The following is a 72089-nucleotide window of genomic DNA, read 5'->3' on the forward strand; positions in this document are numbered from 1 at the left end:
GGCCGTCCGCATTAGAGACGGTCCTTGATCGTCTTATACGCGGTCATCTGAGACGGCCATTGGCCGTCTGTATTAGAGACGGTCATTGACCATCTTTTACCTGTAATCTGAGACTGTCAAAGACCATCTCTATTAGAGACGATCCGAAACCGTCTTTATTAGAGACTGTCAAAGACCGTCTCTATTAGAGACAGTCCTAAACCGTCTCTCTTAGAGACTATCAAAGACCGTCTCTATTAGAGACAGTCCTTGGCCGTCTTTTAATTGTAGTCTGAAACTGTCAAAGACCGTCTCTATTAGAGACGGTCGTTAGCCGTCTTATTTCCCTGTGAAAGTCCGTCTTTAATAGAGACTGTCAGTAACCGTCTCTATTAGAGATTGTCAATGACCATCTCTATTAGAGATGGTCCTTATCCGTCTGTCGAAGACCGTCTAATGTTACCAACCAAAAATTATGAATTTCGAAAAAAAAAAAAAAATAGTTGAGAAGCTTAGAAAAATAATTAACAATGTTTAAGAAAATTTTAGATTTTGAAAAAAAAAATAAAATTAAGAACTTTGAATAATGTTGATAATTTTGAAAAAAAAAAGATTTCGATAAAAAATGATATTTTGAAAAAGAAATTTTAAAAAATTAAACAAAATTGAGAAAAAATTGACAAATTTTATCTATATATATATATATATATATATATATATATATATATATATATAATAAAAGAAAACTAGATTTTGTATTTTGACCAAAAAATTAAAAAGTTATATAACAAGATTTCGATAAAAAAAATGATATTTTGAAAAAGAAAATTTAAAAAATTAAACAAAATTGTGAAAATTTTGACAAATTGAAAAAAAAATATTTTTTTTTTTAAAAAAGAAAACTAGATTTTGCATTTTGACAAGAAAAATTGAAAAGTTATATAGCAAAAGTGTGCCCACTAAAAAATGATATTTTGAAAAAGAAAATTTAAGAAATTAAACAAAATTGTGAAAAATTTGACAAATTGTAAAAAAATATATATTTTAAAAAAGAAAACTAATTTTGTATTTTGACAAGAAAAATTGAAAAGTTAGATAACAAAAGTGAGATTTTGATGATGTGTTGTATATCCTTGTCGCCCCTATGTTTCTCAAACCCATTTTTGGGCCGGGTATAAAAAATTGTATAGATTTAAATCTTAAGTGGACCACACCACTGGAAAGAATGATAATATAATACCTCACCATTAAAAATTTAAAAGAGCCCATCGTAAGGTTTTAGTAATGTTTATTTGCAATCCAACATGTTGATAATGTAAAGATCTAAATGAAGGTAAACTACAAAGATCAAATTGATTCAAAACTTTTGTGGCCTTCAAAAGGTTTTTAATAGTTATTCATCATTGTTTTGATTGGTATGACCCACCTGAGATTATTGAGTTCTTATGATTTGAAATCACATCTTAAAATATAATGGAAAAATATATGGATGGTGTTGATATACATAAAATATATCAAGGTGGGCCCTACATGGTTAAAGTAACACCCATGAAGGAGTTACCTAAATAGTGAAATGGTACTATAAGGTCACCTCATGGGAACTTCCCATGAAGTTAATCTGTGTGCACCCCACCATGATGTATGTAGAACATTAACACCATGCATTTGATGTGTCCCCTTTAAGTCCAAAAATTAGTCGTATATGAAACTTAGCTGGGCCATAGCATTTAAAACTATGTGAAGACATCCCTAAAACATATAAAAGCATTTAATTGGTGGGGCCCACATGAGTTTTGGATTTTCTGTTCTGAATTTTGAAGTTGACATAGTTGTTTTTAGGTTTTTGAAAAGTTTCGTATTTTTAGAAAAACCTTGACTAGTATTTTTCCCTTTCAAGTTAGAGGACTTTCCTTTCACAAACTTAGGAGGAGTATACTTTTGTTTAAGAGGAACATTTTTATCATAGCCCAACCCAGATCTGTCGCCACATTTTCTAGATCTGGATAAAAGTTTTTCTAACTTTGGATATCCTTGGGCATACCTCCATGTATCCTTTAAACTTAGAAGAGAAGATACTTCATTTTTAAGTTTCTAATTTTCAGATTTCAGATTTTTAATCTGGGAGGTTTTGAATTCTAAATCGCATTTTGATTTTTCAAAACAATCTGAAATTTGAAAATTTTCTAAAATAAGAGATTCAAAACATTCTTTGAGTTTAAAAAACTTTTCTTTTTGAAGTTTAAGTTTGACAGCAATTTTAGAACTTTCCTTGTATAGGGCATTGTAAGTGTCTTGAAGATTATCTTCATTTTCATAATCATTATTCAGATTTTCTTCGCTAGTTGAATCATCATGATCTGAAAAAGTGAATTTGGCTAGAGTCATAAGGGCTTTAACTTCACTGCCCGACTCGATTTCAGAATCTTCTGATTCAGAAGAAGCTTCAGAATCAGACGATTTATCCTAAGTAGCCAACATACCCTTCCTTTTTGGTTTATCCTTTTTAGGACATTTATTTGCTAAATGCCCATATTCTTGGCAGTTGTAACATTGACTATCTTTCAAAGACTTTCAAGTTTTAGATTTAAGTTTTGATCTTTTCTTATCATTTGATTTTTCAAAATCAACCCTCTTTTTACTCTTAAAAATCTTGTAAAACTTTTTTGCTAAAAGAGCCATATCATCTTCAGAATCAGAGTTTTTTTGAGAAATACATTTAGAAGATTTAAGAGCGATAAATTTACTTTTAGGAGCTTTAAAGTTTAACTCATAAGTTTGCAAAGAACCAACTAGTTCTTCTACCCTCATATTGTCCGTATCACGAAGTTCCTGGATCGTGGTTACCTTAGAGTTGAACTGTTCAGGAAGTGAGCGTAGTATCTTTGCACACACTTTACTTTCTGAGATTTTATCACCAAGACCCCACATTAAGTTTACAATGTCATTTAATCTTGTGTAAAAGTCCATAAACATTTCATTTTCCTCCATATGAATTTCTTCAAATTTAGTTGTGAGGAGTTGGACTTTAGATTTTTTGACAATTGTAGTAACCTCGTGTGTCATTTTTAATATATCCCAAGCTTGCTTTGCAGTATCACAGGATATCATTCTTTTGAACTCATCCGGTGATAGTGCGCAAGTGATTGCATTTAGTGCTTTTGCATTGGCACTACTCTCATTTTTCTGAAGGGTGGTCCAAGAGAAATAAGAAGTTACTTTCATTGATTTTGAACCATCGATACCAGTCACTTCAATGGTAGGTGGGTTTCATTCAATCACTGTTGCTTGCCACACACTCTCATCCATTGATTTGAGGAAGATCCTCATCTTGACTTTCCAATAGGCATAGTTGGAGCCATCAAAGGGTAGAGGCCTAGTGACTGAAAGGCTATCAAAATTTGACATCTTATATAAAGCTTAGATCGTTAGTTCAAGAATTAAATCCAAATAAGAAAGAGAGCTATTAGGCTTTAATACCACTTGAAATGGCCAAGTTATATGTCCTAGAGGGGGGGAATAGGACTATGCTAAATTTAAAATAAATATAGCGGAAATAAAGAAAGAGAGATAGCCAAATAAATCAATCAATACACAAATGCGGAATGCAATATCAAAATATTGATTATTCTAAGGACAACCACGCACCATAAAAATGGCAGGGCAACCTTACTAGAACAAATAGAGAAAGTAAAGCTCAAACTGATAAAGAGATAGTAAGGAATAAATTGCAGAAATATAAATCTAAACTTATTACAACATTCCCCACTAAGCTTGAAATAAAATGATTACAACAATCACATCCACATATACATCTCACAAATGAATAATTAAAGATATGAAATATAAATCACACAACCACAAAACACAAGGGATTATAGTGGTTCGCCTGTGTGTACACCAACTGTTAATAAACAACCACACAGCTACTCCACTCCTAATATCCTCACACAGGGGATATCATTGTTCACTATCAAAGATAGGTTTTCCAGGTTCACCCAAAACCTTCACAATTGTGTCTTTCTCTGTGGGCTTACACAATTAAAAAAAAAAAACCCTCTTCTGAGTTTTCTTGGCTCTCCTCAGATAACCAATATAATGAGATTTTTTCTAGTAAATCCCAAAAGAAAACCAAATGAAAGTAAATTACATAAACGTAAAATACCTGAATTTCTCCTTCGTTGTAGCAGCCCAGAAGAACCAAGTCGGAGTAGATATTTGAATGTCAAAGTTTAATGTCCAATACTCACTTTATAATGGTTCTAGGTTCTAATAGATTTTAAATTAAACCAAATGGAGCTAGCTCTAATTGATTTTGATTCTGGAAAAAGGAAAAAAAATGAAACTTCCTCTTTTTCAGATCAGATTGGAATACAAGAAAAAAAATCAATTTGAAAAGCTAAAGAAAGAGAATATTAAATACACATACTTAGCTTAAATGGAGCACAAATTTATCTCTCAGAAGGCCGAATTAAATTAGCTTGAATTTTCTATTTCATTCTGAGATTCGTGCTTATTTATAGGTAAGCAAATCACATCATCGACTGGTCTAAAGATCTCTACGACTGGTCGTAGAACTAATAGATATTTAAAAATTCAGGTGCGATAAAATCTGAGGGTTTCACGACTGGTCATAGGTCTCCTTCGACTAGTCATAGGTTTCTCACGACTAGTCAAAGCTAGCCGAATTTCAATATTGTACTTTGAGTCGTAGGACTACGAATGGTCGAAGAACTAGTTGACACTGCTCATACGACTAGTCGAACAGTCCCTAAGAGTAGTCGAAGCCTAACAGAAAATTTTTAAATTTTGCAACTGACTTACAACTGATTCAAGAATTTCTTAGATAGGTCGAAGTAGTGGTAGGACTAGTCGAACAAAGTCCAGGACTAGTCTTAGAACCGACTCAACTCACTTATATAAAACATATGAATTATGTATTCAAAATGGCCTACTCTAAAGGTCATCCTAAGGTCAGTCATACCTCAATAGTGAAGTAAGGACATTGAAACTTAGAGACGAGTGACCTTTGAAAGTAATGAAGCTTGAAGTCTTGATGTTGCTCAAACTTGAAAGCTTCTTGAGATTATGAGGTTGAACTTGAAAGCTTCTTGAGATTTTAACTTGTGAACAGTGCTTGTTAATCAAAGCTGATCTTGAGTAGAGCTTTGTTCTTCACATATGCAAGCTTCATAACAGTGTCATTGGCACCACAAATTTGACAACAAAAAGGGGCTATAAACTATAACACTTACAGTTACCACTTTTATCTTTGTTGAGTTGGCCATTGCCACTATTCTCTCTATTATATTGGCCTTGTGCTACTAATCTTTAAGGCTTGGGCATGTGTCCTGATATTCCAGAATCCCATGATTCAGTTTATATTCTCTATAAGTTCAAATGATGTGTTAAGATGTATCACAACTAGTGATTCAAATATTCTATCATGGACGTAATGCGCTTTGGGTAGAGACCCTCTTGGTCGTCACGTAATTCTATGGGTTTTAGGTAGTGGTGCACAAATCGATATGTGTAATTCATAATGCAATGTCACATCACTTTGGAGATTAGATGTCTCAAATAGTCGCTCCATGAACAAATTGTGTCACGTGATTCATCTAATTCATGTGTTGTGTGCCTTGAGGTGTTCACGTAAATCCAACGGTAGCATCGAACATGCTAGTGAATCTCCATAGTATGAGAATGTGGGGCGATCCAGTTTTTCTATGAATCGCATTCCACATTTTAATGATCACTATGTATGATGAACCGCACATACTTTACTAGGCATACATCTCACGTAGGTTAGTTGTGCATACTGATACCTTCGTATTAGTGGAGTATGGGACGTATTAGAACCCTTACAATACTTTTCTGAATCTCTTAAATTCTTGTTAATCTTAAATGATAACAATCACTATAAATAGGGCGTTGACCCTCTCCAACAGTATAGATGATGCATGTGACGTATAAATTGAAGACTTAGAGGGCCATCTCCATATGAAATATTATACTGAAAGAATATGAAGATAGTTTTATGATTTAATTTTGTACTTCTGTTGCGAACTCGATAAATGTAATAAGCATCCATTAAGAAGCCATGTGATTATTAATTGAATTCTGATACTCTGATGAAATAATCAATATAATTGATTTTATTCTTGTAAATGTTACCTTCATAAATGTATTTGTATGTGATTTAAATGAAAAAAAATAGAGTGCGATTTTTAAGGCATCCATTTTATACATTATTAATACCCGATTTTCTCAGGCACAAGTATAAACTCTGCCCGTAAAAATTTAGAATGTTACACAAATAGACATACATTCACTATGAAAGTAGAAATTACAAGAGATAGAGATTATCCGGATTCAAAAAAGCCTCGAAACACCCAAGCTACACCCTTGAAACCCTAGGAATGAATTAGAAAGCTCTGAAATACCCCTTAATCCCGATTACATCCATATTTATAGACTCTAGGAGAATCATAATCAAAATATGAAACAAATCCTGCACTTACACAATTTTGCATAACTCTTCACGATTGTTCGATGGGACTTTGATGGCATCGACAGCATCGAATCCTTTTAATGTTATTGAACTAAACACCAAAATGTTCCAGCGACTAAACATAGATTTTCCGATGGTACTTTGATGGGACTTCAATGTCATCAAACAACATTCAATGGCATTGAATAGGATGCCCAAAGTGTCTCATAACTAACCAGGGAAATTTTAGATTTTTCCAATGACATCGAGCATGACTTCGATTACATCAAACTGTCATCGACAGACCTATTGATTTACATATTTAAGACACCAATCAACATATTCATCTCTTGGTGTTTCACAGGTTCCCCAACAAATAAGACCTTAGCGGAGTAGAATATTAATAAGTAAAATTCCATTAAGGAAATTACTATTATCTAGAAACCTACTGAAAAAAGATATGGGACATAGGATAATCGGCATGATTTTCTCATGGGTCTTAACATTTTTAGTGTCTGGGTTGTACATAAAATTATGAATTGTGAAAAATACAGTGTAAATATTACATATTAAATATGTGATTTTTACTTACCATCAAAATTGTGTGTGTGTGTGTGTGTGTGTGTGTGTGTGTGTGTGTGTGTGTGTATTGTTCACACCCCAAGTATAGGGTTGTGATGTTGTAATAATCTTGGTAAGATTGAAGTTGAATTCACAGGGATTGAGCCATGTACGTCATCTGAAGGTAACTAGAACTTAGAATTAGGAAAAGATAAAATCTAAATATGGAATAATTCAGGAGGATAATGGTGAACTATTTAAACTAAAACTTGTAAAATTAAAAGGTGGGAAACTAGGGTGTTAAGGATCCACTTGTAGAGATCAGAGAGATCTATGCGTGATTCATAAACACAATTAGAATCAGAGCCCTATCACTACAAAAAAAATGGGCAAAGGCTATGGATAAAAGCCATAGCCATAGACCTATGGCTACGGTTTTAGTCCGTAGCATGACCGTAGTCGTAGGTTCGGTAACAATAGGTCTTGAACCTATGGCTACGGATTTAATCCGTAGCTATTGATCCCAATAGCTACAGATATAATTCGTAGCAATTATATCTGTAGCGAAAACCACAAACAGCTACGGATATTATTTGTAGCTAAAAATCCGTAGCAATATGCCAAATTTAATAATGGTTATAGCTGTCAGATAACCAGTTACGATCAATATCCGTAGCTATTTCGTACATTAAAAAAAAAAAAAAATATATATATATATATATATATATATATATATAAACATTTGTTTATTCAATTACATCCTTCATTCAATCAATTACAATTACAATCAATTACAATCCTTCATTTAATCAATTATAATTACAATCAATTACAATTACAATTACAATAATGCTAAAAATACAAATCTTTGGCTTCATTAGAGAAAATGGTGTAAATGCACATGCTAGTCTAGCACTTCAATCATATTTTCAATATATATGAATGCCTGTGCCAATAACATAAAAGATATTAAAAAAAAAAAAACATAGAAATTCAAATTGATGTCACAATCTGACAAACCTAAAAATAAAAAATAAAAAAAATCTGGAATTCCTTTCAGGATCTTAAGACAATCCACTGACATCACCATCATTACCTTTAAATCCCATCCAATCCACCCTAATCCCTTCAAAATTTCTTGGGACATGTTTGGTTCAAGGGATTAAAAGGGATTGGAAGGTTTAATCCCGGGATTGGCCGAGTATCTCAAAAAGACCGAAAATAGCAATCCCAGGATATAGCAATCCCATAGATCTTGCACCAATCCACTAATATAACTATCATTACCTTGAAATCTGTGCAATCCACTCTAATACCATCCAATTCCATCCAATTTGCCTGACCAAACAGGCCCTAATGGTGGGCGTTCAATCACCACAGTTTCCTATGTGTGGTCCACCTGAGATTTCGCCATAAAATGAGCTTGAAAAAATGAATGGCATGCATACACATATTATGGTGGAGCCCAAAAAGCATTTTAGGGCCCATTTGGCCAGGTGGATTGAAAGGGATTGAATGGTATTAGGGTGGATGGCACTGGATTTCTAGGTATTGATGGTGTTGTCGATGGATTGTCCTAATCCATGGGATTTCTATATCCTGGGATTGCTATATCGGCTGTTTGGCATGCCCGGCCAATACTGGGATTAAACCTTCCCATCCCTTCCAATCCCTCGAGCCAAACACGTCTCAGAGATTCGGATTAGATCACCGACTCTGTTTGGCACGCCCGGCCAATCCCAGGATTTAACTTCCAATTCCTTCCAATAACATCCAATCCCTTCCAATCCGACTAGCCAAACGACCCTTAGATTTCAGAAACAGAGAGAGGGGAATGCGGATTGAAGGATTGAAAGATTTGAGAAAGAGATAAAGAGGGAGAAAGAAAAAAACTAATCGTACATGCTTCTTCTTCTTCTCCTTATTGCAGCGAAATGGGTTTTAGGAGATGCGGAATGCGGCCTTGAGATTGAGAGAGTGAGAGAGTTTGTGTGAGATCGAGAGATCGAGAGAGGGCAAGGGAAAGAGAGAGATTGAGTACAAGAGAGAGAGAGAGAGAGAGAGAGAGAGAGAGAGAGAGAGAGAGAGATGGAGAGATGGGTTCGTCAGCGAGCAGGAGAATGGCGGATGGGGGTTTTTGTTTTTAGAGGGGTTTGGGGTTTTGGAGGGCCGCGTGACGGACGGCTCCGTGGACATTTTATGGTTTTAGGACCGTGGGGCCCACTGTGATGTATTTCAAATATCCACTCCGTCCATTAATTTTAAATTATTATTTTAAGTGCTGATAAAAAAAAGAGTTAGATCAAAGATGTAAGGAGACCACACAACATATTAACAGTAGAAATTTAATTTATATTATTTCTTATGGTGTGGTCCACTTAGACATTTAATCCGCATAATTTTGGGCTCATGCACTAAAATTATATATCAGAATTTTTAGATGGCTTAGATCAAACACACATATTCCAATGGACCTCATGGATCCCCTTAAGCACCATCTATATTTAATATGTTTTAGGTGGGGAGGTACGCTTTAGCACAGATCACTTAAGCTATAGCTATGGATTAAATTTGTAGCTAAAAGCTTTCAACCTCCATAGCCATTGCTCGATTTTTTGGTGGTGTATCTTCATCCAGTTGGAAGATATTTCATTTAAAACTAATTTGAACTTCCTTTGATCTAGTTTTCAAGAAAAGATAGGTATAAGAATTAGAATTGATTTCATCATAAAACCATGCTCATGAGACAAAGCAAACAACAGAATTTAGTCATTCTACATCCAATCTAAGGGATGTATGAATGTTAGGAAGGATTCCGTCATCCAACCATGCCCAGGAGACGATGGTGAACAACAGGGTTCTCAAATTCGCAAACCCTATAATGCTAAGAACATGCTCAAAGCTATCACATATCCATTGTAATTAAGTCATAACAAACCATAAAAAACTGAAAGCATTCCTATTAATCAAACTATAATCAAAGAAAGTTCAAGTAACATAAATCAAAGCCGTAGAACCAATCCCATCACACTACAAGCTTCACCTCTTAGCCCTAGCTAAGAGGTTTAGCCTAACATAGACATGATGACACTAAAAACCTCTTAGGAAAATAAAAATAGGAAAAGGAAGGAAAAACTCTTGATAGGCAGCCTCTCCGCTCCCTCTTATACTCCACGGTCTCACCACGCCTCCATGGCTACCCCACATGTCCAAAGATGGCCTCCAAGGATGCCCTTTACATCCCATTCTCTCTCCTTAATATAGAAGCAAGGAAAGGTCGGTGGTTGGGAGCTTGTACACAACTCCTTGTGCAGCCGCGGAAGAGAAAGCCCAACTCTTTATGTTTGAATTGAATTTCCGGAATGGTGGTCATCCCATCTTCCATTTTGACGCCATGGTTTTAGTATTTTTTGACCTGTGATTCCTCTGAACGGTTCGAATCATCCAACCGATTAACGATGGTGGGCCACAACTCCCAGATGCGTCCGGACGACCGTTTTGGAAAGTTTTTGCGCTTACGTGTTCGGTGGGCCCTACAGTGATGTTTTTGGTCAAATCTACCGCGTTGATTGGATTCCTGGAGAAATTTCAGTCAAAAATGAGTGGTTTTGGTAGGTTATAGCATGGCCCACTGAATCAACTCAATCTGTCGTTCATCCTGCGTTTGACGGTGGAAATCGCGTGATCGCATGCATGGGCCAAAAATGAAAGCTAAGTGAGGGTCTTGCCCCCTATAGACGCAATGGACGGTCCCGATCATTGATCTAGGCAATAAGTGGGGCCCATTAGCCAAAACTGGATGTACGTTGTCTGTCTGCTGGTTCCAACGTAAGAAGGCTCGTGTCAAGGCAGTCAAAGCTGCCTTAACATTGTGGTGTGGCGCGGGCGCGTGTACTCCATGTACACGCTCTGTATATGTGGGGTCCATTATGATGTACATGTAAGATCCGCTCTATCCATTTGTTGTACCATCCCATTTAATGGGTTGAGACCAAAATTGAAGCATATTAAGATATCAGGTGGGCCCCAAATCAATGATTTGTGAGCTGATCTGTCCGTTGGAATACTTACACAAGGATTCAATAGCTTAAATTTGACGTGTATGGTTAATTTATGATCCTCAGGATATATATAAAGTTTCGAGCGAAACAGATGGTGGAAACCCTGTGATCTAAAATTTTGGACGATTTTCAGGCTCGTTTAACGTGAGTGGCATGATTTTCTTGGATCTTTAGGGTATAAATTCTTCGATCTCGGTCCCCTGGGGTCCGTCCCTTACCTTAGTGACTTCGGAGCATTAGATCCATACTTTTAGCACCCTTTTCAGCCCAAGCTCCTAAATTCACCTTACAACACAAATACAATTAAAATAGGGCATTAAACAATATCATGTTCGTAAAATCAGATAAGAACTAGGGTCTAATATGCAATATTCGACCTTTAACATAACCCCCAACCAGCATTTTGCTAGTCCCGATCAAAGTATGCTAAAAATAAGTTGAGAATTACAACACAATTTCTATAAACTCGAGTGATTTATGAAAAATAATCCAGATACTAGAATTCAAAGATTCATGAATATTGGGCATTACTTTGTCCTAAACTCAAGTGCATGGTAAACTTCAAAATCAAGTTCAAAGTATTAATCCATCAATTAGAAAAAAAAATCTAAATATTGAGTTCCATGGGTGTATAGTGTGATCTCGGCTATACTAAGCATGTTACATGATGACGATGTACCCCCCTCTTATATCAAGGTTGGGCCTAAGTGGCCTACCCAAAGCCTAAGGATCCAGAAAGGGTTCCTTCACCACACTATTGCATGGCCCGTTAGATGCCCTAGGGGGCCCAAATGAGTCCTAGATGGACTCCAAAAATAAAAGAAGTAATCCCACTAACAACCAATGGGGGCCCAACATCGTAGGATAGCCCAATGATAATAGATGGAGCATATAAATGGGTCCCAATGACTAGGGTCTACCCACTTAGAGAATGATGCGAAAGGGCTTTATAAGGCCTAAGGGAAGGTCACAATGAGGACTTTCAACCATCATTGCCCATCGATGTAGTCATTTAACCAACATTGCTCCTATGGAGTGTCCCACATAGAGCTTAGCATATAGTGGGGCCATGGCCTCATACAAAGGAATCATACACAACGTAATGGGCCTCACGTATATCGTATTGGGCCTCACTCATGGGCCTCATATATAACATAAGGGCCACGACTATGGGCCTCAAATACGCCACAATGGGCCTTGCCCATGGGCCTCAATACATCACAATGGGTCTCGAATACATCACAATGGGCCTTAGATTCAAGTAGGGGGCCCCATCATATGGGCCTTAAATACAAGGCAAGTAGGCCCCATCATATGGGTCAAAAGTACATCATGATGGGCCTCATGGGTGGGCCGCACCAATGGGCCTCAATGGGCTTGGACCACACCAAAAATCATTTCAATAGTTGTAGGTGTAACATGTGTATCACTGTACACTATCATTCTGTAACACCTGGTCCATTCGGTACTATTTTCCATGCTTATGATGATTGAAGCCCTTAGCTAGACATGGATTGATTATTCATAGTACACACCCAACTGACCGGAACCCCAAGACCTCGAAACTTATCTCATATCGACCGCCCCATCGCCGCGATCGTGGAGGTACCACCCGTGTGTCGGTATGATACTCCGTTAGTGAGATACGCCGTGAAGAATAATAAGTGTATCATGTGCGCATGGCACCATGTATTTCATTCCACACATGTGCACAACACATGTCAAGCACACATGTACATGCCACACATGGGTGAGAGAATCTCTACCCATGTGTGTGATGTCACATACCCATACATCTTCTCTCTCATGTGCATAAAAGTCAACCTTTCTCCATGCCATACACTATGCATGACATCACCACACCATGCCATCCCATGCTCCTTTAATCCACCATTAATTACAAAGCATGAATTAAGTACCATAATCCTAGCCTAAACTAATATTAATCACATTAGCTTAACTTAACCAAAATTTTATCCATTTCTTTATAAATACCCCTCCATCCCTTAGCATTTCACCATTTTTCCATAAGAGAGAGAGAGAGGAGTGATCTTGGTGGGCCATCAACTCCATCAATCCCATACCTTCCATCCATCTCAACCATCAATTTCATCCCTTCCATCCATCTCAACCATCCATCTAATTCATCAAGGTGAGTACACCCACTCCACTCTTGGTTTGTTTGTTTTTTTTTAATTATTTGTATGATTATTAGTGGAAATGATTTGAGAATAATGATGTGATCAATGGTGTGGATACATAAGAGAGTACATATAAATAATAATAATTAATACTTGTGATGATATGATGATAAGGATGTGATTAATGGTATGGATGCATGAAAAAAATAATAATAATAATAAAATAATTTATTATAGGCTTTATGTGGGACCCATTGATAGTGGGCCCCACCAGAATGTTGTAGCCATCCAAACTGTTCAAGTATGACAATTTGGTTAGCCACACGCTCACACATGGACACGTCCATACACACCAAAGGAAAAAAAAAGAAGGCAAGCGTCCTGCCGTTTGAAAGAAAAAGAAGGGAAGAGGTGTGGGTCCACAATGGGCCCTACCCATGATGTATGTATTAAATCCACGCCGTCCATTCAATTTTTCAGATCATTTTAGGCGTTGAGCCAAAAAATGAAGCCAATACATTTCTCTGGTAGGCCACACCATCAAAACTCATGTAAAAACATGCTAAAACATATAAAAGTACCTTCTGGGGGGCCCACCTGAAATTTTGATGTATTTGAAACTTGGAGTGACCCCTTAACTTAGTGGGACACACGCAATAGACGGACTAGATCGTCCTGTTGTGGGCCCCATATATGAGAAACAATTAAAAAAAAACACAAAAAAAAAAACAAAACAACACAGCGTCTCTGTTGACGCTGCATGCTTTTGACGCTGGAAAGAGGTGGCCCCACCACAGGCCCTACCTTGATGTATGTTGAACATCAGTACCGTGCATTTGATGGGTCCCCTCTTAAAAATGGGTCACGCCAAAAATCAACCGTACAAAGAACTTAGGAGGCCCACACCGTCTAAAATAATGTGCAGACATGGATAAAACATATAAAAGCACTTGCTGGGCCCCACCTGAAATTTGGATGCATCTGAAACTTGGACTGTCCCCTCCATCAAGTGGAACACACACAACAGATGGACTGGATCGTCCTGTTGTGGGCCCCATATATGAAAAATAAAAAAATAAAAAATAAAAATAAAAATAAATAAAAACACAACAGCGGTGACGCTGTTGCTGCCAGCGTCTCCACTGACGCTGGAAGGAGGTGGGCCCCACCATAGGCCCCACCTTGATGTATGTTGAACATCAGCACCCTGCATTTGATGGGTCCCATTTAAAAATGGGTCACCCCCAAATTTCAGCCGTACACAGAACTCAGGCGGCCCACACCATAAAATATATATATATATATATATATTAATAATAAATAATAATTACAAAAAAAAAGATTTGGATCAACCTGATCATTAGGTATGTGTTATATCCAAATCGTCCATCCATTTGCAAGTTTGTCTTAAGGCTGGAAAAAAAAAAGAAGAAGAAGAAGAAAAAAAGATAGATCTAACTATCAAGTGGGCCACACTACAAAAGTGGCGGGGATTGAACGTAAACCATTGGAACCCTTTTTGGGTCAGAAATTTTGGAGCAGTATGAAATTTGTTTTTCCCCTTAATTCAGGTCTTTATGACCTTATGAACAGATTGGATGGAAAATAAACGGTATGGTGGGCCCTGTAAATTGTTTAACGATGAAATCATCATCTCCACTACTGTTTGTGGTGAGGTCCAGATAATCTTCGGAAAAGATTCATTTTTGGATGGTGCTATAAAATGATCTCAAAAAAAAAAAAGAAATAAAAATAATAAAAAAATAAAAATAGATGAACTGTGTATATGTAATAAATACATCCCTGTAGCACACATGTAACTTTGATCTCCTTGAACCATTCGTACAACTCGAAGCTCGAGCATGTAAAATCATGTGTTAGGTCCACCTAAAATTTGGATGTATCTGAAACTTGGTCTGACCCCTCAACCAAGTGGGACACACACATAATGAATGGGCTGGATTTATGAACCACACCTCTACGGGCCCAACAAATAATTATGAATATTTAAGGGAGGGTAACCCTCTCAACTTGTATGTGGTATGGCCCACTTTGATGTAGGTGTTATGCCACTTAATCCACCATGGTTATGACATGATTTATATTCAAGATCCTCATCGTTTATTTATTTTATCAGCCCCTTTGACGGTATATTACCAAGACTCAGGCCCATCCAATGCTTAGATAGCAGTTCATTATGAAATAATGTAAATTGAACTCTCATCACAAAAAAGTTATTATGGGCCATCCTAATGATGCATTAAATATTCAACCCATCTAGCCTATGTACCGGGTCCCCTCTAGGGCATTGTCCCAAAGATCAGTCAATCCAACCTGAATTGGACCACACAATACAAGGCTGCGAGAATAAGGACTTAACTATTGAATCCAACCTAAGGCCACCATGGTGTATCTATTTAATCCATGCAGACCATCCACTTCCTCATATCATTTTAGGACTTGGACTAAAATAATCAAAGCAGACCTAAGTCGTAGGTGGGTTACACACAACTCAACCTCATGGGAAATCCCCATGGACTCTACTGCATAGGACCCATTATGAATTCCATTGATATGTGAGCCCAAGAATGTTAAGGCCCATTTTGAGTGAACGCCATATGGGTCCATCAGTGATAGCCTTGTTTGGGCCAACCATTGGGCCTCTTCGATAAGAGTTTGTAAATTCCATGTGTGGAATGTATGATGAACTGGTATTGTAATTTTTGAAGTAATGATGATTAATCCTTTAAATGGGCTGATTATGGACATCCCTTGATCACTTGGCACTTTGGTTAGAGTGCGGCCCCAAGTAATAGGATCATGATACTTGTGTTTAAACTCTTAAAAACATGTTTAATTATAACAAATATATAAACTCTAGTGGTGTGAGGGTGTGATATTACCTGTTTGGCCCATTGATCATGTGGGTATTTGATGTATGTATAGCCACCTAATCATAGGCAATGGTGGAGTACATGTAGTATACGTAGTCATCTAATTGTATGAATGTCAAATACGTATAAGGCCACCTAATCGTATGAAATCAAGTGGCATTGATGGCCATTCAATGACGTAGGTTTGTGCTTATCGATATAGATACTGCCACTTGAATCACATATAACTAAGTTGTACACTAACCGAATGTGATGTAGAGTTATATTACCCAAGCTAATGTTATTAAGGTCTTGGATTCTATACGCTATAATCGCTAAACCGTAAATGGTACGATGAAACGTGGCTCTTGGCCCTTAACTATGCAGCACCAAATATGAGCCATTAACTATGTGACGTGTGAAGTGGTTGTAATATGAGACTTATCATAATTGGTGTAGCCATGTATTTGTGGCCTATGGGCAAGGCCCATTGAGATATATTTTTGGCCCATATGATGAGGCTCATTGTGATGTATTTGAGGCCCATGTGTAGGGCCCACCTATTGTGTATTTGAAGCTCATGGGTCGTGAAGCCTGATGTGGTGTATTCATGGCCCATGAGCCAAGGCCTATTGCGATGTGTAGTGCACATATGATACGACCCAATGTGGTGTATATGCGGCCCATGAGTGAGGCCCAATGCGATGAATGTGCGACCCTTGTGTGAGACCCGAAGCGATGTATCTGAGGACCGATGTGGTGTGATTTCACCATGATGTATGTATTGATATTTATGTGGGCCATTCCTTGGGGACAATGTTGGTTAAATGTCTACATTGTCAAAGCCGATTGTTGAGGCCGGTTATTGATACTGATTATGAGTATGTGACAGCACAACATTATCATACATGCCCATACGCATCATCTGCATGTTTGTTATGAAATGTGGTTGACCATTGCATATGTCGTTGGACAGATTGTTATGAGACTCCTTAATAGGCGGAGGTTATCTCACATGAGTGCACTGTATGCACAGGATTGATGCATGACTGTATTGTATGACTCATGCATCTTGCATTGTGTGCCCTAGCGACATTAGGGCCGTAGCCTCCACGGGCATATCGTGGATGGCTAGATGGGACACCGAAAATATTTGGTTCTAGCATACGGGCGCCATAGACGTCCCTGGGTGAAAATCCCTAAACCTCCGAGGCCAGGAGACGCCCCAATGTCGAGATCGAGTGGATACATGAGCGCCCGAGTGCGGAATACCAGGAGGCCGCGTCTCCCACTGTGTCGTGGTCGGTTGGGAGGGGGTGTGGCCTTACCCGCCCGAGGGTAGGAGGCATTACTAGGCTGAGTTTGACCAGCTCGTGAATGGGTTCGCTATCGACGTGCCGAATAGGTATTGACAGACTATTGGCCAGGCGGATAGTGAGGTTTCTTACGCTCACTTGGACTGTGCTGCTAGGAGAGAGACAGTGTCATTTGGAGTGTACTAAACCTCGGTGATGATCCCAGGGATGAACTGTACTGATATGTGGACTTATTGAGCAGGAGTTGCATACTCATTCATTCATTCACTCACTATTCACTCGGGCTGGTGGTGCGCAGCTATTTGTTGTGTGTACCTTCGCAATGGCCAGGATTTCGATTGGGGCGTGCGACTAACCTGAGATCAGGAGTTTACCACATTGAGTCTGACTATCCAAATTAGGTATGAGACTATTTTGGATAGAAGTCCCTTGTGATAGACCCCATAGTCTGCGATACTACGTACTACCATCCCGTCTTCACTCTAGCATAGTCATTTCATTCGCACCACATATTGCATTGCATCTTTGAATCTGATATTTGGCTCTTTATAACTCCTCATTTACATGCTGATTTATATTGCGTACTCTGATATTGTATGACTCATGGACTTGTCAGTATTTCCGATATTGTATAATTATGGCATGACAATATGATGATGATGACGTGATTACGGATGCATGTAATATGGTTATGGCTGTGGTATGATTTTCTTGTAGTATATTTATCTTGCCTGCTTGTATGTCCACGCACACACGTGTGTACTCACTAGGCTTTTTGCCTAAGCCTCCTATTTCCCATTTTTTTCAGGGTTGGAGTAGCTTGGAAGACTTAGCTTTCTCGATGCATTGCATCTATTCTTCGATTTGGCAATGTTGATGTTACGTATCTTTTGTAAAGCATTATACTTATAACCATCGGGACTTATGATGGAGAGTGTTGCTTGGTAGTTTAATCATGGATCTTCATGCTCAGGTATTACTATGTATATATAAAAAAAAAATTTCAGTCAAAAATCTTCCTTGTGGTGAGCCGAACTCGGGACTTGGTGTATGGAAGTCGAGTGCCGAATTCGGAGCATCACAGAAGCTGTCCGTCCCCGGGTTTGGGGCGTGACAATATCAAGCCAGGGGTGATGCAACTTCTTCCAAACATTGCCTATGTGAATCCGGACCATCTAAACATTCCCATACAAATCAGCACCATCCAAACATTGTCCAGCACCGTCCAAACATTGTCCAGCACTGTCTAACATAATTTGCATGGTGTGGATGAAATAATACATCATGGTGGTGTCCACATGGTTGCCCACCAAAGATTTGAATCTGCCTCAGTTAGTCTCAAGCCTTAAAACGAGCTTGCCAATGGATGGATGGTTTGGATGGAACACATCCACACGAGGGACCCACAGAACTTGCTAACGTTAATCAGCAGATGGGTCTCACCATCTAGACGGCTTGGATATCACATGGGGCCACACACTGTCATGGGGTGAGGGATACCAATCAATCTACACACGTGTAAGACATCCTAGCCAATCTTCACACGTGTGAGGTACATGAAATATATGCACGCTGGTGGTGTCCCATGTGCATAAAACACATACATCTGAGGTGGGTCCACACGTGTGGACCCACAGCTTTGGAGGAAGCTAATGTTTGTGGTTACCTATGTCCAGCAGCGACTGCTGCTGGACGGTGCACATTCAGTACCAGAAAATGGTGGGGCCCACCTCAATGGATGGTTGGGATACCACATATACATCGTAGGTGGGTCCCATGTAGGGCCCACCATCTTGTATCATATGTATTAATATATATATATATATTATTTACATATTATAGTACATACGGTTGCAACATCAAGGTGGCCTGTGCAAGGTGGGATATAAGGCACATACATTTGGTGGGCCCCACCCTCACACGTGTCACACTTGTGGGGTGGGTCCCATGCATATGGATGGACGGTTTAATAAAACACATATATTTCATGGTAGGGCCCACAGCTTGGACGGTGACAATACAACAACCACCTTGCTGCCGTAAGATGGATGGACAACATGGATGATATCATGCATCAAGGTGGGCCACAAGCCATCACACACAAAGAGAGAGAGAGAGAGAGAGAGAAAGAAAGAAAGACGGACGAAGGAGGGGCCCCGCCACTATGGGCCCCTCAATACAATATATACATCAAGATGGGTCCCACCATATCACAAGAAAAAGGTAAAAATGTGAGTCCAAGATCACCCACCGTTGATCTTCTTGGTCCGATGGAAAGGTAGTTTCCTTGGCTTCAATCTTAAGGGAAGATGATGAAGTATGGAGGGTTAAGATGGGAGATGGAAGGGTAGGAAGTGGGCCACACTAGATCTTCTCCATGAGAGCTTGGGAGGTTCATACGTAGGAGCTTGGGTTGCTTAGAAGAGAAGGGAGAAGTACGAGAGAGAGAGGAGATGGGATGGAGTGATGGATGGGAGAGAGAGATGGGTTGTGTAAGAGTTTTGTTGACTTTTGGGGTAGCTTGTGTAAGAGAGGTATGGGTTGTGATGGGTTGAGTGATGTGAGTACTTGACTTGTACTTGACCCTTGATGGGATTGATTGATTGATTGATTGAGGTGACATTTGGGTAGAGATTCTCTTGAGTTTTGCAACGCATGGCGTTTACATCGAACTAAACATGGGCCCACATCTCCTGGCCTGGGTATTGCTTCGACGCGAGAGACCAAGCATCAGAACCATGGCGACGACGCGGTTGCTAGGGTACAAGACTCAGGTTGAGTCGACTCGGGTTGACAGAGTGTGACTCAGGGTTGCACACAAATTCTAGTTACAGGTTGCAGGTTGCCAGAATTCGACAAGGAGGATCGCGAGAATATACGGAATGATACAGACTAAGATACAGGTCTTACACTTTCTCCTGGACTCGAGTGCACGGTAAACTTCATAGTCAAGTTCAAGGTATTAATCCACCAATTAGAAAACTTCTAAACATTAAGATCCATTGGTGTATAGTGTAACTTCGACTTATCACCCTCAAAGATTCAATTCTTTACTTCTTTGGTAACTAACGAGAGCATTCAAGACACCCAAAACCTAAACCAAGCCTTACAGATCATCTTTTTCATCGGCGACTTTCATGCCGTGTCAACCTTGGGGAATCGAACCTTCACCTATAGGGAGAAAACCTATGGGAAGACTATTCGCCTAACCCTTTCCATAGGCAACTGTTTTTTAGCAGGGTATTTATTTTTTTTCTTTTTCTTCTATTTTTTTTTAATTTCTTATTGAGCATGATGGGCAAATTTCTCAGGCTGGTTCCTTTCATGCTTGGTGATTACCAAGTTAATCCTTTAATATCGAATTGAAACCTTAATGGGTAAGCGAGATGTGACATACAAAATCATGACTCAATCAATGTTTACAACTTCTAATCATGGATTAATAAATCAAACGTAACTATGAAATCTGATAGATAACTAAACCCAAGAGTCGTAAATCACCAACATTCCGTATCTTATACTTCTCAAATCACAACTATCCTTTAAAATCACTTCGAATTCACAAGAAAGTCCAGTTAAAAATTTTCACAATTTTTGCTTAAGACTAAGAAGGCACTGATTAGGTAACCTAATCTTCCATCCCCAACCTAACAGCTACATTGTCCTCAATGTAAAAGAATAGGCATGCAATGCACGTGGGACAATGAAAGTAAAAAAGAAGTAATGGAAAGATAGTACCTGGATGAAGTTAAGGGGCTTTTTCCCAAAGAGATTTCAGCATGAAGGCGGCTCGGCACAGGAGTTAATCCAACAAAAGAAAACTATCCTAAAACAACGTAGAAAGTAAACTATCCTAACGGCATAAAACCGACTAACTTAGAACAGCACAAAGACAAACTACCCTAGTCCTAGGAAAGTAAGGGAAAAGCTATGCAGTCATGTAGTAAGGTTCCTCTTCCGGCCAATATCTGAATAAATTTCTCAGTAGGTTTCTCAATAGGATCATCCAAAAGCCCTTTTTGCAATAAGCTTGGATGCCGTGGTGCATGAAGTTCTAAAGAAATTTATGGACCTCATCAAAAATTTGCCGTTGATTCGCCTGAGGTATCCAAAGTATATATGATTCACCTGTGTCAGAAAAAGTTTCAAAGTTGGTATCCGATGGTGAATAAGAGACTACAGGTAGATAAAATTCAGAAATTTTTTTACGAAGTGATGTAGTTTTAATACATTCCGAAGTTCCAGACTTCGGTTCCATTGTCAGCTCCTCCTCCTTTAATGGTAAACATTCAAGATCTGGGGAAGGAAGGGCTTCAAAATAAGGGTTTTTTCAGTCCATGACAACTACTGATATATTGCCTTATAAGGCATTCACTATGTCTTTTATCATGAGATCGTTTGAATCTGCTAAGTGTGCCAGCAATCATCTAAAGAGTTGAAAAATTCAAATGAGAGTGACTCATTCTCCACATTGAAGTTTATAATGATCTGCCCAAGGATTCTATCGTCTCTGAAAGTGAATGGACGTATACTCTCTTGCTCTTGCACTGCACAGATAGATTGAAAATCAATAGGGGAAGCATCGATGTGAACACTCTGTTCATTGAAACTACTCAGTAGAGGCATTGAATCGTCAATAGTGTACGGCTCAAATGGTGGCCTCAACTGGGTGGTTTCAAATTCCATAGTCATATCGAGTAACTCGTCCCTCTCCTAAATCATATCGTCATTCAATTCAGGGAAGTGGTCCAAACATGTCTTACAAGAGTTAGAAGGGTCGGTTGTAAGGGGCTCATCCTTCACATTTAAATCAAGCATGTCAGATGAGTGGAGTAGATCCTTATGACCGATCACTTCGTGTACTTCTTGATCATTAGCCTGGACTCTACTTGAGATTGACTCCAGGGGAATTTGGGCTACATATTCATAATCGTCATCCCAATACTCATCATCATCTAATTTCGTGCAGTGCAAACTTGGGATGGGATCACATTCCTCAATTTTATTCCTAGATTGGGTTGAGGTTCGAATAAACTAACATTTACCTCATCATTGTAATCATGTAAGTGAATTGTGTCACTATCATTATATTTGAAAGACACCCACGTCTCTTGATCATTCCTTTGAATAGTCATCGAGATTCACTCACCAGGAAATTGAACCATATGTTCATTAATACAATCCAACTCTTCATTCTCAATTGTAGTATTTTCCATAATCGCATCACGTGAACTCCACTATTGTACATCTTTTACAAGTTCTTGAAATCTTTGGAGCGTGTTTTGTTGAATGAGCTATAGATTTTGTATGGAATTCTGAAGTGAATTCTCTTGGATCGTTTTTTGTTGAATTTCAGACGTATAGGACCCAAGAGAATCGTTACTCTGATGCATTATTAATTCAACTTCTCATTCTTGATAGTTCCATTGATTATAGATAAGGAGTTGCGAATGGAGAATTGAATTGGGTTGAGGCTGAGGTGAATTAGCCTCCATTAACCCATCAAGGCGTGATTCAAGCTCTTCTAGTAATTTTCTCGTATACGCAGAAGAGTCTGTGTCACTTTGAAATGAATTCTCTTGGATCGATTTGGTTGGATCTCGAAGGTAGGGGATCAGTATAACATGTTGTTGGTTCATCTTTCCAACATTGATGTTTCCACTAATTATAGTCATCCGGATCATAAGTGGGAGAATCTGATGGTTATTGATACATATTATCACCCATAATGTAATCACGCATTATTTTCTTCTTATCTGATGAGTGATAATAGTCCTCACTCCTATAATTATGATAACCCCAACACTCACGTACTGTCCGCGGGGTGTAATTGTTCTCCCGTATATGATCGCGTAAGGACTTCTTAACCGATGGAGCGTTATATTTTGGTTGGTTCTCGACGATGGTTTCAAAAAACTTCTGAGACATAGGTTGATTTCTATCATAATCATCATACATCCCTTCCCAGTATCTCTTAGCTATTTCAGCATACTGATGTTCCCATTCTTGCATATGCACGTGAAATCCTAACTCTGAATCTAATCCTAAGAAAAATAAAAGAAAAGATCCTACAACAGTATGGAAAGTAAGAAGAGAGAAGAAGTTAGAAAGAAGTTACCAAATTAGAAGTTCCTATGTTAAGATCCTGCAAAAGAAAACAAAAGAAATTAGTTTCTAAATATAGAAATTCTAAAGTTAGAAAGTTTCTAAAAACAAAAATAGAAAGTTAGTTTCTAAAAAGTAAAAGAAAGTTTCTAAACCTAGAAATAGAAAGCTAAGTTAGTTTCTAAAAGAAAACCTAGAATTAGAAAGTTTCTAAAAATAAAATAAAGGAAAGATGAGTTAGTTTCTAAAATTAGAAGAGTTTCTAAAAAGGGAAATAACTAACCTAGTTTCTAAAAACAAAAGAGGAAAGTTTCTAAAAATAAACTAGTTCCTAAAAATAGAAAAATCTTAGAATTAAAAATTTTTAAAAAGAGAACATAAAACCTAAAATTAGAGAATTTCTAAAAATAATTAGGAAAGTTCTAAACCTAAAGTTAAAAAATAAGTCAGTTTCTAAAAAAGGAAATCCTAAAATTAAAGTTAGAAAAATAAAATCTAATCCTAAAGTTAGAAAACCCTAATTTTAACCTAATTCTAAAACTAGTTAATCTCAGAAAAACGTAACCATCAATCCCTGACAACAGCGCCAAAAACTTGTCCACACCCCAAGTATACGGTTGTGATGTAGTAATAATCTCAGTAAGACCGAGGTCGAATCCACAAGGACTGAACCTTGTACGTCATCTGAAAGTAACTAGAACTTAGAACTAGGCAAAGATAAAATCTAAATCTAGAATAATTCAGGAGGATGATAGTGAACTATTTAACTTGTAAAATTCAAAGGTGGGAAACGAGGGTGCCAAGGATCCACTTGTAGAGATCAGAGAGATAAGTATGAGAATTAGAATTGATTCCATCATAAAACCACGCCCATGAGACAAAGCAAATAACAGAATTTAGCCAATCTACATCCAATCTAAGGGATGCATGAATGTTAGGAAGGATTCCGTCATCCAACCATGCCCAGGAGACGATGGTGAACAGCAGGGTTCCCAAATTCACAAACTCTATAATGCTAAGAACATGCTCAAATCTATCGCAGATCCATTATAATTTAAGTCACAACAAACCATTAAAAACTAAAAGCGTTCCTATTAATCAAACTATAATAAAAGAGAGTTCAAGTTACATGAATCAAAGCCGTATAGCCAATCCCATCACACTACAAGCTTCACCTCTTAGCCCTAGCTAAGAGGTTTAACCTAACGTAGACATGATGGCACTAAAAACCTCTTAGGAAAATAAAAACAAGAAAAGGAAGGAAAAACTCTTGATAGGCAGTCTCTCCACGTTTTCTCTCTCCCTTGCTCCCTCTTATGTTCCATGGTCTCACCATGCCTCCACGGCTGCCCTACACATCCAAAGATGGCCTCTAAGGATGCCCTTTATGTTCCATTCTCTCTCCCTTATATAGAAGTAAGGATAAGTCGGTGGCTGGGAGCTTGTACGCAACTCCTTGCGCTGCTGCGAAAGAGAAAGCACAACTCTTTACATTTGAATTGAATTTCCGGAATGGTGGTCATCCTATCTTCCATTCTGACATTATGGTTCTAGTCTTTTTTGACATGGGATTCCTCTAAATGGTTCGGATCATCCAACCGATCAAGTATGGTGGGCCATAACTCCACGTAACTCTCGGAAGCATCCGGACTTCCATTTTGGAAAGTTTTTGGGCTGACATGTTTAGTGGGTCCTACAGTGATGTTTTTGATGAAATCCACTTTGGATTCCTAGCGAAATTTCAATCGGAAAGGAGTGGTTTTGGTAGGTTCTGGCATGACTCACTAAATCAACTCAATCTGTCATTCATCCTGTGTTTGACGATGGAAATAGCATGCTTGCATGCATGGGCCAAAACGGAAAGCTAGGCGAGGGTCTTGCCCCCCTATAGAACCAATGGATGGTCTCGATCATTGATCTAGGCAATGAGTGGGGCTCACTAGCCAAAACTGGACGGACGTTATTTGTCCGCTGGTTACAGCGTAAGAAGGCTCGTGTCAAGGTAGTCAAAGCTGTCATGATGTTGTGGTGCAGCGCGGGTGCGTGTACTCCATGTATACGCGCTGTATATGTGGGGTCCACTCTGATGTACATGTAAGATCCGCTCTGTCCATTTAATGGGTTGATACCAAAATTAAAGCATATTCAGATATCAAGTGGCCCCCAAATCAATGATTTATGGACTGATCTGTTCGTTGGACCATTTCCACAAGGATACAATGGCTGAACTTTGACATGTATGGTTAATTTATAGTCCTCAGGCTATATATAAAGTTTCGAGCCGAACGGATGATAGGAACCCTGTGATCTTGCATTCTGGACGATTTTCAGGCTCGTTTAACGTAAGTGGTGTGATTTTCTAGGATCTCTGGCGTGTAAATTCTTCGATCTCGGTCCCCTGGAGTCCGTCTATACTTTTAGCACCCTTTTCAGTCCAGGCTCCTAAATTCACCTTGCAACACAAATACGAATAAAATAGGGCATTAAACAGTATCATGTTCGTAAAATCAGGTAAGAACTGGGGTCTTATATATATATATATATATATATATATATATATATATATATATATATATATATATATATATATATATATATATATATATATATATATATATATCAAGTTACTGTGTTGGAAAAAATAATCATTACAATTATTAATATTTTAAAAAATTTTAATGACTACATTGCTAGAGAAAAGTAATTATTATAGTTATTCATGTCCACACATTGGATTCCTTGTATCCAAACAGGCCCTAAGACCATTTGGAACTCTCAACCCACTCGCCCGGACCCAACCCAAGTTCTGATCGATGAGTTGAACTTGTATCCTAGATCCAACCCATGTATGGATGAAATGCAGAAATCTAGGGCCGATTCCTAGGAGGGTCCAAACCGGAGTTCCCTTGGACCCAAGCAGATGGGACCACATGGATAAAATAGGATTTGGTATATTGCAGAAAATGGAGCTCTTTGACATCAACAAGAAGGTTCCAAGAGTGGAGGGTGGGGACTTATTGTATATATTACTATTTTTGCAACCCCATTATCTGACTAAACAAAGATTCCCCAAAAGACTCCATTCACACTCACATATGATATCTTTAGCAAATGGTCAAGATTTCCTGGCACGCCGATGTAAGTTGAATTACTCAAATGTCCTTGGAAATATATTCTTCTTTTCTTTCAATAAATTTTAAAATCTTGAATATTGTTAACTAAGTTCCGTAGATTAATATATGAGAAATGCTCCACCACTTTAAGTTATAGCAGTCTTAGTTGCATCTGTCCGATTGGACAGTCCAATAAATTCATCTGAGCGGTCCATTAAGTCTAGAAAATACTTAATGGGCAACCATGATTACACTGATCATATGATCCAATCCATTCTTGACTTGGCCTTATTATTATTATTATTATAATTATTTTAGCAATTCTTTTATCAAGCCATTGATGGGATGTTTAGGATTAGCTAACATATGATTTTTTTAGAATCATAACTAATGGCCCAAGCAAATAGATAGATCAAAATGTCAATTGGATCTACTTTTCCGTTAACAATCTTGACCGTACATGTCAAAAGGCCGTTGGTCAAATAGTTAATATTAGTGAGATTGGTGTAATATTTATTTGGAAGACCATGATTGTATGCTGGACCTAATGAACGGTCTAGATCAATGGATTGGACCGTCTAGGTGTCTAGACGCAACTAGATTATTGTGCTGAATTTGGGGTCATAATTCACGTCTGCCTATGGCCCGATAAGTATGCCAATGAAGCTTTGAGCATTTGCCTGGTGTGCCTGAGATAAGTATGCCAATGATGCTTTGAGCATTTTCCTGGTGGGCCTAGCTTGGCCCACAGCCGTATTACTTTGCTCGTAGATTAGCTCATCCATGAGAGAGAAGATCTGTTGAACGGTCTGGATTGACCATCAGATGCATGGATAGAGGGCCATTCACTGGTTCCCGGCTGTTATGCCTCAAATGGTCAAATGAAATTGAATATTGACTGTCCAACTTATATGCCATCTCATGGTTGAACTACAGCCCAATCGTACGGACTAGATTATCCTAGCTATAGCTATAGGATCAACAGTCTAACTTTCAGATGCTAAACAAGGGTCCACAAAAAACTCTGGTGATGAGAAGTTTTGGAGGTATATGGTATTGAATTTGGACCATCTCTTACTCAACCAAGAGGTGAACTAAATGCTGGACGGTCCAGTTGGATGAAAATTGTGGCCATAGATGGACTGTAACACGGTTGATCGTACATTGTGTTGGACTTTAAGAGAACCAAATCCTACAATTGATCAATACAGATGCATCTGTAGGAGCTTTGAAAAATAGGTTTTATTTAGTAATTGATTTATTTTTGTAAGGAAATGAGTATTAATAATTACAAATTATTTTGCTAGTCTCTCTCAATAACCATTGCATTTGAAGCGATGATGACAATTTTACAATATTTGATTTATCCACTGTCAAAATATAATAATGATAATTTTATATTACTTTAGTATCATATTATCAGCAAAGTAAACTGATATTACTATTTATTAAGTAATTTTTTCAGTAATTATTTAGAATAGAGATGGAAATAAACTGTTTAATATATTTGCATTTGACCGACCATTTCTATGTTGGATTTGATAATAGTAAAATAGTAATGGAAATAGACAAAATAACTAGTTGCTTTATGTTTAAGAAATGGTTTTAAAAATTGAAAAGTCAATTGAAAACCTAACTGAGTCAACTTTGATCAATAGGGAAATGTGCCAACTTCTTACATAAATTGGGTAGACTCAAGACTCACCTGAGTGCGAAATCGATGAACGCACCGATTAACTCCGGCTGAGTTTAGATAAAGACGGGTAGCATAGCATGTAGCACAACAATGAAGAGAGATGGTCCAGTGCTCTTAGAACCACGTACACCTTTCTTCTCATTTATTTATTTATAAAAAGGAGCAGACCCGCTGAACTCCCAAAGCTATGCGGAGCTCCTAGTTGCACCAGTTCACTTGCAGTCCAACTAGCCAAAATCTCAATTGCCCGTCAAGTTCAAAATACATTTTATGGACTATTAAGAAAGTTCCATATTTTCTATTTTTGAGAAACACGGAGGTTTCATGGTAGGACAACCATGCTGGATGGATGAGATGTCATACAAACACCATGGTGACCCCACACGATAATTAGTCCGACGTTAAGCTAGTAAGTGAGCATTTATTGTAATACCACGACAAATACATATACGTGGCCCCAAAAAGCTTTTAATGGTGCGAATTTAATCCGTACTATATGTGGTCCACTTGGGATTTACCTAATTCATTTTTTGGGACCATGCCACAAAATGAGTTGGCACAATGGAAGGTGTGGATATGTACAATGCATACATCATGTTGTGGCCCACGGCTATCCTAGCTAGATATGGGGTCACAGCTAATATGCATTTTGATAATGGACCCCCAGCTAAATAATTCTTATTTTTTGTTAGAATCATCAATATCTATTAAACATACAAGAAATATATATATATATATATATATATATATATATATACATATATGTATATATATATATACATATATATATATATATATATATATATATGGAAAAGGTACTCACGGTAAGCTCATGTGAGGTTGAGCTGTGTGGGCCCCACCGTGATGCGTGTCGACCATCAACACCGTGCATTTGATGGGTCCCCTCTAAATTATGGGATATTCTAAAAATCAGCCGTATACAGAACTCAGGTGGGCCATACCATTTAAAATCATGTGAAGACACCGTTAAAACATATAAAAGCACTTGGTGGGGCTAACCTGAGTTTTGAATGCTGATGAAACTTGGTCTGAACCATCATCCAAGTGGGACACACATAATGGATGGGATGGATTTGCTAACCACATCTTGGTGGGCCCAAAAAATGATTATGAATTTTTTAATGGTGCACGGCCCCTCCACACTTCTATATGTGGTGTGGTCCACACAAGTCACGGATTGACTTGATTTTTGAGACCTAGGCCCATGATGGAATGGTGCATCTGACTAATGGGGTAGATGTTTAAAACGCATCACGGTGGGGCCCACACAGCTCGACCTCATGGGACGGACTCGTGAGGTCGAGTGCATAGTACCTTTTCCCTATACACACGCGCGCGCGCACACACACTTTTAAAACTACTCGAACCCACCAGAGCTTGCCTAGACCTTGAGTTTTAAGTGGGTCCAAAAGGTGAGACCTTAACTCCACCTGGTTTCTTAACATATCCAAAATATGAACCCTGTTGGAAGTCCAAACCAAACCGTCCGATTCTCAGGGACAGTAATTGCTGAAGGAAGCTTTCGGCAGCCTGTTGCTTTCCTCCATGCGACTGTTCGGTTCCTGATGCAAGATATTTTAATATTTTATTTTGGTTTTTGTTACTGCAGTAAATACCATGCCCTTCTAGTGTAATTTAAAAGGGCATTTGTGTCTTTTCACATTGGTGCGAAAAGTCTATATAGTGGAGCTCTTAGAGGCCGTTTGTAACGAAGTAAGGGAGCTTGTAAGCAATATAAAAAATAGCAAAGTTTCTTCTTCTTTCACGTGTCCAGTGAGTTAGATTCTTAGGCTTTGTAAAGCCAAGATAAGCTCTGGCTAATACAGCCATCAAAAAACTGGTATCAGAGCTTTTTCACTAGATTCTTTTACTTGAAGAAGACCTCTCTGCAACTTGGTCATTTGTGTCTGCCGTTGAGAAGTGAGCTTCTTTGCAGCAACCAAGGCATCCTCCAATTTCTGAGCTTTCTTTTGTAAGTCTGAAACAAGCTTTTGTTTCTCTTCAGACTTCTCTTCAATCTGTGCAATCTCGTTTTGGAGCTCATCATGCCTTTTAATGGATATCTCTAGTTGCTCTTTTACCTGGTCAAGATACTCATCACTGGAATTTGATGACAACTCTCTACTTCGCCGATCACCAAATTGACCAATCTGAGTCTTTGATTGTTGCTCTTTATCCTTATCTCTACTTCTATCATGCTCTTTAGCATTATCCATTATCTTTAACTAAAACGAGTTCATTCGACAGTGCTTTCGAAGTCAATTTTTTGCCTCATCCAGACTCTGACTAGCGATTTTTGCCTGAAGCTTGGAGACATCCAATGCAAGTTCTTTGCATGACTGTTTTGACTGTTTCAATTGCTTCGATAGATTGGTGGCTTCAAGTTTAGACACTCCCAAAGCTTCTTGGGTGAGTTGAAGCTCACCCCTCAAATTCTTCACAGTGCTTGTTTCCTTCTCCAACCTCGTACTTAAATGGTCCCGTTCTTTCGTGAGATCGGTGATCACTTCTTGGTTGCTGCTTGCTTCGTTAAAAATTAAAAAATCAATCATTCTTTCCTTAAAAAATAGAAAAGATGGCTAACACAATCCAGCCGTAGGTTCCTAAGTTGTCTAAGGACAACTATGAAATGTGGTGCATCCAAATGAAGGCGTTGTTCGGGTCGCAAGAACTATGGGAGATCGTCACCGATGGGTTTGTAGAACCCACTATGGAAGAAGAAGCTGCCTTCACCAATGAAGAAAAAACCGTTCTCAAAAATCAAAAGAAGAAAGACAACAAGGCTTTATTCCTCCTCTATCAAGGGTTGGATGAATCAACCTTTTAAAATATTGCCGAAGCAACATCAAGCAAGCAAGCTTAGGATACCCTTGGTACCATCTTCAAGGGTGTTGATCGAGTGAAGGAGGTTCGCCTTCAAACACTAAGAGCCGAGTTCGCAGCGGCGCACATGAAGGAAGGTGAAAGTATATCTGACTACTTCTCATGTCTAATTGTTATTATTAACAATTTAAAAAGAAATTGTGAAAAAGTTGAAGACATACGTGTCATTGAAAAAGCACTGCGATCTCTCACAACCAAGTTTGAGCACGTGGTTGTGGCAATCGAAGAATCAAAGGACTTGGAAAAACTATCCATTGAAGAACTGATGGGATCATTGCAAGTACATGAGTAACGAATGCAAAAGAATGCTGGTTCAACACTTGAATATGCCTTAGAGTCTAAGTTGACTCTAAAAGAACAAAAGAATGGCCATACACAACGAGGCGGCCGTGACACTAGCAATCGTGCAAGAGGTAGAGGGCGTGGATATTATCCAAGCCATCAACAAAATTATCAGAAGTTTACCAGTTTCCATGGAAGAGGAAATGGTAGAAGCCGATTCATACGTGGTTGTGGAAATACAAAGAATGTTCAATGCCACAATTGCAAGAAATTCGGCCATTATGCCTCTGAGTGTTGGAGCAAAGTGGATCAAGATGAACGATCCAACCATACTGAAGCATCAGACCATAAACAAGAAGACTCCACACTCCTCCTCGCACAAGAAAAGACATGTGAACGGCTAGATGTGTGGTATCTTGACACTGGTGCAAGCAACCACATGAGTGGTAACAAAGAACTGTTCGTGGAACTCACAAAAGGAGTTCGTGGCGACGTTAGTTTTGACGACTCATCAAAGGTACCTGTGATAGGTAAAGGAAAAGTTAAAATCTATCAGAAGAATGGTGAGCCAAATTACATCTCTAATGTGTATTACGTACCAAACATGAAAAATAACATCCTCAATATTGGCCAACTCCTTGAGAAGGGGTATGTCATACACATGGAGAACTATTCTCTCTCTATACGAGATACTCATAGGAGACTTGAGGCTTAAGTCCAAATGGCGAAGAATGGCATGTTTCTGCTCCATATTAACACAAAGGCTGAGAAGTGTTTCTATGGACTCGTGAAGAATGATTCATGGAGATGGCATCTTCGCTTTGGGCATCTCCATTTCAGTGGCCTTAAACTCTTATCCTCATCAAGCATGGTGCATGGCTTGCCGGCTATTGAAGCTCCAGAACATGTGTGTGAGGCGTGCACACTCGGCAAGCAATAAAGGAACTCCTTTCCAAGTGGAGTGTCTAGAAGAGCAAAGGAACCACTTCAGTTGGTTCACACTGATATTTGCGGACCACTTGAAACACCCTCTCTTGGAGGTAATAAATACTTTATTACGTTCATTGATGACTTTAGCAGAAAACTTTGGGTATATTGCATTAAAGAAAAATCTTTCACTTTCACTATCTTAAAAAATTTTAAAGCTCGTGTTGAAGTTGAAAGTAGTCACAAAATTTAAGTACTCAGATCTGACAGAGTTGGAGAGTACACCTCAAATGTATTTCGAGATTTTTGTAGGGAACAAGGCATCAAGCAGCAATACACGGCATCCTACATGCCACAACAGGATGGAATTGCGGAACGGAAGAATCGCACCATCCTCGACATGATGAGGACCATGCTAAAGGAGAAAGGCCTGCCAAAGAGCTTCTGGGCAGAGGCAGTTGCATGTACTGCCTACCTGCTCAATCGGTGTCCAACCAAGAGCGTCAGAAATATGACACCACATTAGGCATGGAATGACTACAAACCGAGCGTGGCGCACCTAAGGATCTTTGGGTGTGTTGCCTACACTCAAGTTCCAGAAGTAAGAAGAAGGAAGCTTGATGATCGTGGCGAAAAATACATCTTCATCGGCTACAGTGAAGCATTTAAAGCCTACAAGCTCGATAATCCACTAACCAATAAAGTAGTGGTGAGTAGAAATGTGGTCTTTAGTGAGGAAGAAGCTTGGAAATAGAACGATAAAGAATCAACCAAAGATATTCTACTCGAAACAGAAGAACATGAAGAAAGAAATGACCGTCAAGAACAAACACTCGCAACACCTTCTTCGGCAGCATCATTAGTACACAGAAGTCTAGGAGTACATTCTATCACTCCTGAAATCACTCCATCAACTCAAAATTAGGCCAGCTCGTCCTCACCCATGGCACCTATAAAAATGAAAAGCTTAAGTGACATCTATGAGCAAACTGAAGAGGTCAACTTTTTTTGCCTGTATGCAGATCATGAGCCTTTGACATTTTAGGAGGCCATAAAAGAAGAATGTTGGAGAATCGCTATGAAAGAAGAAATTCATGCCATTGAGAAAAATGACACATGGGAGCTGACTACGCTTCCTAATAGCCATAAAACTATTGGCGTCAAATGGGTGTACAAGATCAAGCGAAATGCTATTGGTGAGATCGATTGCTACAAGGCAAGGCTCGTAGCAAAGGGCTACAAACAGAAGTACGGGGTGGACTATGAAGAAGTCTTCGCTCTTGTTGCTCGCCTTGATACTGTGAGGATGATTATCTCCCTTGCAGCCCATCACAGTTGGATGATCTACCAACTGGATGTGAAATTTGCATTCCTGAATGGAATTCTGAAAGAAGAGGTCTATGTTGACCAACCTGAAGGCTTTGTTATGCAAGGGGAGGAACAAAAGATGTATCGATTGAAGAAATCCCTCTATGGGTTGAAGCAAGCTCCACATGCTTGGAATGCACGCATTGACAACTATCTTCAAGAGAACGGCTTTGTCAAATGCTCATATGAGCATGCAGTTTACATCAAGAAGAATGCGCATGGCGATATGCTTATTGCATGCTTGTATGTTGATGATTTGCTGTTTACAGGAAACAGCCGACCGATGTTTGACGAATTCAAGAAGGCTATATTTAAAGAGTTCGAGATGACCGACGGAGGTCTGATGTCTTTTTTTTGGGCATTGAAGTGAAGCAACAACATGGTGGCATCTATATATCTCAGAAGAAGTATGCCAAGGAATTTTTTGAAAAGTTCAAGATGGCCAATTGCAATGCCGTAAGCACGCCTGTAGCAACGGGCTTAAAATTAACAAAGGATGAAGAAGGAAGAAGCGTTGACTCGACTATATTCAAGAGTCTGATTGGAAGCCGAAGGTACCTCACAATCATAAGGTTGGATATCGTCTACAGTGTTGGACTTCTAAGTAGGTATATGAAAGCACTAAAAGAATCACACGGGCTACCGCAAAAAGAATCCTCAGGTACATCAAAGGAACAATGAAATTAGGTCTTTTCTATCTGTACGATGATGAAGCAATACTGTATGGATACTCAGACAGTGATTGGGGAGGTGACCAAGATGAAAGAAAGAGCACCATTGGCTATGTATTCTACCTCGGAATGACTGCTTTCACATGGAATTCGAAGAAGCAGAGTGTGGTCGCCCTGTCCACATGTGAAGTAAAGTAAGTGGTAGCATCGTCCACTGTTTATGAGGGAATTTGGTTGAGAAACCTGCTAAAGGAGCTAAATCATCCACAGGAAGGATCCACAATCATATATGTGGATAACAAGTCGGCAATTGAATTAGCTAAAAATCTGGTGCAGCATGGAAGAATCAAACACATTGATACCCGATATCATTTTCTAAGAGATCACATGAAGCAAAAAACGATAAAATTAGAGTATTGTCATACTACAGAACAGGTGGCGGATATTTTCACAAAGGCATTACCGACAAATGTGTTCAAACAACTAAGAACGATATTCGGAATGAAGCCGGTTTTGGTTTAAAGGAGAGTGTTGGAAGTCCAAACCAAACCGTATGATTCTCAAGAACAGTAATGGCTAGAGGAAGCTTCCAGCAACCTGTTGCTTTCCTTCATGTGATTGTTCGGTTCGTGAAGTAAGATATTTTAATATTTTATTTTAGTTTTTGTTACTGTAGTAAAAACCATGCCCCTATAGTGTAATTTAAAAGGGCATTTGTGTCTTTTCACATTGGTGGGAAAAGTCTATATAAGAGAGCTCTGAGAGTCCATTTGTAACTAAGTCAAAGAGCTTGTAAGCAATATAAAAAATAGCAAAGTTTCTTCTTCTTTCACATGTCCAGTGTTCACTCCCCAAGTATAGGGTTGTGATGTCGTAATAAACTCGGTGAGACCAAGGTTGAATCCTAAGGGACTGAAACCTGTACGTAATCTAAAATTAAGTAGAGCTAGAACTAGACTAAGACGAAATCTAAATCTGAGAGATTTTAAAGGAATAATGGTGAATAGATTAATTAAAAACTAATAAAAATAAAGGTGGGAACTAGGGTGCCAAGGATCCACTTGTAGCAATTGGGAAGCTACCTTGCATTGATTCAAGGACACAACTGGAATCAGAGTCCTATCCTATCCAATTGGTACGAAGAGATTTGTCAGATCTCTGAACTTCTCATGGATCTAATCCTCAATAGATAAGAATGGTGAAGATTTGGAAGTGATTCCGTCACCTAACCATGCCCAGGAGACTATAGCAAACAACAGCAATTTACCAATCTTACAGCCAATCATGAGAGAATTGTGAAAGTTAGGAAGGGTTCCATCACCCAACCATGCCCATGAGACGATGGTGAACAACAGAGTTCCTAAGTTCACAATCTCATAATAAAAAGAACATACTCAAAGCTATTGCAGATCTACTGTAATTTGAGTCACAATAAACCATTAAAAAAAAAACTAAAAGTAATCCTTAATAATCAAACTAGAATCCATAAGAGTTCAATAACCATGAATCAAAGCAAAGCCACCTTCCTAATTACGCTACAAGCTTCACCTCTTAGCCCCAGCTAAGAGGTTTAACCTAACAACATGATTTGGCTAAATCCCTTAAACAAAAATAAAATAAATAAAAAGAAAAACAAACTATAATCTCTCTCTTTCTTTCTCGGCCTTCACGACTGCCCGATCCAGGATCCTTTTCTCTCTTTTTCCCTTTTCCTTTTTCCTTATATAGAGCAAGGAGGTCGGTGCGGAAGCCTGCTTTACGCAGAGAAGAATCGGTGGAGCTTTCGCAGCTCCTTTCGCAGCCGCGTGCGAAACAAGAACACGACAGCTTCTTGATAAGAATGAATCACAGCAAAGCAGGGCTTGTTGCATGATCTGATCTGGCCAGAATTCTTGGCATCAGTCGAACTCACATTTAGAAGGTTTCGAACGGTCAGGATCGTTGGACCGATCCTGGCCACGTGCACAAAACGGATTGGATCGTCTGGGTTTTCGGACGTGCGTAAACAGAGCCTGTGTTTGGTGGGGCCCAATACTGACTGTGATGAAGAAATCCACACCGTTCATTAGATTCTAAATGAAAAACCATTCGGGAATGACGAGATTGGATTGATTTCAGTGTGGCCCACAAGGTCTTTTGCTCTGCCGTTCATTCTCTGTCAGATGGTTGAGATCATCCCAGCGGTTTTGTTCTCGGACTTTTGACACCTAGGATTGGACGAGAGGGCCCTTAGGCTCCTAATGGACAGTCCGGATTGGACCTTTGTTGTACAGTGGTGGCCCACAAGAACCGTGCGCAAGCCATAAAAAATTCCACAAAACAAAGCTACGCATCCAGCGCTGTGATGGTTGGTGGGCCCATATTTGATGTCAGTGTGGAAATCCAATCCGTCCATTGCGTTCCTCTCGAAAAACTAGCTGGAAAATGGTATTTCTGTATGTCTTTTGGTTCAGCCCATTGAATCTTTTCTTTCACCGTCCATCCTGCGTTTGGTCGCGATTTACACGTGTGTGCACGCATGGGAACAGAAGGACAACTAAGTGAGGGTCATACCCACTCTATGGAGTGAATGGACGGTCTAGATCACTGATTTAGATGATGAGTGGGCCCCACTACACAAAAACGGTCGTCGCATGCAAAGATGCTGTTGCGTCTTGAATCTTTTTTTAGAAATAGTCGGTCAGCCCTCTGTTTGACCAGATCCCATGTCCGGTGTGGCTCGCGTGCGCATGTGCCATGTACACGTACATGAGCATTCGGGGTCCATCGTGATGCGTGTATGAAATCCGCTCCGTTCCTCCATTTTTCCACCCTATTTAAGGGGTTGAGACCAAAATTGAAGTATATCCAGATTTCAGGTGGGCCTCAGATCAGATTTCTATGGGCTGATCTGTCTGTTGAGACACTTACACAAGGATCCAATGGCTGAAATTCAACGTGTACGGTTAATTTTGGGTCTTCAGGCTATATATAAAGTTTCAAGCCAAACAGATGGTGGGAACCCTGTGATCTTGCAATCTTGATGATTTTCAGGCCCATTTAAAGTGAGTGGCGTGATTTTCTCAGATCTCTGTCATGTAAATCCTTCGATATAGGTCCCCTGGGGTCCATCCTTTGACTTGGTGCTTCTTGAGCATTAAATCCATGCCTTTAGCATTCTTTTCAGTCCACGCTCATAAATTCATCTTACAACACAAGTCAGAGAGCTTGTAAGCAATATAAAAAATAGCAAAGTTTCTTTTTCTTTCACGTGTCCAGTGAGTTAGATTATTGGGCTTTGTAAAGCCAAGATAAGCTCTGGCTAATACAGCCATCAAACCCGGCCTGAGTCGGTTAGGTACCTGCAGGTCTGGTACCCATTAGGTCCAGCAGATTACGAAAGTGAACGGTGTAGCTGATGGAAATTAGCTAGATCTCACACGTGTTCTTGACAGGGATTCCACACGCGCGAGGAATGCGATCATATCCTTATCTTCCATGATCAGTAGCATTTCTGATAATGTCACGTAAAGTTGGGGCCATTTGTTTTTCCCAGTTTAGAGAAAGCAGAAAAGGTGCCCGCAAGAGAAGACCGTGTAGCCCTGCTCCCACTTTATGTTTTTCCTCCTTTGACCTTAGACCTTCACCACCCATTAGGCAATTCTCCACCAAGCATATGATTAAGCAGGACCCACGATTCGAAGATCCAAACCATTGATCTCATGGGACACATGATGTTTTACCGACCCAATAAAAGCCTCAAGGATTTGGGGGGTGGGGGGCAAATGGATGAAATATTCGTTGAACATGATCATTCAATACGCATGGAGAATCAATGGAAGGAATCATCATGTTAACGGCCCCATCAGCACTGACCTTGGCACCTCTAAAACATGCTATAAATACAGGTCCTTGAACACTTACCCATTCATCCTTAGCTCTTTGCTTTTCTTCTCCTTTGTTTCTTTGACAAGCAATGGCTTCATCTCTTCTAGCTTTGCCTTCTCTCAAAACCTCTTCTTCTTCACGCTATTCTGCTTCTTTCTATTTGGTTCTGCTGACTTATCAGCAACTTTCTATGCATCCTCATGCCCTAAAGCTCTCTCCACCATCCAAACTGCTGTCAAGGCCGCAGTGGCCAAAGAGAAGCGCATGGGGGCGTCGTTGCTTCGCTTGCATTTCCATGATTGCTTTGTTAATGTAAGTCATGAGTAAAATCCAACCATACAATATCATGTCCTTGTATTGCGTGGCTAAGATATGACTAGAACCGTGGGCAAAGATGAGGAGCGCATGCAGATAGGCCAACCACACTTGTTCTCCTATGCACGAAGCATAGCGCATGTGTGGTGCGCATGCACGATTCACCATCATTAGTCACACGTGCACGCGATGTGGGTAGTCCATGAGCACCTTTGGTTGGATTTTAAATGTTTGATAGCACACTTGTGTGCATGCATGCTACAGCTCATGTTGGTAACATGACTTTTTTCACTTGAGAGAGAGAGAGAGAGAGAGAGAGAGAGAGAGAGAGAGAGAGAGAGAGAGAGAGAGAGTATCTATCAGGGTATATGAAAAGTGATTCATTTGATTGGGGCTCTTCTTTATGAGCTTGGTTTTCCTGAGACTTCTCTAGTTCTACTTTTTTTTTTTGGTGATTATCAAGTCGATATTAATATTACTTATATACCAAGCATATTTAGGTTGGCTGTCACTTTATTCGACACATGTTGCACACTGACATCATCTCTACTCCAAATCTCTCCACTAAAGACCAACTTGCTGTCTGAATATTTCTGTAATATCCCAAGTTTGAATGTTTTTTATAATATTCAAGCTGAGCATTTATAATACATATGCACTGGCTTGAAGGAAAATGTTAGAATGAATGGATTCTTTTATTTAATAGTTCTTAGACTGTCATTTTTTCTTAATTTATTTTCAAATACTATGAACAAAAGAGAAGGGACAGAGAAAAGCAACCTAACCCTAATTTTTCTGGGTAGATCTTATTTATTTATTTTTTTATTTTTTAAAATGAAGTAATATTCTTATTACTACAACGAGCTTTCTTTTTCCTCCTTCCATTGCTACAAAAAAGAGCTTCGTTTGGTGAATTTTGATAAAATTATTGTGATGGTGAAGATTATGATGATTATGTGTTATTTGATTTTATGACAGGGTTGCGACGCTTCAATTCTATTAGACGATACTTCCAGTTTCGCTGGCGAAAAGAATGCGACTCCCAATGCCGGCTCCTCGAGAGGTTATGAAGTGATCGACACCATCAAATCCCAAGTTGAGAGCGTGTGTCCAAACGTTGTGTCTTGTGCAGACATCGTAGCGGTTGCTGCTCGTGATTCGGTTGTTGCGGTAAAGAGAACTAATTTTCACAAAGCCATAATTACTCATTTGTTATCGTTTCCTTTCTTTTTCATGTTCAAATTACATAAACCTAGACAGATGTGGTGTGAAAACTGCGAGGAGATTAAATACAAGTCCCTTGTAAAACAAGCTTATTCTATAAGCGCTATGTGTGCGAGGGGCCCACTAAAGTGTGCATGACATCTAACTTGTCTTGAATGGTTGCTACATCATGAAATTTGGACCGCCAGAAGCAGGCTGATTGATGTATAGTGGCTCACAGACAGCTTCATGGCCAAGATGGATTAGAAAAGGCCCGGTTGATAACAGAAGTGATCCGGACTGTCGGACCTTAGATCGGGTGTATCTCACAATCCAGAATGAGTTATCGCAAAATATATTATTTTGAGGTAGAACAAGGTACTTTATCCACCCAATGTGCAAGCCGGATTTGCAAAATATCACCGGATCGACGGTCGTTTTCCTATTTTAATTCTGTTTTTACTATAATTAGTAAGTTTTAGTTTCATTATAACTCTTCATCCGTTGGGCTTTAGGAGTTCGCTCAACATGAAAAGAGCTTAGAATAATTAAGAGAAGAGCTTGGTGAAGCCAAATAGGATACTTACTATTTTTGTCGGAAAACCTTGCGCACTAGTAGACATCACCACCATTTATAAATAGTAAGTTTACTATTTATAGTAACTTGCGAATTCTAAGAGTTTTAGTTATAGTATGATTTTGAAATTTCTCTCATTGCTTAGTATCCCTATTTAAAGGGTTGTGAACTCGTTTATTTCAATCATCAATTAATTTCGAATTTTAAAGAATTTATTTTCTATTTTGTTACTTTCTTTTTCGTGCATTTGAGAAGTCTATATGAGGAGTCCAGAGAAGTTCCGTGGATACGGACAGTTATCCCCTTGAGGAAGATGGTGCTCGACATCACGTCCTTCCCTGCATCACGAATCCATCAAGTGGGCCACCATGTGAATTTTAAAAACCTGTGAATGGTCAACTTGATGGATTGGATTTGCCGATTTTTGGGGGCGTGCTACTTTTATGGCGATGAGATCTTTATCCACGTTTGAATGTAAGTGGACCAACATGCAGCACTTATAGAATAAGCTTTTACACAAGGACTTGTCCTCGAACCCATCATTGACACACATGTACGTAATCAAGAACGCCCAAATTATCAGCCAAAAAATTATATTGATCGATTGGACAATCATCATCATTACCATTTATATTTGCATTGATTTTGAATTTTCAGCTGGGTGGGCCATCATGGACGGTGCAGTTAGGGAGAAGAGATTCGACCACAGCGAGTTTAAGTGCTGCCAATAGTGATATCCCTGGTTCCACTTTAAGCTTAACCTTATATCTGCCTTCTCAAAAAAGGGCCTCAATGCCAAGGAAATGGTGACCCTTTCTGGTACGTTTAACCCACTAATCTCGTCATTAGTACACCCAAATTGCATTTTGTGCGGCCTAGACTCTTCATGGGTCCCATTGTTGGTGATCAGAGCCGTTCATTTGATCGGCCCAGTGCATATGGTTCGAACCGTTGGACATTTGGAATTAGGACCCACGATGGCCTGTGGATAGATGGTTGAAACTAAAAGTCTCATGTCAGGTTTAAACAATCCTCTCATCTGAATGAGCACAGTATACTCCAGTTTCTGTTTCTACAAGTGGGGCCCATTGATCAATGGTCTTGACGATTGATCTGATTATTCCATGACAATCTCTTCCATTGGACCACCTTAATCTTTGAAGTATTCACCTCCAAAATGGAAGGTTAAAAAGAGTAATGCACCAACGGTCAAAATTCAACTGAAAAGGCCCAGGATTTTTCTTCCAGCGTGGGATATTGTGGAACATGGTTCGTCCACCATTGGACCCAACAGACCAATGGATTTGATCACTCAACTGTGGGCCCACTTGTAAAAAAAGAAAAAAAGAAAAGAAAAGAAGAGCCAAGTATTCCTCAATGGAACCAAAGGCCACTGCCTAAACAGATCCTAAACATTTGGGTGGGCCCTGGAAAGCCCAGTTAGGCCCATATAATGTCTTCAATAACCAAACTATCCTCACTGTTTTCGGGGATATGTTCATCAGGAGCCCACACCATAGGCCAAGCAAGTTGTGCCACTTTCCAGACCCGAATCTACAACGACACCAACATCGATTCAGCTTTTGCTACATCATTGCAGTCAAAGTGTCCAACCACAGGCAGCGATGACAACCTCTCGCCACTCGACATGACGTCTCCGACATTTTTCGATGTCAGTTACTATATATAGGAACTTGATCATCAACAAGGGTCTCCTCCATTCAGACCAAGAACTTTTCAATGGCGGGTCTACTGATTATCAAGTCAAGACATACTGCACTAGTTCGATGACATTCTTCGCAGATTTCACCAATGCCATAGTTAAGATGGGGAATATCAGTCCTCTCACCGGATCCAATGGTGAAATCAGGGCCAATTGTAGGAAAACCAACAGTTAAGTAGGGTTGGAGCTGGGCCAGTCCTGAGCCTAGAATAGGCGCTCTCAAGATCAAATATTGGGCCTGATTCAATTCCAAGCCCAATCAACGCCACCTCTAGCTCTAGGCCTCTCCCCATCTGGTTTCTAACTCTTTTTTTTTTTTTTTTGATGTGGTTTGATGCAGTTTTATGGACTCTACAAAGAAAATAATTTATTAAGGTGTGATTAGGTAAGAGTTGGGCCACCTCAAAAGAGGCCTACTGTGAAAACCCATGTGTGACCTAATAATGATATATGTGTTTTCATACATATACTCCCACATGTCTTTGATTGTGTTTTTTCTCATTGATTTTGCGATCTGCAATTTTTTTTTCTTTTACATTGTGAAACACTGTAGTTATGGCAATCGTTTCCCATACATCAGGCTTTTGTTAGGTCATGATCAGCCATATGCATCTCTATGAGGGCTCCATAGGCTGAGATCATAGGAATCCCCAGCCCAGTTCACCATTGGACGGTCAGGATCATCCCGCAATGAGATGGACTGATCGAATTCAGGCAATCTCACTGTTGGGGTCTTGGGTTTCAATTTAGGCTCATGGATGGTGCTGGGCCATATTTTTAGGCCCGTAAAAACTTTCTCCATTGGTGTCCAAAGCTTTTGGAGGGAAATGGGCAATGCCAGGCTCGTCGTGGCATGGACTGACACTACAAGGCCCAAGACCGATGGCCGGAGCCTAGTACGGGCCTAGCATAGCGGGCCCAAATCCGAGACCGAAAAAATTTGGCGGGCTCCTACACAACCTGGAAAGGCCCAAAAATTGATCAATTTCCTATATCACAAATGAAATTTCTTCATCCATCCGTTGATCAAGTGGGCCCACAGATGTACATGGTAAAATACATTTAGTAAAATGAAACCAGTGGTCAACATGTAAGAAACATGCATCAATATCATATTTGTAGGATAGACCACATGTTACATATGAAGTTGGGCTGAGCCCAAGTCCGTACAGAAAAATTATTAAGCCATACATGCTAAGCCCAAGCCCAAGCCGGCTGACCGCACCCCCAAGGATTGTCACATTGTGAAAGGGGAATGCTCAACATCCCACGTATTCTAAGTGGAATAAGTGATCTGGACCGTCCATTTGGTCAAAACCCACTCTTAATCATGACCCATTAATCGGAGGATCCTAAGAATCAAACGCTGGTCTTCTTTCTTACGGCCATCGGTTTCCAAGCCATGGATGGGATAGTCATGTAGTCTGACCATGATAAATTCTTTTGAGAGATAGACTATCTGTCTAAGGTGGGCCCTACTGAATACAGTTCACATTATGGCCAGAGCTTCTTTTGTTGGAAATTATCTAAACCATCCATTTTAATTATAGGGCAGTATCCTCCAATACAAAAATGACATGTACAGAAGGTGTGAAGCTAATGGACGGTGCAGATCATTTATTGGACTCTTCACGTCTCGAAAAGAACTAGGCTGCACTTAAGTGTTCAGTGCAACCCAATGTACCAGACCATTCATCCCGCACCCAAATAAAATCATTCTCTAAGAACAAATAGACTTCCATAGTTCCTTAATCACAGGGCTGAAAGTCGGGCGGGTTGGGTCGGGCCGACCATGTATACACAATAAAAGTGAGCAATAAATAAAATATTAACGCAGAAAATATATATAATTTATTTAAAATAAAGTATGCATTTCAACAAATAAATGCACACATCCCAACACATAGTTTACCAAAAAAAAAAAGTGCATCAAATAGCAAACAAACCAAAGTACAATAGTGGCCCACTTGATGAATGGCATTAATTCACCCTCCTACAGTTTAAACGAATCTCTCCATCAGACCCAGTAAGGGGGTTCAATTTTCCCATTTTGACTATGGACACACCAAAGTCAGCCCAAAATGCAGTTGGGTTAGCACTGTAGTAACTCACCAGGCCATCACTTGCACTCCCATCACCCTTGAAAAGCTCTTGATCGGAATGTAGCAACCCCTTCTTATACAACAGCCCACTGTAGTATACAGTGTCGAACACGGTTGTCGTAGCATCCAACGGCGCGGTGTTGTTGCCGTCTCCGGTCACCGGGCACTCGGTTTTCAATGAGTCGGCGAAGGCGGGGTCGATATCGGTGTCATTGTAGATGTGGCTGCGGAAATTCGTGCACCGGGCCAGGCCGATCGTGTGGGCCCCAGATAGGATGACAAGATCCTCGAGTGTCAGCCCTTGTGATTGGAAGCTGGAGAGGAGCGCCGAGAAGTTGGAGAACGGCGCTGGGATGCGGGTGTTTGCTGCTTCCTTGCTGGCGGTTCTCGAGTCTCTTCGGCCCAACGGTACAATGTAAGGTTGGCCTCCCAGCTGCAGGATGATTATGGGCAAATACTATCTTAGTAGAGGAAAAAAATGTATATTTATACATGTAAGATACGACTTAGATGTGGGGGCAGTGATCTTGATACCAGAGTTCTAAAACTCAGTGAGTCGACTCAAAACACGGATGAGTCAACTCAATTCGACTGGATTTCGAGCTGAGTCACTTATCTAGCCATCATTTTATTATAGGAGCTTGCTTGTTATAACTTATCTAGCTATCATTTTGCAAGCATCGATTGGATGGTTAGGATCATTCAATAACTAAGATTTTGGCTGAGTAGGTTGATCTAAATGGATGGTCCAGATGGATGATTGACTGTCCATGTGTCCCATACAACTCATTTTTCTGAGAAAATTTATGGGTGCCTTTCACCCTAGCTAATAATCTATGCTTATAAACGAAAATTAGCAAAAATAATTGATCGAAGCCGGGCAGGCCGCATGGTTGATTGAGCGACTCACCGCAACGACAGAGTCACGAGCTGTGATGGCCAAGATATCGGCACATGATACAACGCTCCCATAGCAGGCCGAGTCCACAGCAGCCTTGATTTGGTCGATGACATCGAATCCCCTAACGGAGTTTAAGTTCGGCAATGCTGTCTTCTCGCCGGTGAACGTCGGAGTGTCATCTAAGAGAAGGGACCCATCACATCCCTACATCCAAACCACATATAATTAACAAAAAATCACAGCAATAAAATCCTTCTTATAGAGTATAACAATAATCCCAGCGTTGGTTGGTCTTTTTATATGACTGTCTATTTCCAATTTTTTTCCAATCATCTGACCAGTAAAATTTCTGGAATCTGAAGTATGGCATATTCATGGTAGGTCCAGAAAAGAATGGCCTCGATCTTATACTCGTGGGCCATGTCCCACACGTATGAGATCTTGATAACCAACAAAGATTATTAGATATAAGTGTGTGATGACACCTCTCCACAATCAAAATCACCAAGGACCAACAATGTCCAACGCCTCAAAGGAAGGATAGTTTGGTTATTTTGTCTAAACCAAGAAATTTATAAGTACTATGTGTAAGTCAGACAGGCTCAGCTGACCAGTTCACGATCTGGGTCCAAACCCACCCTCGCTAGGGCTGGCCCATCGGCAGCTTTGGATTGACAACTTGTCTGAGTCAACTTGGACTGTCTGGCTCGACCCCACAAGTCAATAGTGCAAATAGCCCTGACCTAGCCCAACTCAGACGACTCATACCCTGACTCGACCGAGTGGTGGCTCAACTCAGTACTAAATGACTCAGTTCGAGCTGCTGAGTAAAAAAACGATATGACCACAGCCCTACTCAGAACAATGTGATGTGGGTGCTTCCAGTATATAATTTGGGCCATGCATGGTTCAATCTTACAGTGGCGAAGCAGTCATGGAAGTGCAGACGGAGTAACGATGCGCCCATGCGCTTTTCGCGTGCGACCGCCTGCTCGACAACTGCTTTGATAGTCGGCAATGCCTGCGGGCACACCTTGTCGTAGAATCCAGGGTCCAGTTGTGCGCTTGCGTGGAATGCAGTAGCCACGACCACAACGAAGGCCACCAAGAAGAGCGAGCGGTAAACAGACATGGCGACTACTACAATCCGATCAATGGAGCCAATGGTTCCTCGATTATATGGATGCATGGTGTATTGAAGGGTGTGTTTATATATAGTTTTGATTAGCCTCTTTTTAATCTTAGTTAAAAACCAAATGTCATTAATTAAAGTGAGAAAATGACGGTCCACATATTGACACAGTCTCATTACTTAAGGTGGGATTGCAATGATCCTAACATAAAGCATTTTCTATTAATTTCTACTACTTGACTTTATCAAACTATAAAAGACATGCGTGGGGAGCCTTGCCTGTCCTTACGTGCCAATATGGAATACATGTGACGTGTATGAGCTTTCCATCTGGTTGAAGTAATCGTACCTGCTGCTTCAAAGATCTGGTTTGTTTCTCTCCTCAGGTGGGCCTCAACGTACAAAAGAACCGAGGCTTAGAACCCAAAAAAATAAAATAAAATCTAGCCGTACATTTGTTTTGTGTGGCACCCAACCTAGGTGTGGAATGGCCAGGAGATCTTTACATTGTAGCCCACCTGATGGAAAGATGAGATTTCACACGTGTGTTACATTTTGTCGGGTGTGCCTGCGTGTGAATGGGCAGGGCTCCCTTATGCGTGTGGACTTGGCAAACCTGATAAAATAAACGATGCATAAATAAATATGTCTCTTGTTTAGAAAATCTATTAACGAGGAAGTGTATGGTGGAGTTAAATGATGCTTCGTTAGAGTAGGTGCAACTTATCTAAAAGACTCGAGGAGAGGAAATGTAGGGTTGACAATGAGCCGGTGGACCAGAAGCTGATCACGTCCTTTCCCACCTCTGCCATAACCTATCCAGAGAGGAGCTCTGTGGGCCACCGTGTAATCTATGAGTTATATCTATGCCGTTCATCCATTTTTCTAAATCATTTAAGGTTATGAGGCCAAAAATGATGCTGATCCAAAACTCAAGTGGACCACACCACGCTAAGCAGCAGTGATAATGACACCCACGGTTGAAACCTTCTTAGGGGCCACCGTGATGTTTATTTACCATCCAACTGGTTCATAAAATCATATAGACCTGGATGAAGGTAAAACACAAATATCAGCTTCATCCGGAACTTTTATAGCTCTCAAGAAGTTTTTAAGGGTGGGTGTTCAATCCCCGCTATATGGTCCACTTAAGCCTTAGGTCTGCCTTATTTTTGGGCTCATACTCTAAAAATGACATGACAAAATGGATGTACAACGAGGATAAAACCCATACATTATGTTGGGCCTCACAGAGCCTCTTCTCTGAACCTATTATTATGTCCTGCAAGCCTCCACCAAATCGGACCAGGCAGGTTCTATGGTGCCACCGTGATGTATGGGTTTTATCTACACCATTCTATTTTTCTGGATCATTGTAGGATAAGAGACAAAAAATGAGGTAGATCAAGGCCCAAGTGGATCATACATTGGGGATTGAATGCCCACCATCAAATATTTCTTGGGGGCAAATAAAGATCATGGTGGTCCTAGGAAGGTTTTAATGGTGGAAGTCATTGTCACCACTTCTTCATGTGGTGTGGTCTACTTAAGCCTTAGATTTATCTTATTTTTGAGCTCATATCCTAAAATGATCTGAAAAAAAAAAAAAAAAAAAGAACAATGCGGATAAAACTCATACATCATGGTGGGCCCCATAGTGCCCTTGCCTATATTGATTTCCATTGAGGGATGCAAACCTCTTTTAGCTGGGCCGTTTAAGCAAAATCACAATTTTAGGCAAGGAAGAGCGTAAAATAATAATGAAGAAGATCACCGTTTTCCTCTAGTGATTAAAACCTTGAATCATGAGATAGTTTCTTGAATCCACTAGGAAAAAAGAAGATGATAAAACTCAAATAGATTTTATTGAATAATGTCTAATTTCTCAATTACATAATTAATAAATAAAAAATAAACTAAAAATCGTAATTACCAAAAATTGTAAAATTCTAACACTAATAAAACTCCAAAATTTAACAAAACACTTCTAAAGCTTAATTTCTAAAAATAAACATTATAAATAAACTTTTTCTCGAGGAGTCTTAGCACATTTACAAGTAATTTCTAAAAAAAGATGGAAATATAAAATTCTATAAAAAAATACTATAAAAATCGAAATTACTAAAAATAGTTTAAAAAAAAAAAATCCTAAAATTCCGTTTTTGAGCTGGAAGCGTGTTTTCTCATGAAACGAACTGACGTGACCCACTATGTGGGTCGGTTCACCCTAAATGACCCATTACAGTAAAAATTGATAGGTTGTGTATCTCGTAACAATACTCGGATCAAAAGTTATAGGCAATTTATGGTTCACCTTCTTTTGGTCCAATCGTGCTAGAAATGTATTTATGCCATGTCATGCATCAGTCCTCTCCACTTGAAAAATACTCGTCCCTAAGTTATTCAACAAACTTGGCTCATGATATTCATACAAGTCTGTCATATGGAAAGTTTGTGATAACTCCATGCCCTGGGAAAAATCAATAATATAGGCATTATCATTTATTTTCCTGAGGATCAAAACAAGGTCAATCTTCTTATTCATCAACTTATTATATATTCTGAATGAAAATTTCTCAGCACATATACTCATGATATCCTCCATTAAACCCTTATTGATAAGTTTTTCCACTTCTCCCTATAAGATGACTTTATCACTCCAACACCCCCCGCACGTGCGGGGTGGGAACTCCACATGGAAACATTCTGATGAGGGTGGAGTGACACTCACACCATAAATAGGTTGGGCTTGATTTCCCGATCTCTGGGCCGGACCTGATTTTCCTAACCCCCCGTGGGAGAATAATATATTAGCGAGGTATATTTGTTCTTCTCGAGATTCGAACGTAGGACCTTCCGTTTTGATACTATGTCAAACAACCATTTACTCTAAAAGCTTAAGCTGTCAGAGTGTAGTGTATCAATGTATATCAAGGGACTTTATCACTTCAACAGTTCCTATAGGGGGTGAGAATAATCTTTCTACCATCTTTAACAAAATAAAAATGTTATTGCAATCTATACATAACATTATAATCATACTGGCATGGTCAACCAAGTAACACGTGACAAGCTTCCATATTGACTACATCACACATTACTTCGTCCTTATAATATTTACTAATAGAAAAGTGAGTATGATATTGTTCAATTACCTTTGTTTCATTAATCTTCTTAATCCATCTAATCATCAAGCGAGTTAATTGGTGGTTGTTCTTCATTTGGAAGAGTATGTTGGGGTCTTGCTCTCTCTCTTGGGCAAATCGCTAGACTCTTTTTGCTTTGGGGTGTCAAGTGCATAGCCTGCATCCTTAGCAAGCGCAGGTTGTGAAATAGCTTAAGCCGAGCATAGGCTGGGTTAAAATGAATGTCAATGGCTCTGCCAGGGGTAACCCAAGATTATCTGGAGAAGGGGGTGTTTGTAGAGGTGACAAGGGGGAATTCCTATTCGCATTTTCTGAGGGTTATAGGGCCGGCTCCAATACTAGAGTGGAGATTTGCGCTGTTCACAATGGTCTCTCCTTTTGTTTGAATTTGGGTTTCTCTAAAATTGAAGTGGAATTCAACTCCATGCTAGTGGTGCCGTTTCTGAAAGGGTCATCCATTCCGAGTTGGAAATGGCAGTACTGAATGTTGAGGATTGAGAGGCTTAAGAACAGAGATCATGTGATTTTGGAGCATGTTCTAAGGGAAGGGAATGCACCGGCTGATGGGATGGCCTGCTTGGGTAGTGGGCACCAGGGCTCCTCCTTGATCCGCCATCTCTCAGAGCTCCCTCCTCAAGTTAGAGGTCTTCTGTTCCCGAATAGAGTGGGTCTGGGGGCCATCAGGCTTTCTGCCAGGGAACCCGCCTAGTGAGCCTTACTGTAGTGCGGTGTATCTTCATCTGTTTTCCCTGTTGCTATGTATTCTTTTTGTGGATTGTAACGATAGGATTCGCCCAGGTCCTTTTTCTTCTGGGTGAGCCCAAAAGTCTCTTGAGCTATAAATTTTGTTTATTATAATGAAGTTTCAGTTTAAAAAAGGGGGTGCTTTTTGGTCTCAATCACAACTTTTATACCGTATATAATCTTTGACATTAGATTCTCGCAGGTCCTACCATCTATGATTAGATCACAGACCCTTTGTTGCACGGTACACCTCGTTTGAAAGATATGGTGTTGCTATAAATGTATCTTCTCTTTTGGTGTGTACAACGGCTTCCTCAAGATCAAAGTGGTGGCCTACAATTTCTCATCAGTGTCGTATCATAAACATGATGACCACAAGCTCTATCGCCGATCTCATGTTTCTCATTATTACGAACATGGGTTTGCCCTAAGGCCTCTGTCATGCGGTTGATAACTGCCTGCAGTCCTTGCATGGCTCACCTATTATCTCACTAGAAAGCTTCAAATGCCACCATTGTGATAGGATTGTTCATAAAGCGTCGTCCATGGAATTGTTACCCATATCATTGTTAGATGTCATCAAACCAAGGAAAATCTTCGCTCTAGTACCAACTGACATAGGGAAGAGCATCGCCGTTTACCGCGAGTAATTAAAACCTTGAATCCACAAGGTAGTTTCTTAAATCCACAAGAAAAAAGGAGATAAAAAACAAATATTTTTTTATTGAATAATATCTAGTAATGTCTAATTTCTCAATTACATTGTTAATAAATAAAATATACCAAAAATTGTAATTATAAAAAATAGTAAAATTCTAACCCTAATAAAAATCCTAATTATAGCAAAACACTTCTAAAGCCTAAGGGGGTGTTTGGCGCATGGTATTGGGAAAGATTAGGTGGGATGGGATTCAAAAAATGTAATTATTACATACGGCAGGGATTCTCGCCTGTTACCATGGGACAAGCTTAATTCCATGCTATGTTTGTAATACAGTGGTACATTGAATGGATATACCCACCGTCTTTTAAAACTACTGAGAATAACACATATGTTATATCCAAACCGTTCATCTGTTTTGCAACCTCATTTTATGGCATGGGCTTAAAAATGAGGCAGATCCAAAACTTATGTGGCCCCAAAGAAGTTTTCAACAGTAGGTATTCAATCCCCACTGCTTTCTATGGTGGGGTCCATTTGAGCTTTAGATCTACCTGATTTTTTGGCCCATGCTTTAAAATGATCTCAAAAAATGGGTGGATGGTGTGGATATAGCCCAAACATCATGGTGGGACCTACACTACTTGCTAACATTGAGTGGAATTGACACGGGACCCAATGCAATTTGATCTAATCTAATTCCAAGCTTTTCCATTCTTCCTAAACATTGAGTGGAATTGGCATGGGACCAAATGTAATTCCATCCCACCTAATCCCATCTAAATACCATGCACCAAATGCCCCTTAATTTCTGAAAATGAAAATTCTAGATAAAATTTTGCTCAAGGAGTCCTAGCACGATTATAAGTAATTTCTAAAAAAAGATGCAAATCTAAAATTCTTAAAAAAAACTACAAAAATCAGAATTACTAAAAATAGTAAAATTTTCTTAAATTCCTATTTTTGAGCTGGAAGCATGTTTTCTCACAAAACTGATTGACATAGCCCAATATGTGGGTTAGTACACTCCAGATGGCCCGTTACAGTAATGATTGATAGGTTGTGCGTCCCGTAACGATACTCGGATAAAAAAAATTATGACCGATTTATGGTTCACCTTCTTTTGGTCCAACCACGCTATCTGTGCCACATCATGCATCACTAATTCATTAACAACCCTAATAAAAAGGAAGGAGAGACGAAATAAAAGGGTGAGTCTACATGAAGATACTGGCTATAGGAAGAGATAGAGAGGTGATAGAGAGGTGTTTCAATTGTCAAATCCTTCTCTACTTTTTAAAATTTTCTTTTTAATGTTGTGGTTCACTCAAGTCTTAGGTCTTCCTTATTTTTGGACTAATGTCCCAACATGATGCAGTGTAACATTTGTACATAGTGGATGTCACAAAATCATTATAGCGAGCCTTATACAACTTTTCTTACATGAGTTTTAAGTCATACATGTTACTACAACAATTGCCTAAGAAAAAGGGGATGTGAAAGCCTACAACTCACGTGGAATAATTGAAAGAATAAAAATTCTTTTGGTGAAATGGTTACAAACACGTTGACTTTTTATTTCAAAAGTTTCCACTCATTTCCAGGACCAGTTCAGGGGTAAAATAGGCTAAATGTTACGGAATAGAGATAATGAGGCAAAGTCCTATGTTAGTTTTGGACCATTTAAAAATCGTGGTGAATCATCCTCCTTACATATGGTACTAGTGTATGATTATCCAGACCATTTGAGTTGTACATTCCATTGTTGATAGATTATATATTTGAAATTAAATTGATCACGATGTTTATACTTGGCTTTTCACAATCCACGTTGCCTAATGAGAAACCACCATACGTTAGCACTCATATATGAATGGTGGGAGGAAATTGTACTCGCACTAGAGAAGAACCACAAGTACTCAGCAATCAGCGACACATAACATTCCAAAAGCTAACTTGCTTAAAGCCATATGTACATTTGTGCCCCAAGTTAGAAACAGATTCATAAAAATGAAAATTTTCTTGAGATTATTGATATTTTCTCAGAGGCAGTAAGCGATTAGGAACAAGTAACGAAAAGATTCACGAGAAAACTACAACACAACCACCGCCTCTCATAAATCTATAAAAGAAACACTCTATGAAGAGTTTTAGGCCCTCACCATACACAATCAATCTCTGTATAGCACCATGATGCTTATCCTTAGTTTAACTTTTCAGTTTAAATATTTCATTTTCGTCCATCCACACTGTAGCAAGTCTGAAATCCTTAGTTTAGCTTTGATTTACTATTGTTCAGTGTTATTTCTGCATTACACCCTATGAGTAGGTTAAATATCTACAACCATTGTCATTAGATTCCCAATCACCAATTTCTTACTTGGTAAATTACCAGTTACATCTTGCTAACTTTACAACATGACCACCTAATATTTTCCACGGCCGTTTAGCTAGCACAAATAAATATAGGTATTTTATTTATTTTATTTCCAATACTTAGTTTAATTTTCTTTTGCTAATTGTATTATTCTTATTTTCAAATTAATAAAATTGGCGATCTAACCTTACTTTTAATCTCACTCGTCTATGATTGATTTTCTAATAAACCTAATATGCTGTCACCACTGAAATCCTTAACTCAAGGCAAAAATGATCCATTTGGAAGGACTAACCCTCTCATTTTAAAATCATTTGATCATTGTAATAATTAGTGGATGAAAATTCTTATCAGCCTCCATAGATATGATCTTAATGGGACTAGTTTGGTGGCCGATTATAAGCGTTCAATCAATTAAGTTGAGTATGACTTTGGTACCCCCAACACCATCCTAATAGCACACGTTTGACTGAATTCATGCCATTCCTAACACGTGTGACTAGGCATCTGGATTAAACAGCAACGGATGCAATCCCCACCATCCAATTAATGGCTATCAAACGAATACTTAAAAAAAAACAATGGTGTTATCGTAAGTTCGGAGAGAAAAGTTGAATGGCTAATATTATCTTTGAGTACAAATTTTAGTTGTGCTCCGCACCAGTTGGACCAGCAATTTCTCCGGTCTAGATCTGTATATGATTATGCCATGTGTGTACTTTTTAAGAGTCTCCAATTTTTTAAATGGTGCATAAGTAACGTAGTAGTCTTGCCTATGATAACGTACGGTGGCCTGCATCTTTGCATAGTAAACACAAATTTCAACTTCTGAGAAGTAAGACCTTCTCAGTGTATTTGTGTAATCCAGACCGTTGGTAATCTGAGAGATATTGTTTGGGTCATCTCCATCCATGGTGGGATTCAACAGACCAATGGTCTGAATTGCTGAAACGATGGGCCTGTGTCTACTGTGCAAATGGGGCCACGCATCATATAATTCCTCACGTTAGATCGAATAGATGATGTGCGATGGACCATACACTGAACAACGTTCTAACCCAATTGAGGAATGATCACTTAATACTGGTTGCATGTGAGATAATGTGCATATGTGTCATGGTTATAAGACATCTGAACCATGCATTAGGCGGGCCCCACCATGAAATGCAGACTGGTCGGCATTTTGTACAATACAATGGATGCTCATCAGGTGATATTCTTTGTGAGGCCCAACTTATGTATGGTGTAGATGTCTTGCTATTGGTTCATGTCTACATAAAATCCAACCCGTCTAAAAGGTATGGACTGTCGCAAAAATCAGGCTAATCCTTCAATCAGGTGGACCACACAAGTACGTTGGTGCAAATCAGTGGTTTTCCACTGTTATCTACAGTGCAACCCACAAGATAAGTGGATCAGATCGGTTGTTCTTCACGGAGGGGGAACCTTTTAGACAGGTCGGATGCTGTACACACATGACACATGGACACGTCTATACTAGTTAAACCATATTTTACTATCCAATTAGCTGCATGTGAGATATGGGCCCCAGCTGTGGGCCGGGTTGCCTAGTGTAGCTCTTGTCCACTAGTCATGGTCCCTGGCTCCGTAGGTTAGGCTGCCCATGTAGCAAAAAGTGAAAAATGATCAAGGGTTTAAAATAATCCAAAAAATAAAAATAAAATAGTTAAAGGCATCTCATCCATCCACAACGAGTTTTATTATGTAAATGCTTTAGCTCATTGAAACATAATCCTAGTAAAAAAATGCCTTTAAACTGCACATATATGTTGAGTCGTAATGTGTTGTAAGCATCTTTAAACTGTACAATACCTTTGTACAATACTGATGGCCCACTTGATGATTAGAATGAGTCAATGGGCTAGGCCAGGCAAACATACATCTAAGCCTAGGCCCAGCCCTTGGGCAGGGTTGGGCCGGGAAGGGCCACCTATTCCACTGCCATTCTTAAATTGACACAGCTCTTCCAATACAAATATACATAGCTTCAGGAGACTATTTGGTCTTTTATCCGCAAATGGTATTAATGTGTTTACACATGCATTCAAGATTGTTATGAGCACGTGCATGCACCTGATATGTGACATGTACCTGTTGGCCACTTGGTTTGTTTTCTATTGTGCGAGCTTGCGAGAATTAATATCCAAATTGATTAATTTTGACTCCAAGTGTCAAAATAAGTAGATATGTATGACCATATTCTGATAAAATTGGTCGCTCACTCAGTCACTTGCGGAACTTAATAACCATCAGACGATAATTGGAGGGTGGGGTTTTTCCTCCAAATATGAGTTACGTTGTGCCTTTTATAGAAATAAATAAATAAATAAAAGAAAAGAAAAGACTTTCAAAATACAAGTGCAAATCAAACAAAAGAAAAAACTCACAATCGATCACTATGAACAATTACAAGAATGGATCTCTTAAAAAAATTGCTTGATATTGAATAAAGAACAAATCTAACGTATGAGCGTAGACTTGGATTACAACTAAAGATTATGACTAAGAATTATTGCTACTCCTAGGATAAGCTGAAATAAAATATTAATTGATAGATTTGATTTATGATTGTTAGTTGGTTGTTTTTAAATGATCCCCTTTCTTTATCACATTCCCAAGTTATTTATAGATTTTTATTGTAGCTTTTTTTTTTTGGGAAAAAGATGATTTGCCATTAACAGTCAAAACGACGTAAGTACATCTACCATGATTCGGGAGGGTAACCACAAAAAAAACGGACCTCTCCTATCATAAGCTCTACACTATGCACAAGGAAGCCCATAGGAAACACCCCCATAAGCTCCACCATGATTTTTATTGTAGCTTATTCTTCAATATCATTCTTTTATTATTGCAGCGATTATGACAGTCTAAAAGTCTTTTTATATTCTTTTCTTCTCTACATCTTTCTTTTAATATGTTTCTTTCTACAACTGTTCCACTTTTTTCGGCCAAGGCTTTGTTGCCCTCGATCACCTTTCATTTCTGGACCCTTGACTGTAAGGGTGCACATCTAATCGTCAGAACCGTGGAACCTGACCAGAACCGTTGGATCGGTCCGGTTCTATACAGCACCGGTTCCGGTTCCAAAAATTTGAGAACCGTTGGATATGGATCGATTCCGATTTAAGGCCCTGCAGAACCGAACCGAACTGTGATCCGAATCGTAGATCCGAACCGTGACCCGGACCGTTGATCCGAACCTTTACTTTAAAACAAAATAAAAAACCCTAAATATCTAATCTCTTTACTCCCTCGGCCGACTTTTGCTGCCCCTGCTTGCTCTCTGATGTAGAGCGGGCCGCGGATAGTTTCATGGCAAAGATGGACCAGAAAAGGCCCGGTCGATGACAGAAGTGATCCGAACCGTTGGACCTTAGATCGGGCGTATCTCACAATCCAGAATGAGTTATCGGGAGTAAAATAGATGATTTTGGGGTAGAACGAACTACTTTAGCCAACCAACCCCGCTACGCCGGGTTACGCAAGCTGGATTTGAGAAATACCCCTGGATCAACGGTCATTTCCCTATTTTAATTTCGTTTTTACTATAAATAGTAAGTTTTAGTTTGATTATAACTCATCATCTGTTGGGCTTTAGGAGTTGCGCCCCAACGTGAAAAGAGCTTAGAATAATTAGGAGAATGGTTTGGTGAAGACAAATAGGACCCTTACTATTTTTGGCCGAAAACCTTGCACACTAGTAGCCATCACGACCGTCTATAAATAGTAAGTTTACTATTTATAGTAAGTTGCTAATTCTAGGAGTTTTAGTTGTAGTTTGCTTCTGATTTCTCTTCCATTGCTTGGTATCCCTATTTAAAGGGTTGTGAACTCGTTTATTTGATTGATTAATCAATTTCGAAATTTATTAAATTTATTTCTATTTTCTCGCTTTTTTTCCTCGTGGATTCGAGAAGTCTCTATGAGGAGTCTAGAGAAGCTCCGTGGATTCGGAGTAGTTATCCTTGAGGAAGATGGTGATCGACCTCATCACGTTCATCCCTAAGTCAATTGGTATCAAAGCGAGAATTCCCCTCGGGCCGATCTCTCTCTCTCTCTCTCTCTCTCTCGCCGTTAGAACAGGTATGTGTTACTGTTTATATTTATCCCATCTCCCTGTGAGTTTTTTTAAGGGAGGCAATAGTTTTCTTTGAAGTTACTGTGTGACTCTGGGATTTGGTATGGCCCCACATTGTATGCATCTGAGCTGTGGATAATGTGGGCCTCACTTGCAAGGTGACCTGGCATCGAGAATGTTAGGTGGAGATGATTTACAAATAGGACAGAAGCCAGTGGAGCACGTCCTCACGATCTGGATGTACATCAGACAGGTGTGTCTTGATTTTTAATATATTTTTATTTTTTATTTTTAAAATTTGAGCATTCATTCTCTAAATCTGGGATTTGGTATAGCCCCACATTTTTTTAAAGAAAATCACAATCTCTCCCTTTTTCCACTCTGTAATTGGTTTTAGAAGAAAACCCCATTTGGGATTTGACATCTTTTGTAGCTCTCTCCCCATACATTTGTTATCTAGGATTTTAAAGGAAATGAATATGCAATAGCTACAATCTGCTATCTGTCACAGGGGTGATGAAGAAAGATTCACGAAGCATGCAAGTGTTAGTTTTCTTACTCATGCAAATCCTACTAGCTTAGGGCTTTTGAGCTCTTCCCCAGGTCAAGATTGCACTAATTTACCACTCTAGAACCGTGGAACCGATCTGGAACCGAACCGTTTTTCACGGTCCGGTTCTAGTTCGGTTCCAAGGTACCAACGGTTTGATTCTGGTTCCAAAAATGGTAGAACCGTTAGGAACGGTTTGATTTCGGTTTCACCCCAGAATCGGACCGAACTGACCCGTGTGCACTCCTACTTGACTTTGCTTTGGCCTCTTGGCCAAAATTTGATTCTGGACACTTGATCGTGCTTCGGTCGTGTTTTGCTTCTGTACACTTCTCGGTTGCTCAACCTGCTTTTTGAGACCTCTAAGCCACCTCCTAGATGCCTTTCGGTCGCCTCCCGAATTTCTCTTGGCCATCTAGTTTGATTTTGAAAAGCACTCTAAGTATCTTTGAAAATCTTTAGCATGTTATATATTTCCATTTCTATAACACGTGTCCTTTCTAATTGGGTTTCCCAAGAACGGTCAAAAATAAGATACAATTGTATCAACTTGAGATTGTTTGTGACATGTGATTGGGTTAACTAGGTGATGGGATTATAATCATAATAATTATTATTTAATAAAAAGAAGACATGGGTGGGTATGAAGTATGATGTATTTACAAATACACTTCTATATGCATGGAAGGCATCTTAGGATTGGATTATGTCTAATAGATGCTAGCATGTGTTTCATCCAGCATTTATGAAAAAGTACCGCACTATATGTCAAATGTTTATGTTTGATTTGACCGTGTTAGATCTAGTGACGTAGATGAGACCACATGATAACAATAATAAAAGACAAATGGAAGATATTTAGGCTGATCTGACAGCCAAATTTGATAAAATCCAAAAAATTTATGAGTAGCCCAAAATAGATAAATTCGATTCGCTACTATCATAGGACGCGAGTCTAATAGAGTTGGTTACTCACCTTGGCAGTCTCATGGCCGATAATGGATAACGACTGAAATATGATCATAGCTAGTGACAGATTCAACTGATGTGTAATAGTATAATACAAAAGACACCTTTATGGCTGAAACTACTGAAGGAGTTATAAAGTGATGTAACAACAACTCCAACTTGACTAATTTTCATCATGCACAATGCATGTTCAAACATAAGAAAAGATAATCACTGTCTACACATAGATTGCTAAGGAGACCTCTCTTTACTAAGGATGTGTGTGCAACTAATGACTAACCCACAATAAGCAACTAGCACATATGGTATTACATAATAGCCACAACTGTTTAATGGCCCAGACAATTATTTTCACATCAGCAAACATAGAAAATATCTATAATGCAACACAACACAACTCTACAATGTAACGCTATTTATCATAGTTTAGTTCTTAGCCTAGCTTAGCTTAACTCTTAGTATAATCCACTCCACATATGTTTTTATGTTGGATTAATTTAGCTTAGTACTCTCTAATCCAATTCATTAATGTTGTTATGTTGAACTTACTTTAACTTAAATTGTAGTGTAATTTTCTTCGTCCATGCTCAAGTCGTTAGACTAAGGAAACTTTATCCTTACAACCTCACTATCTACCATACAATTGTTGGATCGCTAAGAAGTTTCTATTTTATTTTTAAATGTTTATCTTTAATAAATATAATTTCTTTCATTTCTATCTTTTTTTACCTCTCATGCTGAGTTAATTGATTAATTTAATTATGCTATCACAGTGAAGAAAGTCATTTACTTTGAAAGGTAAAAAGAGCCCATCAGAAAGAAAAATCCTTTTTTTTTTTTGCAAATTGTTTGGTATCTATTATAGGTGGCTGAATGGATGATAGTACTGCTAAGTTTCGATCTCTCAATCTATCTCAATACTTAGGTCAAAGGCATTGGGTTTGGATTGAGTTGTATCATGTTCTAGAACACTTGACACTATTAACATGTATTAACAATTGAATTTCAAACTAAGCAAGAGTCCACTTTAAAAAGTAAAAATTTCAATACACAAACTGATAATTTTATGCTTTTCATTGTTGATCCCAAGCCTAACTTTTTCATTGGCACTAGATGGGAATCATGCGACCATCAGTTGGATGCAATCTAACTCTTGCGCTCCATGTAAGCTTGACACACCTCATAGCACGTCTCACTGTTGTGAGGTCCAATTCATATATTTAAATGGTAAGACTTTGTAAATTCTCCTAGCGAAGAATATGGTCAATCAACCTGTTAAGTGTACCATAATTTACGAAAAACATGTTAGGACTCACGGATGCTCATAGAGAAAAATCAAGGAAAGTAATAGCAATGACACAAACAAACCCAAACAAAGAAGTCAATCCAAATTTTATGTGGAAAAACCCTTGTGGAAAAAAACCACGTTACAAAGCGACGAGTAATACACTTTGAAATAAATATTACAAGAGATAGATGATCTTATCGATTCAAACAACCCTCTGAATTTCCTTTGAATCCTTACTTATGCCCTCGAACCCTATAGCACAACTTAGAAAGACATAATCCCTCCCTAATTCCCATTACACCTGATATATATACTATCAGAAACGGAATAAGAAACAATTTGCTTACTTACGCAATTCTACATGTATCTTCAACGGGACCTTCGATAGTGTTAATACACATCGAAGACTTGTTGATGACATCAAAGAATCCTCGATGCCATCGAGTAGTGGCTTCCAAAATTGTCCAGCAATCAACTAGAAATTTTTAAAATTTTCTCAATGGGATCGAGCATCTGTCATGGCATTGACATATACTCTATGGGATTGAGTGGTTTGTCGATGGCATCGACAGACCCTGTTATAGAAAGATTTAAGACATTAGACAATAATCTCCACCATATCTTCAATGTTCATTATCTATTGCTCCTTTTGGCATCACCATATCTAAATGCCTTCCATTACAGCTTCATCGTAGCTTCTCATGCGCACTCCATCCTCATTAAGCCTTCATTAAGCTCAAAGAAGTTACACAGAACTTAAACTTCTTTACAAGAACTACCTTCATAAGCATGTCAGTTGTATTTATGCTTGTGTGTATCTTATCAAGAGTCACACCTCATTCTTCAGGCACCTGTCGGATAAAATGATGATGCATATCAATATATATGTTTAGCACATGAGAAATACACATAATTCTTTACAAAATTAATCACACTTTCATTGTCACAATTAATCAGCATGACCATCAGTTGCTCATATGCCTCTATTTGTGTCTTAGTATCATCATGTGCCTCATTTATGTCTATCTGAACGTCTATAACTGAATTTCTGTCCTCTTTATTACGTTCATCCTAACGGAATAAGGATCGTTCGTCGTATTTGACATCACGATTAAGAATGATTTTTCATGTGACCCGGTCATATAACCTTTAACCCTTTACACCATCATTACAGTCGATAAGAGACGTATTTTTAGCCCTTTGATTCAGCTTATCCCTCTCAACCGACGATACATGAGAGTAAGCATCACAACCAAATACTTATAACCATGAGTAGTCTACCTGCCAACCACTCTGCACTTTCTTTATATTTTAGAATCAATAGACCTAAAAGGGGATCGATTCACCAAGTAACATATCGTATTAATGGCCTCAATCCACATTTCCTTACCTAACCCATCTTTACATGCATCGGGCCCTCTCCAAGAGAGTTTGATTCATCCACTCAGCCATACCACTCTACTTTAGTGTATGACACACTGTGTTGTACTTCATGATCCCTTTATCCTTACAACATTCATTGAATTTCCTAAAAGTGGATTCTCACCATTGTCTGTCCCCAATACTTTCACCTTTCGCCCTAATCCTTTTTTCACCATTGCCTTCCAATATTTGAAGTTGGTAAAAATCTCAAATCTATTTTTTTATAAAATAAACACATACTTTTCTGAAATAGTCATCAATGAATTAACAAACCATGACGACCATCCACCAAAAACTACGACCAACGACCACCATACATCAGAATGTACATAATCCAGAACCCTCTTACATACATGTTTCCTAAATTTAAAAAATAACATTGATTGTTTACCATATATACAATGCTTGCATATATTAAAATCAATGCTTTTGAAAACTTGAATTAAACAACTGCCAGAAAGTACCTTCATACCCCGCTTACTCATGTGTCCTAAGCATGCATGCCACATACGTGCAGACATGGAATCCATTACAACTGTTGTAACTTCACTCAATGAAGTGCTCCTAATTAACTTGTAAATGTTACCATTTCTCTGTGCCTTTATGACTACTAGTGCCCCCTTTAAAACTTTGAGGAGACAATCAAACTCGGTGAATTTGTACTCAAGTGCCTCGCGTGCACCTAAAGATATCACTCCTCCTTAATTGAGAAACGTGTCTCACCTCAGTCAAGATACGCTCCATGTCATAAAATGTCTTGATGCACACAGATCCAACACCAACCACATTACAGGCATTTTTAATGCCTGTAAACACCTTCGCTACCATCGCACTCATTGTAATTGTGAACCAACTCCAATGAGGGGTCATGTGATACGAAACTTCTGTATCCAAAATCCATTCATCGCTAAAATACACATATTTTGATGCGGTCAATACGTCACTACCACTTGCCTCCTCACTAGATTCCGCAATGTCGACCTCTTTAGAAGAACTCTCTGATCTCTTATTTCTTGATTTAGGATTCTAACAATCCTTCTTCATGTACCCTGTCAGACCATAATTCCAACACATCAGCTTGCCTTTGCACTTACCCTTGGATTTAGATTTCTATCGCGAAGATCCACTATCCCGCTTAGAATTTCTCCTCATTATAACCAGTGCATTTGTAAAAGCACCCACGTCATCACTTTTCTTTCTCATCACCTTCGACTAAATGATTGACATAACAGTCTCAATGCTAATGGTCGGTTTACCGGTGCACAACGAGTCTTTAAATAACTCATATGATTTTGGGAGAGAATTCAACAAAATACATACTAAAGTTTCACCTTCTTCCCGTCATCCGCATTCAATAACTTGCAAACAAGCTTATCGAAGTTACTGATGTGGGTTTCAACATCAACCCCCTCCATCATCTTTAGATGGAACAACTGAAGCTTCAGATACAAACGATTCTCAAGGGATTTCTTTGCATATATATTCTCTAACTTAGCTCATGTATTCGTTGCAGTCTTCTCTCTCATAACATTATAGAGGACCTAATCCATTAGATACAACTGGATTGAGATATTTTCCTTCTTGTCTAACTTGTTCCATTTTTCCTCTTTCATAGTTTCTGGTTACATTTCAAGGAGTGCATCTTCCAATCCTGCTAAGATAGGATGTCATTCATCTTAACTTTCCATAGTTTAAAATTGTTTTTAGCAAAATACTTATCTACATCGAACTTCATGTTAGATGACATTGATACATTATTTTCATATTCGATCTGCTTCCTAACATTAGCTTTAATACCATTTGTTGGGACTCGCGAAAGCACATGGACCAAAATCAAGCAAAGTAATCACAATCACACAAACAAACCCAAACAAAGAAGGTAATATGAATTTTACATGGAAAAATACTTGTAGTAAAAAAAAATCATGGCACATAACAACAAGTAATGCACTATAAAAGAAATATTACAAGAGAGATGATCTTACCAATTCGAACAACCCTCCAAATCTCCTTTAAATCACTAACTATTCCCTTGAACCCTTTAGAACAACTTAGAAAGTAATAAACCCTCTGTAATCCTAATTACATCCGATACATATACTATTATGACTAGAATATGAAAGAAATTGCGCACTTACACAAATCTGCGCACGTCTAACTTCGATGGCATCAATACACATCAAAGAACCATAGATGCCATTTATCGAGTAGCAACCTCTAAAATTGTCTAGTAATCAAATACAATTTTTCTATATTTTCTTGATGGGATTGAGTAGTCTGCTGATGGTATCAAAATTTGCTCTATAGAATTGTTGTAACTAGCGTCAACAAACCTTATTACAAAAAAAAAAAGAAAGATATTAGACCATAAAACATACTTGGAAAAAAACAACTTACCTGTCCAACTGACGCATGTCAAATTTATGCATGGCATGGATATCCTACATGTGTGACATTATCAGCACGTGAGATACAAGTTGCAACTAAATGTACAGCAAAGTTACAACCAGGGCAGAATTGCCACTGGTTCACGTGTACATAAAATCCAAGCTGTCTAAAAGGCTCTCCCTCCAATGAATATTAACTGTGTCAAAAATCAGGATAATCTTTCAATCAGGTGGACCACACAAGTACGTTGGAGCAAATCAGTGGTTTCTCCATTGTTATCTACAGTGCAGCCCACATGATAAGTGGATGACATTGATTTTTACATTTGCTGTTCTTCACAGAGGAGGGAACTTTCTGGACAGGTGGGATGCTGTACACACTTGACAGATGGACACTTGTACGCTAGTTGGACCATATTTTATCATCCAACTAGCTGGACGTGAAATAGAGCTGACAGCAGCCAGGCCGGGTTGGCCTAGACCCCTGAGCATGGCCTGGACGTGGCATGCTAAAATGGCCTTGATCATGTAAATAAATAAATAAATAAAAATGAAATGATTTACGTTTTAAACAATCCAATCTAAGAATTTTTAATGGCATATCCTTCATTCGGGAGTCTCATCATGTAAATATTATTTATCATTGCATCCTAATGCATCACAAGCATCTTTAAACCGTTCAATTCTTTTGTACAATTATGACCCACTACTTGATGATTAGAATGATTTAATGGGCTGGACCAGTCAAAGATCTTAGACAGCTAGGTCCAGGCCCAGACCATGGGCACTGGGTCAAGGCTGGGCAGGGCCACCCAGTCCATTGCCACTCTTAAATTATATGAACGCTTCTAATACAAATATATAAAGTTGCATGGAGACTGTAGTGTTTTATTTGCTGATCATATTAATGTATTTGCAAGTCTGTCATGGGCATGTGTGTTGCAAAAATATTGATTTTTATAAAATATATTTTAATAATAATAAATAATATATAATATATAAAAAAGTTGTTTTTGAAAAAATACCGTTTTGTGGGTTTTTAGGAATAGTCCCACATAGGAAAGGGAAGAGAAGAAAAAATGGTTTAAATGAAAACAGTTGAGTATTATAATATTTACTCATCTAGTCCAAGGACTATGGACCTTACGTGTTCCAGTGAACACTGGCGCTCGGGCTCGGGCTTGGTGCAAGGGCGTGGGCATGCGAGGCAGTGTGGCTGTAGTGGTGCACTTTACACTTCGCACGTCCGCATCGTGTCGCTCCTTCGCGACCTTGAGCGAACCGGAGCAAGTAGGCGGATGACTGGATGAAGGGGAGACTAGAGGACTGAATGAGAGTCCACCAGAATATGTAGACGGCTGAAAAATAGAGCTATTGCAGCAGATCTGTAACAGCTATGCAGTTAGTGCAGGGTCCAGCTGTAACTGCTGTATAGCTAGCCCAACGGCTAGAAAACGACTAGCTGCTGTCTCACAACAGTCAGCATGCAGCAACTTAATGGCCCATGCACAACAGTTAGAAAACGGCCCTAAAATGGCTAGTTTTCTCCAACAGCTAGAAAACGGTCATGGGATTTAATTCCCTGAACCATAACCCCCAGCCATCATAGCCTATAAAAGGAGGATCTGGATGGGTTTCCAAACCATCTCTCAACCCACTCCAATAGACCCATACGAATTGAGACACAACTCACTACTTCTCTCTAATAATCCAGTGGTTCCAACAAGATAGCAAGGGTTGAACCTTTGCTAGAAGAACAGACCAACAGTATGATCTAGAACGGTTCATTTGAACCAGTGGTTGAAGAACTGACCAGTGCAATGTTCTAAATTAAAAGAAATTTCTTCTCTTTCTTTCTCTTTTGTGATTTTTTTCTATATTGTAATTCTGTTAGATAGAGTGTATAAGAGTTCCATTTGGTGGGCCTTCGTGTTTGCTAAACGTAGACCCACACCAGGCTCGTCGTATCCTAGAAGCGGTTTGCCTGTAACCTATCAACATACTCAATTCACTTGAGTAGGGGCAAATAATGCTTTAAGGACAGCATTTCAGACGTAGTTCAACCTGTCCTGATTTTAGATTATTTTACAATTTTTTGGTTTCCACATTATACAGAAATATATTAATCTGTATAAAATACAACAATCTTAAAGCGTTATTTAGTAATGGAAGCCGACAGTGTTTCATCCATCAAGCTGATGAATCAGGACTTGATACGTCTTGATCGGTTCGATGGAACCAATTTTACGAGATGGCAAAACAAGCTGAAATTTCTCCTGACGGCGCCAAAGATCTATTACATATTAGATCCAAATCTGCAAGTGCTACCTGAAGCATCCGATAAAGACACATCTAAACAGGTGACTGCCCACACCAAACGAGCCGAAGATGAACTCTTGTGTCGAGGACACATTCTGAACGCTCTCTTCAACCGCCTGTACAATCTATACCAACAAACGTCATCAGCAAAGGAGATCTGGGCCGCTCTGGAATTCAACAAAGCTGAAGAAGAAGGTACCAATAAGTTTCTTATCGCCAGGTATTTTGACTTCAGCATGGTAGATAATAAACCGCTGCTGCCTCAAATCCAAGAAATGCAGCTAATAGTAAACAAAATCAAAGCGATAAAAATCGATCTTCCCGAATCATTCTAAGTCGGGGCTATAATCGCCAAATTGCCACCGATGTGGAAAGACTATAGAAAGAAGTTGTTGCATAAAACTAAGGACTACACACTGAAACAAATCCAGAAACACCTCAGAATTAAGGAAGAATCTCGTAACCGCGACAGAAAGAATGATAACGGGAATGCCTCGTCTAAGATACATGCGGTAGAGAATACTAATAACAAACATCCCGAGAAGGATGATTCCCTGAAACCCAATAAAAGAAAATTCAAGAAAAATATCCAAAAGAAGAACGGAAAGTTCAAAAGCCCATGCCATGTCTGTGGGAAAACTGGGCACTATGCTCGAGTATGCCGATATCGCAAATCTAAAAAAGAGACAAGTGCAGTATAAGAAGGCGATATCGTAGCTATGATCACTGAGGTGAATACCATCCAAGGTAAAGTTCTAGGGTAGTGGTATGATACTCTCGCTACTATACATGTGTGCTACTCAAATTAGCCTTCAAAACCTATGAGGAATTGACCGATGGTCAAGAAGTCCAAATGGGTAATGAAGTCCGATCGAAGGTCGTAGGTAAAGGATCTGTCAAACTGATATTCACCTCTGGAAAGAAAGTGATTCTGACTAATGTACTGCACATCCCAGACATGAGGTGAAACTTAATTTCTAGGGATCTTCTGGGAAAACCAGGCATACGGGTGGTGTACGAGTCAGGTAAACTGATTCTGTCCAAGAATGAAAATTTTGTCGGAAAGGGATATGCTTGTAATGGGATGGTTAAGTTTTCTCTTAATGAAAGTAACACTTCTGCATATATGGTTGAATCTGCTGGACTGTGGCATGATAGGCTAGCCCATATAGGATATAGTACCTTGAAGTTCATGACTAGGAATGGATAATGAAACCGATAAATGTGAAGTGTGCATAAGATCCAAAATGACGAAAAAACTTTTTCCAAGTGTTGAAAGATCGTCTCAAGTATTGGATCTTGTGCACAGTGATATCTATGAGTTAAACGATATTCTTACTCGTGGAGGTAAACGGTATTTCATAACCTTTATAAATGATTGTTCTAGATATGTGTATGTTTATCTGTTAAAGAGCAAAGATGAAGCATTAAACATTTTAAAAATATATAAAGCAGAAGTAGAGAATCAACTAAATAAGAAGATAAAAGTTCTCCGTAGTGATAGAGGAGGTAAATACTTCTCCAAAGAATTCGATAACTTCTATGAAGAACATGGACTGATACATCAATGTACAGCGCTATACACACCTCAACAAAACGGAATAACTGAAAGAAAAAATAGAACATTAGTAGAAATGGTCAACTCAATGCTGATAAGAGCAAAGTTGCAACTAAGTCTATGAGGAGAGGCACTGCTTGCAGCATGTCATATAATAAACAGAATTTCGTCTAAAAAATATAAAATATCTCCATATAAAACATGGAGAGGTAGAAAACCTAACCTAGGATATCTAAAAGTGTAGGGGTGTCTTGCGTATTGCAGAACCCCTGATCTAAAAAGAACTAAGTTAGGACCAAAAGCTATTAAATGTGCCTTTGTAGGGTATGCACAAAATAGTAAAGCTTATATACTTCTAGACATACAGTCTAATACAATAATAGAATCAAGAGATGTTGAGTTCTTTGAAAACTCACTATCCTTGGAGTCAAAGGATAATGAAATCCAAACTCCAAATAGAGAATCATATAGCACAGCTCCATAGATAGTGGAAGCTCCTGTTGAACCTTGTAGGAGTCAAAGGACAAGAATAGAGAAGAGTCTAGGAGATGACTACATAGACTCATAACGCATCATTTTCCATCTTGTAGAAGAAGATATAAAGAGGTTGTATCCTCTAGAGACTCAGCTTTGTGGAAAGAAGCTATAAACGATGAAATGGAATCCATACTGTCAAACCAAACATGGGAACTAGTAAACTTACCTACAGGTTCTAGACCCATAGGTTGTAAGTGGGTATTTAGGAAGAAATATTACACTGATGGGACTATCCAAACCTTTAAAACTCGACTAATAACTAAGGGTTTTAGACAAAAAGAAGGGATAGATTACTTTGACACATACTCACCTGTAACTAGGATAACATCCATTAGGATATTATTTACGCTAGCTTCCATACATCATCTTCACATCCACCAAATGGATGTAAAGATCACATTATTGAATGGTGACCTCAATGAGGAGGTATATATGAAATAACCTAAAGGATTCGTTCTACCAGGAAATGAAAACAAAGTATGTAGATTAGTCAAATCTTTGTATGGATTAAAATAAGCACTAAAACAATGGCATGAGAAGTTTGATTCCAAAATACTTTCTCATTATTTCATGCATAATGTAGCTGACAAATGCATATATTCAAAAGTAGATGATAGTTGTGTCGTTATTATTTGTCTGTATGTTGATGACATGTTAATAATAAGTAATAAAATGGAAGGTGTGACTGAAACAAAGAGATTTCTATCTTCCGTATTCAAAATGAAGGATCTTAGACAAGTTGATACCATCCTAGGTATCAAAGTTAAAAAAAAACATTGTGGGGGTTATACTTTTGTCAATCTCATTATACTAAGAAGATACTAAACAAGTTTAACCATCTAAGTATAAAAGAAGCAAAGACCCCATTTGAGCCAAGTATTAAGCTAAAAGAAAATACTAGAAGAATAGTTGCACAATTATAATATGCGAGTGCGATAGGGAGTCTTATGTATGCTATGCAATGCACTAGACCTGATATCGCATATGCTGTGAGTAAACTTAGTAGGTTTACTAGTAACCCCAGTACTGAACACCGGAATGCAATCAGTAGAATCCTTAGTTACTTAAAAGCAACCAAAGACTTAGGACTATTTTATTAAGATTTTCCTGCTGTATTGGAAGGATATACCAATGCAAGCTGGATATCAAGTACAGGGGACAACAAGTCTACTAAAGGGTGGATATTCACCCTAGGAGGTGCAACTGTATCTTAGTGATCAAAGAAACAGACTTGCATAACGCACTCGACTATGAAGTCTGAATTCATAGCCCTTGCTGCAACAAGTAAAGAAGCTGAGTGGTTAAGGGATCTTCCATTAAAAATTTCTTTCCGTGTAAAGCCTATATCAGTTGTGTCACTACATTGTGATAGTGAAGCTACATTAACTAGAGCCTATAGTGGCACTTATAATGGTAAGTTTAGACATATCAGTCTTCGACATGATTATGTCAGACAATTGATTCGAGATGGAATCATTGTTATTTCCTATGTGAAATCAAGCAACAACCTGACAGATCCTTTCACTAAACCTCTACCGAGAGAGGTAGTAAAGGCTACATCTAGAGAGATGGGGTTAAAACTCTTCAACAAAAGTTCTACCAGTGATGGTAACCCAACCTAAAGTCAGAAAATCTCTAATTTTAGATTTAATGGGTAAGAACAAGTAACTGATATGTGGAAAGTTTTTATTACTAAATAATATAACCTCATCCATAATAGATAAGTGCTGAGCGTTACGAAAGAGGGTTGAGTCTTAGAACTCTTAATGAAATCCAGTCTATAAGGACAAGTGTCTTATAGTAACGGAGACACTGGAAGGATTTCACCTATATGAACGTAGAGATGGTGCCGTCTCTCATGAGAGTTAGGAGTTTTTCTCTCGGGATCGTTCACGAATTAGGATAAGTAGATGACCATTAAATATGCTGAACAAGATTGTGGGAACTCTAACAAACACATAACGAATATGTGTGTGGTTTCTCCGACTCTATTATCTAGGAATAACTAGTTCAACGCTACAGCTACCAGTCATTTCGACAGAGTTTTGAGATACTTATACTAAAGAAAGATTAAAATCGAAAATGTTCGGTCACGAGAAAAGGGGGATCCTGAGAGGTGCCAAAACGGCACTTATATGTATATTTTGTTGCAAAAATATTGATTTTTATAAAATATATTTTAATAATAAAAATAATATATGATATATAAAAAAATTGTTTTTAAAAATAAACACCGTTTTGTGGGCTTTTAGGAATAGTCCTACATGGGATAGAGAAGAGAAGAAAAAATGGTTTAAATGAAAACAATGGAGTATTATATTATTTACTCACATAGTCCAAGGACTATGGACCTTGCATATTCCGCGATCAGTCTCGGGCTCGGTGCAAGGGTGTGGGCAAGTGAGGCAGTGTAGTTGTAGAAATAACGCTTTAAGGACAGCGTTTCAGACGTGCTTCAACCTGTCCTGATTTCAGATTATTTTACAATTTTTCGATTTCCACATTATACAGAAATATATTACGACTAAGTGACTAAGGAGGATGGCTGGATAAAGGGGAGACTAGAGGACTGAATGAGAGTCTTCCAGAATATATAGAGGGCTGAAAAATAGAGCTATTGCAGCGGATCTGTAACAGCTGTGCAGTTAGTGTAGGGTCCAGCTGTAATTGCTGCATGGCTAGCCTAACAGCTAGAAAATGGCTAACTGCTGTCTCACAACAGTCAACATGTAGCAGCTTAAAGGCCCATGCATAACAGTCAGAAAACGGCCATAAAACGGCTGGTTTTCTCCAACAGCTAGAAAACGGTTATGGGATTTAATTTCCTGGACTATAACCCCCAACCATCATAACCTATAAAAGGAGGGTCTGGATGGGTTTCCAAACCATCTCTCAACCCACTCCAGTAGACCCATATGAATTGAGACACAGCTCACTACTTCTCTCCAATACTCCAGTGGTTCTAGCAAGACAACAAGGGTTGAACCTGTGCTAGAAGAACAGACCAACGGTGTGGTCTAGAACGGTTCATCTGAACTAGTGGCTGAAGAACTGACCAGTGTAATGTTCTAAATCAAAAGAAATTTCTTCTCTTTCTTTCTCTTTTGGGATTTTTTTTTTTTATATTGTAATTCTGCCAGATAGAGTGTATAAGAGTTCCATTTGTTGGGCCTTCGTGTTTACTGAACGCAGACCCACACCAAGCTCGTCGTATCCTAGAAGTGGTTTGCCTGTAACCTATCAGCATGCTCAATTCACTTGAGCAGGGGTAAATAACGTTTTAAGGACAGTATTTCAGATGTGCTTCAGCCTGTCCTGATTTCAGATTATTTTATAATTTTTTGGTTTCCACATTATACAAAAATATATTAATCTGTATAAAATACAACAATGTGCATGCACCTGATATGTTGTGACATGTATCAACTTGGGATGTGTTTGTGACAAGTGACTGGGTCAACTAGGTGATTGGATAATAATAATGATTATTATAATTAATTATTTATTTATTAATAAATAGAAGAGATGGAGTTGGTATATATGAGTATACCTAGTTTTGTTGAGTCTACCCTCTCAAGATGTGAACTGTGTCTAATGGTACAAATATATTTTTTTGTCCAATGCTAATGAAAAAACGTCATATGTATATGTTAGATACGTAGAGTTCACTCTAAAAAAATATTTATCAAGTAAAATAATGATTTTATCCTTTTCACTGTTGCTAC

The 72089-nt window shown here is 38.9% G+C and overlaps 1 protein-coding gene and 1 pseudogene across 1 annotated transcript; one reads left to right on the forward strand and one right to left on the reverse strand.

Annotated features, from left to right (window-relative positions):
- Positions 1-38458: 38458 nt before the first annotated feature.
- On the forward strand, positions 38459-42344 carry LOC131254099 (cationic peroxidase 1-like; annotated as a pseudogene).
- A 1754-nt stretch (positions 42345-44098) lies between these two features.
- On the reverse strand, positions 44099-46338 carry LOC131254100 (peroxidase RIP1-like). Its single transcript, XM_058255115.1, has 3 exons — positions 46092-46338; positions 45182-45376; positions 44099-44704 (listed from the first exon to the last, which is right to left on the reverse strand). The coding sequence occupies exons 1-3, from the start codon at positions 46302-46304 to the stop codon at positions 44150-44152; spliced, it is 963 nt and encodes a 320-aa protein (XP_058111098.1). The 5' UTR covers positions 46305-46338; the 3' UTR covers positions 44099-44149.
- Between the last annotated feature and the right edge of the window lie 25751 nt (positions 46339-72089).

The sequence above is a fragment of the Magnolia sinica genome, chromosome 8 (assembly GCF_029962835.1).
Source record: "Magnolia sinica isolate HGM2019 chromosome 8, MsV1, whole genome shotgun sequence".
Classification (NCBI taxonomy): domain Eukaryota; kingdom Viridiplantae; phylum Streptophyta; class Magnoliopsida; order Magnoliales; family Magnoliaceae; genus Magnolia; species Magnolia sinica.

Coding starts and splice junctions, on each gene's coding strand:
- LOC131254100 (XM_058255115.1), bottom strand. CDS start 46,304: ATGTCTGTTTACCGCTCGCTCTTCTTGGTGGCCTTCGTTGTGGTCGTG. Junction 45,377..46,091: donor TCCATGACTGCTTCGCCACT/GTAAGATTGAAC, acceptor GTTTGGATGTAG/GGATGTGATGGGTCCCTTCT. Junction 44,705..45,181: donor CTCGTGACTCTGTCGTTGCG/GTGAGTCGCTCA, acceptor ATCATCCTGCAG/CTGGGAGGCCAACCTTACAT.